Consider the following 72089-nt stretch of genomic DNA (forward strand, 5'->3'; position numbering starts at 1 on the left):
GGATCGGTGGTGGTAGATGGCAGGGGCGATGATGAAGGTGCGGTGGCGGCGTGACAACTTATGAGCAGAACTCAAAACTCTAAAAGACTAGACGCTAAGTCCAACAACTAGACACGATGATGCAACCGCAAATTCAACAAAGCAAAAACCCTAAAAAGATTATGCAAAGGCTCAGATTTGTTTGGATATGGTGAACTAACCCTAAATTTTTTGGGCTTTTTCGTGGACTGTAGGTATGAAGAACAGACTCAATCTAAACTATGAAAAACTATAAAATCTCACCGAGCAACCTGGAAACCGGATACCGCTTGATAGAGGCGAGGGTGTCCCGATGTTTCGATGAGATATCTATCGTTTTTTGTGAGAGTCGACCTTGACAATCCGACTACGAACGTGCGAGACGTCGCGCCTTAGCAATCGCTAAACCAACTTCCGAGGGGTTATAGACCAAGCTAGAGCACGATCAACCTGACCACGAGGGTCTATTTCCTGCAAGCAAACGAAGAACACGCAAGAAACTAAGATTGCAATCTGGATATCGGGAATATAAGATGAAAACTTTATTGATCAAGGTGGGGTTCTGTGACGCCTTGGTCTGGTTGTTGAACACAAACGAAGTATGTGAAGTTGCAACTATGGAGGACTTTTAATCTAAACAAAACCCAAAATCTAAACGATGCCCTAAGGGTTGTATATATGGAGGAAAGAGGGGGAATTTCGTGGCCCTTTGAGGAGGGGTCCAAAACCAACCCTAACTCTTGTTTCCCCACACATACGGACTCTAAACACAGCCTATAATCAAGTATTTCGAAATTACATGGGCCTGATGCAAAAATAAGGTGACACAACACCTAGAATAGTCTCTGGACGAAATTTATGAAGTGGCATCTTGTATATTTCATCCAAGGTTTCATGCACTAATTATGGTGGCTTCAAAGTCCTGGAATCATCCTTTGTAACTCCGTTCTTGTTCCCCTTGCGCATGCCATCATCTCCATGCGTGAACTTGCTCCAAGGTTCATCTTTCGTGTCGAAGCTAGGCCCTTCATTTGTAAGTGAAATAAATGTATCCAATTTAGGCAGCATCATATTCTCATGAACATTAGAATCGTTACCAAGAAACAAAAGTACCTCGTAATTCAATTGGCGTGCGCGAGCTCTAGTAATTGGTCCATTATGTATAGTAGAAAGGGTTGTGGGTGTAACAATGGTATTGATGTCCTCATCATCAACTCATGGGATTCTGAGGTTGACAAGTAAGCATGGGTACCTACACAACAAATACACAAATGAAAGAAATTGTGTGTGTGGTAAACATACACATCATCCATCATGATGTGTATGTGCACGTGTGAGTTAGCACAAGATAAGAATCGCTCAAAGAAATTTGATGCATGGTATAGAGAGATTCGTACCATTTTAGATTATAAGGAGTATAACAATATCACTCGTTTATTCCATCTTGCTTGCCAAGCTGAACATGAAGTGCAGGATCGACAGGCATTGGCGTGGACTAATTTTTCTGCAGGTCGACCTTCATCATGGACACCGCGTGCATTTTATAATTCCACACGTTCTGCTACACCGACGCCTCCGTCAGCTGCCACCTCCAGCCGTGATACAAGATAGCATGTACTACCACCACTATCTGCCAAGAGCACACCTACTGGGCCTGCATAGAGCTCTTCTTCATCCATGGCATCAACTGGGCACACACATGATATTATTTGTCGTAGTTGTAAGGGTAGGGCTCATTATGTGAGAGAATGCAAATCTCCGCGTGTTATGATTGCAACTGAGGATGGTTGGTATGAGTCCGCTAGTGAGTATCATGAGGAGACATTGGCTCTTATTACAAGTGGAGAACACAGTGGACATGATTCTGACAGGTATGAAAGTTTAGTTTCTCAACGTGTTTTGAGTCTGCAGGTCACAAAAGCTAAGCAAAATCAGAGGCATAATTTGTTCCATACAAAGAGAGTTCTGAAGGAACGTTTTGTTCGTGTCATCATGAATGGAGGGAGCCTCAACAACTTGGCTAGCATGGAGATGGTAGAGAAGCTATCTCTCACCATTAGACCACATCCACATCCTTACTACATCCAATGGTTCAACAACATTGACAAGGTTAAGATAACACACACTATTCGTGTGCATTTTAGTATCTCTATATATGTTGATTATGTTGATTGTGATGTGGTACCCATGCAAACATGTTCCTTATTACTTGGTAGACCATGACAATTCCAAAAAAAATCAGTACACCATGGTAGAAAAAACCAATATACTCTTGTTTATAAGGATAAACATATTACTTTGCTTCCTATGTCTCCTGATTCCATTTTGAAAGATGATATTAATAGAGCTAATAAAGCAAAACAGGAGACAAATAAGAGTGAAAATCATATTGTGGCAAAAGAATTTGAGCAACAAATGAAGCCTAATAATGAACCATCTAGTGTTGCTTCTGAAATTAAATTGAAAAGTGCATCTTTACTTGCCACCAAATCTGATATTGATGATCTCGATTTTAGCAAATCTGTTTGCTATGCTTTTGTGTGCAAAGAGGCATTATTTTTCATTCGACATGCCTTCCTCTTTGCCTCCTGCTGTCACTAACATTTTACAGGAGTTCGCTGATGTCTTTCCACAAGAGGTGCCACCTGGATTACCACCTATTTGAGGGATTGAGCATGAGATTGACTTAATTCTCGGTGCTTCGCTGCTAAACCATGCACCATACCGTACCAATCCAGAGGAGACGAAGGAGATTATGCGTCAAGTACAGGAGATACTCGACGAAGGTTATATACGCAAATCTCTTAGTCCTTGTGATGTTCCTCTTATACTAGTGCCCAAAAACAATGGTACATCACGTATGTGTGTTGATTGTAGAGGCATTAATAATATTACTATTCATTATTGTCATCCTATTACTAGGCTAAATGATATGCTTGATGAATTGTGTGGCTCTACAATATTCTCCAAAGTTGATTTGCGTAGTGGATACCATCAAATTCGTATGAAATTGGGAGATGAATGGAAAACAACATTTAGAACTAAGTTTGGATTATATGAGTGGTTAGTCATGCCTTTTGGGCTAACTAATACACCTAGTACTTTCATGAGATTGATAAACGAAGTTTTACGTGCTTTCATTGGACGATTTGTGGTAGTCTATTTTGATGATATACTGATTTATAACAGATATTAGGAGGAACATTTGGACATTTACGTGATGTTTTTATTGCTCTATGTGATGATATACTGATTTATAACAGATATTAGGAGGAACCTTTTGCATTGACCGAGTATCTTTTCTTGGCTATGTTGTTACTCCACAGGGAATTGAAGTTGATAAAGCCGAGAGTTGGTCGCATCCCAAAACGGCCAGACAAGTGAGGAGTTTTCTTGTCCTCGTTGGATTCTATAGGCATTTTATGAGAGATTTCAGCACCATCACTATAGGAATCAGGCACTTTGTTGTCCGCCATGGCGAACGGCAAAGGCCTTTGCCGTCTGTTAGCAGAGGGCAACAGGTCCGGCTAAATAGGCTACGGTGAAGGCTTCTTTGTCGTCAGATGGCGGACGGCAAAGATGAAATGGTCTTTGCCATCAGCCGGCAGACGGCAAAGGTCCTAGACGGCACACATGGCAGCTTGTGGACGTTAGGGGGCTAACGATGTGCTTTGCTATCCACTCGAAGACGGCAATGACCATTGCACCTTTGCCGTTAGCCAGCCGATGGCAAAGTAACCAAATATGCCAGCCCCCAGCCCCCAGGTTGCACAGGTAGCTGCCACATGGCATCTTTGCCATCTGCTGGCTGATGGCAAAGCTCTTTGTCATCTGCTGACTGATGGCAAAGCTCTTTACCGTCTGCCAGCTGACGACAAAGAACCTGTATAGCCCCTGTTTTCTCTGTTTTTTCTTAAATTCATTCAATTTGAACACACAAGTTTCAACACACATATTTCACAGAAGACATATCCAACACACAAGTTTCATCATATATACATACATAACCAACACAAAAGTTTCACATTGTTCATCCAACACCGTTATCCATCCATATAACAAGTTCCATCCATGCAAGTTCATCGGTACAAAATAAAAGCAGAAACGGAAAAGAAGCACTCCATCCATGCAAGCTTCCGTGAATTGGGAAACAAGAAAGTTAGAAGAAGACTAGAAGAAGAAGAACAAGAAAATGAAGAAGAAGAAGAAGACTAGAAGAAGAAGTAAGCATACTTAGGTAAAGTGGAGCTAACCTAGCTAATTATGCCATCTTTGAGTGAACTAAGCATATTATGCCATTTTTTATATGAAGCAGCTAAGTATAGGTCTTTATTGAGCTAACATAGGTAACTAGGCATGTTAGAGCTAACTTAGGTCATTTTGTTGAAGAAGAAGAATAAGAAGACTACAAGAAGAAGAAGAAGTTTTTTACCCTTTTCCTTCTCATTCTTCTTTTTTATTATTTCTTTTTCTTCTCTTTCTTCTTCTATTCTTTCTTTTTCTCCTCTTCCTTGTTTTTCTTCTTATTATTCCTTATTTGGGTCATTTTAGAGCTTACATGGGTAATTATGTCATTTTTAGCTAACTATGCTTATTATGTCAATTTGGAGGAAAATAAGGAAAGTATAGGTCATTTTTGTGCTAACATAAGTAATTTGGGAGCTAACCTAGCTAAAATGGATCCTATTGGAGATAACCTAGGTAAACTTGGTCATTTTGGAGCTAACCTAGGTAAAATGGATCATATTGGAGCTAACCTAGGTTAAATGGGTCATTTTGGAGCTAACTTAACTAATTATGCCATGTTTTACACAAGCCAAGTGTATGTCATTATTGAGCAAACCTAGGAAACCAAGCATATTAGAGCTAAGTTATGTCATTTTGGAGGAAACAAAGCTAAGTATATATAGATCATTTTGGAGATCTGACATACCTGACATAGTTCACTCCTCCTTCTTCTTCTCCTTCTCCTTCCTCATCCTGATGCGCCAAGAGCAGCGAGGCGGTGGAGGCAGTGGGATGTAGTATTCTACCACAATTGGCATGGTCATGTCACCCAACTGTGGGATCGCCGACGCCACCACCATCGTGAGGTCATTGTGAGGCACCACCACCATTGCGAGGCCATCTTAGGCAGCACCATCGCTAGGTGATCCTCAGCCACCACCAACTCTTGCCCATCGTCAGCCACCACCATTGTAGGTCATTGTCAGGCACCACCATCTGTTGCGAATCGTCAGCCTGCACCTCCTCATCCCTACTCTGCTCCTCTTATTCCCCACTCCATTCCGGATCATCCTCGTTGTTGCTTTTGCTACAGCCAGAGTCGCTGCTGCTTTGGCTGTAGCCAGAGTCGCTGCTGCTGCTCCCATTGCCTGACCAAATGCAACAATGACCGTTAACAATCGATGTGACACAAAGCCAAATGTAGAGGAAGAAGAGCCAAAACATACTGGCATCATCGTCTTCCTGGTAGTGCATGCGAGCACCTTCACGGTGAGCATGGCATCGCCGTCGTACCTGAAAAGAAGGAAGTACCCGTGCCGCAGGTCGTAGGCACGGTAGAACTGCTCCCAGCCATGACAGAGGTACATGTGGCCATCCCTGATCACCAACTCCACGTCCCAATACCTGCGAAGCCCGCTGCCGGCCTATCGTAGCTTCACATTATTTGGCCGATGGCCATCCAACATCTTCATAAAAGTGTTCGGCAGCCTCTGCAGTTTGGTACAAGGAGTGATGTAGCAAACAACAGAGTTATCATAATGAGATGGGTGAAGGGGAGATCTCTCCTTTTATATACCTGCCTCCTGGAGGAAGTCCCGAGTATGATACTGAAGAACTCGAAAGCATCCAACTCGTACTCCCGGTGTGGCAGAGCGGAGCCTGTGGTGGCGGTTTCCCCCCATCTCTGATAAGCAGCAGAAGAGACCAATTGCTACCCTTACAACATTATCATACAACATTATAGCAGCAAAAGTTTTGAGCAGAAGATAATCAACTACACGAAGTTATCATTTCACATTCGAAAAGCAATGCACTTGTGGACATATGATGGCACTAGGTTGACATACTAGAGCTTACCACAAGATTTAATAGTAGCACTAGTCGTCAACCCATGCCTTCGCACAGGCTAGACACAAAAATGTTGACTTTAGTTTAATTTCATATAATAACTATTTTAACTTCTTTCGGTCAGCAACCTAGGCAACTAGCAGTATAAAAACATTTAACTAAAGAAAAAAGGAAACTAGGAGTGTTGGTTGAGAGATCCCAGTACAAAAATGAGTTACCAAAATGAAAGGAAAGCAAAAACTGGGTGCCCACTCTAATCTAGTATCTTATAGAACTACTACACACAATCACCTGAAAGTTTCACTTTCGGTCAGTCATCTCAACCAAGATGATTTGCTTTGAGATCATGATAACAACCATGATATGAGGATCTAAGAGTGGTGGAGATTGACTGTAACAATAATAAAGCATGGTTTCTTGAGGGCCATGAAAATAAGAACAACATATACACGACTATGCTCGGTGTGTTGTATTCACCCTGAACGAGACCATAACTCTTAACAGCTAAAAAAACTTGACATGGAAATATACTCTAAAATTTTGAAACAAGTCTGAAACTACTCTGAAATTGTTAATTTCTGAACCTATATGACAGCCACCAGATCTTCTGTGTTTCTCGCACTTATTACTACTGATGCAAATCTTCAACTACAATCAAGAGGGAGCATTCAATCTGAAAAAAACAAAAACTTACTAGAACTTGTGCAATGAACCCTTGCTTTGAAAACTAGAAACTTGACTGGCATTTTAGCAATGTTCAACAGTAGGATTGAATTGTTGTAGCGCACTGATAGTTAAAGCTCGACGCATTCTTCTATTATATGTTATTCTCGAGTGCCATGTTCTTCTAAGATATTTAGATAACCTAGGGTAGGGCCTTTTGATTGTGCTATCATTTTCACATCATGGGCAGACAGTACTAGGCAAATCAAAACTAACTAGAACTGTACATATGAACATAACACAAAGATCATAACAGATTTTGAACCCTAGGCAGAGACAGTGACCAAATCAATGCATCAAAAGTGCAATTGGGGCACCATGAAGACCGGGAACACTTACTTGAGGGCGAGGAGCGGTTGAGATCTAGGTCATGGTCGCTGGGGTGGCGGGGGCGGGGCGGCGACGGGTTGGCGTGGGGCGGCGGCCGCACGGGGGCGGGCGGCTGGCGACGGGGGTGGCGCGGGGCGGCGGCGGCTCGGGCTCGGGAAGGAGAAAGGGGACAGAGAGAGAGTGGTCGGGCGCAGGCATACCTAACGGACGTCAGTTTAAGCACTTTCTTTGTCGTCCGCTAGCTGACGGCAAAGAAAGTGGCCATTAGCACCCCTCACTATTGGCCCACTCTTCCTCTTTGCCGTCCACTAGCGGATGGCAAAGGTTCTATGCCGTCAGCTAGATGACGGCAAAGATGGAGCTGACGGCAAAAACTTTCTTTGCCGTCAGCTACTTCTTTATCGTCGGGTTTCCTCAAGCTGATGGCAAAGACTCTCTTTGCCATCAGCTAGCTGATAGCAAAGAAGCGGCTGATGGCAAAGTTACTGATTCCATTAGTGATTGCTACACCTCTCAATGAGCTTACAAAGAAGGATGTGCCTTTTGTTTGGGGTACCGCATAGGAAGTTGCCTTCACGGTATTGAAAGATAAGTTGACACATGCTCCTTTACTCCAACTTCCTGATTTTAATAAGACTTTTGATCTTGAATGTGATGCTAGTGGAATTGGAGTAGGAGGTGTGTTATTACAAGATGGCAAACCTGTTGCATACTTTTCTGAAAAATAGAGTGGGCCTAGTCTGAACTATTCTACCTATGATAAAGAATTATATGCTCTCGTCCGGACCTTAGAAACATGGCAACATCATTTATGTCCCAAAGAATTTGTTATACATTTTGACAATGAATCTTTGAAACACATTAAAAGTCAAGAAAAAAATGAATATTAGACATGCTATATGGGTTGAATTCATTGAGACTTTTCCTTTTGTCATTAAACACAAGAAAGTAAAGAAAATGATATTGTTGATGCATTGTCTTGTTGTTATAGTATGCATTCACAACTTGACATTAAAATATTTGGTTTGGAGACCATCAAAGATCAATATGTGCATGATGTTGAATTTCAAGATGAATTGCAGAATTGTAAAGAAGGTAGAACATGGAACAAGTTCGTCGTTAACAATGGATTTGTGTTTTGTGCTAATAAGCTATGCATTCCAGCTAGCTTCGTTCGTCTTTTGTTGTTGCAGGAGGCGCATGGAGGAGGATTAATGGGACACTTTGGCATGAAGAAGGCCGAGGATGTACTTGCTACACATTTCTTTTGGCCAAAGATGACACGAGACGTTGAGCGTTTTGTTGCTCGCTGCAATACATGTCAAAAAGCTATGTCACGACTGAATCCTCATGGTTTATATATGCCTTTGCCTATACCTAGTGTTCCATGGGAGGATATATCTATGGACTTTGTTTTAGGTTTACCTCAAACAAAGAAGGGCAGGGATAGTATATTTGTTGTCGTGGATAGATTTTCAAAAATGGCACACTTTATACCATGTCCTAAAAGCGATGAGGCTGCTAATGTTGTTGATTTATTCTTTCGTGAAATTAGTCGCTTGCATGGTGTGTGCCAAATACAATTGTTTCAGATCATGATACTAAGTTTCTTAGCCACTTTTGGAGATTTTTATGGTCTAAGTTGGGGACTAAACTAGTTTTTAGTACTACATGTCACCCCCAAACTGATGGACAAACTGAAGTAGTCAATACAAAATTGTCTACTATGCTTAGGGCTATTTTGAAGAATAAAAAGATAATGTGGAAAGAATGCTTGCCTCATATTGAATTTGCTTATAATCGTTCACTGCATTGTACTACTATGATGTGCCCTTTTAAAATTTTGTATGGTTTCCTTCCTCGTGCACCTATTGATTTGTTACCTCTTCCATCTTTGGAGAAGGTTAATTTTGATGCTAAACAATGTGCTAATTTGATCTTAAAAATGCATGAGTTAACTAAGGAAAACATCGAGCGTATGAATGCTAAATATAAACTTGCTAGAGATAAAGGTAGAAAACATGTTGTCTTTGCACCTGGAGATCTTGTTTGGTTACATTTGCGTAAGGATAGGTTTCCTAATTTGCGCAAATCAAAGCTAATGCCACGTGATGATGGTCCTTTTAAGGTGTTAGAGAAAATAAATGATAATTCATATAAACTTGAGCTGCCTACAGATTTTTGGGTTAGTCCCACATTTAACATTGCAGATTTGAAGCCGTATTTCGGTGAGGAAGATGAGCTTCCATCGAGGACGAATTCATGTCAAGAAGGGGGGGCTAATGAGGACATCAATACCATTGTTACATCCACAGCCCCTGTTGCTATACATACTGGACCAATTACTAGAGCTTGTGCATGCCAATTAAATTACCAGGTACTTTTGTTTCTTGGTAATGATTCTAATGTTCATGAGAATATGATGATGCCTAAATTGGATACATTCGTCTTTCTTACAAATGAAGGGCCTAGCTTGGACAAGAAGGATACACATTGGAGCAAGATCAAGCATGGAGATGATGGCATGCGCAAGGGGAACAAGAAAGGAGTTACAAGTGATTATTTCAGGACTTTGAAGCCACCATAATGAGTGCATGAAGCATTGGACGAAATATACAAGATGCCACCTCATAAATTTCGTCCACGGGCTATTATAGGTGCTGCGTCACCTTATTATTGGGCCAAACCCATGTAATTTCAAAACATAGAAGTATATGCTGTTTTAGAGTCTGTACGTGTGCGGAAAACAGAGTTAGGGTTGGTTTCGGACCCCTCCTACAAGGGCCACGAAATTCCTCCCTCTTCCTCCATATATACATGCCTTAGGGCATCGTTTAGACTTTGGGTTTGTTTAGATTAAAAGTTCGCCATAGCTGCAACTTCGCATACTTCGTCTGTGTTCAACGACCAGATCAAGACATAACAGAACCCCACCTTGATCAATCAAGCTATCATCTTATATTCGTAATATCCAGATTGCAATCTTAGTTTTTTGCTTGTTCTTCGTTTCCTAGCAAGAAATAGACCTTCGTGGTCAGGTGGATCATGTTCTGGCATGGTCAATGACCCTCGGAAATTCGTTTAGCGATTGCTAAGGCGTGACGTCTCGCACATTCGTAGTCGGATCGTCAAAGTCTACTCCCACAGAAAACTATAATCACCTCCTCATCAAAAGACAGGACACCTTTACCTCTATCAGCATCCATTTCTTCATCGCTCATAGAGTCATAGGTGCCATCGTCGTTGATAATCACGTTCCGTCTTGCTTGGCATTCATAGGACTTGTGGCCTCGTCCTTGACATTTGAAGCATTTTATGGAGCTCGTCTTGGAGGTATCATTGGTAGGGGTTGTGGAGGATGAAGCTCTTGGCTTGAAGTTGCTCATAGTAGGAGGACGACTTGATGATGTCGAAGTCTTGTAAATTGACTTGTCGCCATTGCTTGAGGAAGGTTTGGTTGAAGTAGTAGGCGCCGAAGCCATTGGAGCTTGAGTATAGGATCCATAGTTCTTGGACGTGTACTTGGAGTACTTGTAGTCCTCTTATACTTGTTTTTCTGCCTTGGTGGCTTGGTGCACTAAATCAATGAGGTTGGAGTAGGGTTGGAAGTCGGCGGTTTTCTTGATAGGATGGTTGAGTCCGTTCAAGAATCGCGCCATGGTTTGTTCCTCATCTTCCATGACATTTGCTTGAATCATGGCAATCTCCATTTCCTTGTAGTACTCTTCAACCGACTTCGTGCCTTATTTAGGAGTTGCAACTTTTTGAATAAGTCGCGGCTATAGTGTGTTGGGACAAAGCACGCTCTCATGACATCCTTCATTTGATTCCAAGTGGTGATGGGTGGCTTTCCTTTTACTTCTCGTCGTTCAATGACTTGCTCCCACCAAATAAGGACGTAATCTTGAAACTCAAGGGATGCCATGGCGATCTTCTTTTATTCTTCATAGTTATGTAAGCGAAAGATCTTGTTGACTTTCAATGCCCATGAGAGATAGTCTTCGGGATCATTGCTTCTGGAAAAATTTGGCATGTTGAACTTGAGCTTGCCGTAGCATTGCTCTTCATTGCACTCTTGCCTATTGTGATCACATTCTTGACGTGGAGGATTATCAACCTCAAGTTGCTCTTGGCGTGGAGGATTCTCATTGTTTCGTTGCTCTTGGCAAACTTGTGGTTCTTGTCGAGCTTGTTCTTCTTGTCTATTATGGTGGCGCATCATTTTATTAACAATGATAAGCACAAGCGACTTTGTTACAACTTAGTATTTAGCCAGGCGACTCATGAGATTATTACTTTGCCTGCACCTTCTTTGTTTGATCTTTATTCAGGCAAATATACTATTATTCCCGAGGACATCTATGCATATTGGGGTCTGACACAACCCCCAATACCTGAGCCAGCACCAGTACATGAGGCATACCTGGAGCTTGTTCATTAGTGGGAGCCACACGAGCTCTCCGACCAGTGGAATCCTGATGCGGGGCTAACCTGATCTAGGCCAATCTTTCATGAATGGAGGGGATTCCCACAAAAAACACGAAGAACACGCGGGGGAAAACATGAGGGGAATGAGAGGAAACACTCAAATCAACAAGAAACAATCACACATGTGCTAGATCCGAATACACGTAGAGATACACGATCCAAAGTCAACAAAGGGTCTTGAATCCGCTTGGGAGATCTTCTCCGTAGAGGCCGCGGTCTCTTGTGGAGTAGACCTCAAGGGGATGAGCAAAGCTCTATCTCTCAAATGAGCTAAACCAATGCCAACCCTAGAAAAGTGGAGGAGGTGGAGTATATACAGTCTTAGTCGACGAAAGGGCACATGGGCCTTCACCCTAGTCTCTGTGCACAGATAGGCGTCAGTAGTCCGACAGGTGTCGGATGTCTAATGGCTCGCGGGGGTCCGGTCGTCCGGTACTGGTCGGATGTTCGACGTTTTGGCTCTGGTCAGCCTTCATGGGTCGTCTGGAGGGCCCGGACTTCTGATGTTTCTGTTCTGTGAAGACTTGCCGGATTTCCGGTGGAGACCGGCTGTCCAGTCGTTGGAGGGTGTCAGATGTCCGGTTCTTTTCGGACGTCCGGTGGCTATAGCGTTCCCAGGCTGGGATTTTGGCTGGTGTAGCTTCCAGGGGTCAGACGTCCGACGCAGCTCAGTCGTCCGATGGCTGTCAACTTATGGCAGCTTCTTCTCTTGGTCCTTGGACTCGGTATCCTCACCGTCTTGTCCACTTGGAGTAGCGTCTTCACATCCGTCCTCTCGATACATGATCATGCATAGAGTCTCCACTTTAGGTAGTAGCCATGTCTCATATGCATCAAATGGGAGGTCATTAAGGAGAGATGCCACCTCGGTTTCAAGTGCTCTTGCACATGATCGTGGCATCAGTCCATTTGGTACTTGATGAGATGGATCCATTGGGATGACTAAAGGATGCTCTGCATCATCTCCCCCCATTGGGAAAGATCCGACCTCGGTCGAAAGCATCATCACCATGGTAGGGAGAGAGATCTTTGATGTTCAAGACACGGGGTACTTGTCACGTGGGATGTTGATCTTGTAGGCGTTGTTGTTGTAGCGTTCGAGCACCTTGAAGGGTCCATCGGCTCGAGGTAGAAGCTTGGACTTGTGTTTGTTGGGGAAGCATTCCTTGCGAAGGTTTAGCCACACAAGATCTCCAATGTTGAATATCATGGGGTGCTTGTTGACGTTTACCTTGGCCACGAGGCGTTATACTTGGCGCTCGATGGTGTGCCTTGTATCTTCATGCACCTTCTTGAGATAGCTTGCTCGGGCACTCGCGTCCATGTTCATGTGCTCTTGTAGTGGTAGAGGTAGAATGTCCAATGGGGACAACGAATTGAAGTCGTAGATGACCTCAAAGGGGGACTTGCCGGTAGTCGAGTGTCTTGCATGGTTGTAGGCGTACTCGGCAAAAGGCAGGGACTCCTCCCACTCCTTGATGTTCTTCTTGATCAACACGCGTAGGAGAGTGGAGAGCGTCCCGTTTGTGACCTCCATTTGGCCGTCGGTTTGTGGATGGTATGCCGAGGAGAACAAAAGCTTGATTCCGAGCATGGCCCATAGGGACTTCCAAAAGTATCTTAGGAACTTTACATAGCGGTCCGACACGATAGTCTTAGGCACGCCATGTAGACGCAAGATTTCCCTATAAAAGAGATTGGCAGCATGTGAAGCATCATCTATCTTGTTGCATGGAATAAATTGTGCCATCTTAGAGAAACGGTCCACAACAGCAAACACGAAATCTTTGCCATTGCGAGTTCTAGGCAAACCAAGTACAAAGTACATACTAATATCTTCCCTTGGGTGACACGGAATAGGAACTGGCATATAGAGACCATGGGATTGGGCTTTAGACATAGCTTTTCGACATGTAGAGCATCGGTTGGTGTAGTGGGAGACATCACGGAACATCTTGGACCAAAAATAGTTCTTTGAGAGCGTAGAAAAGGTCTTGTCGCATCCAAAGTGTCCCATAAGTCCTCCATGAGCTTCTTGCAAAAGTAACAAACGAAGAGAAGACTCAGGGATACATAGTTTGTTAGCTCATTGGATAATCATCTCTGATCTAATTTCTTCCCCAAGATGTATGCGTCAAACATTTGGCAAAAGGGATAGCAAAAGTAGGATCATGCGCATACAAGTGTTTTATGTGCTCAAAGCCAATGACATTTAATTCAAGTTGGGTAACTAGCATGCATTTACGGGAAAGCGCATCCGCCACAACATTCTCCTTTCCTTTGATATACTTTATGATATAAGGAAATGACTCAATGAATTCTCTCCACTTAGCATGATGCTTGTTCAACTTAGTTTGACCCTTGAGGTACTTAAGTGTTTCATGATTCGTGTAAAGAATGAAATCATGGGGGCGGAGATAATGCTCCCAAACATGCAAGACTCTCGCTAAAGCATATAGCTCTTTGTCATGGATTTGGTAGTTAAGTAACGCTCCGGAAAGTTTTTCACTAAAGTATCCTATGGGGCGCTTCTCTTGCATCAACACACCTCCTATGCCATAACGGCTAGCATCGCAATGTATCTCAAAAGGTTTATCAAAGTTGTGTAATGCAAGCAAAGGGGCATGCGTAAGCAAAGCAAATTATTAAGCTCATTGAATGTGATATCTTGTGATGGTCCCCAAACAAAAGGTGCGTTTTTCTTACTCAAGGCATGTAAAGGTAAAGCAACGGTGCTAAAATCCTTCACAAAGCGACGATAATATCTGGCTAAGCCAAGAAAACTACGCACTTGTTGAAAGTTTGTGGGTTGGGGCCAAGTTTTAATAGCTTCGATCTTGGTTTTGTCTACACGCACACTCTTGGAAGAGACAACAAATACTAGGAAAAAAAGTTTGTCTACCCCAAATTTGCGTTCTCCATGTTGTCATAGAGTCTCCCTTTGCGAAGAGTTTGCAAAACGGTTCTAAGATGTGTCACATGATCTTGGAGCGACTTGCTAAACAGAAGTACGTCGTCAAATTAGACCACAAAAAATACGCCAATATATGGTCTAAGGACAAAATGCATGACGCGCATGAATATACCGGGTGCTTCGAATAAGCCCATTGGCATAACAAGCCCTTCGTAAAGCCAAATTTGTTCTTAAAAGCGGTTTTCCATTCATCACCCTCTTGTACGCGGATTTAATAGTAGCCACTCTTAAGATCAATCTTAGATAAAATTGCGGCTCCGCTAAGCTCATCTAGCATGTCATCTAAGCATGGGATGGGGCGAATGTATCTAATGGTGATAACATTGATAGGACGACAATCAGAACACACGCGATATGTACCATCTTTCTTGGGAATAAGGATTACCGGCACAACACATGGGCTCAAGATTTCTCGTACATGGCTATTGTTGATGAGTTGTTGTAATTGACATTGGATCTCCTTGCACTACTGCAGGATGCTGCTAACGCGACACTACGATCAGAGACCCTTCGAGAAACTGTGTGCGATGCAGACAATCGCAAACGGTGGTGTATGAAAACCGTCAAAAAAGGTGCAAAACGTTTGCGATGGAGGATGCATCAAACACGGTTCAGATTTTAGTTACATGTGCGATTCAGGCCACACGGTTAACCCATTCGAACTGTTTGCGATGGTGCAGAACAACAGAAACGGGCAGCCATATCAATGTGTGTGCGATATACGGCATACAGTTAGCTCCGATGAACCGTTTGCTATTAGGGAGTGCAACATAAACGGTTAGCCACATCAAGGTGTGTGTGATATAGGGCATACGGTTCACTCAGACGAACTGTTTTCGATTACCGAACGCAACATAAATGGTTAAAATTAACAAGATGTGTGTGATACATGGCAAACAACTAACTTGGATGAACTGTTTGCGATGAAAATTTACAACACAGACAGTTAATACAGTTAGTTCGTGTGCGATTCTGGGTGTACAAAAAACTTTGAAAAATGCAAACTAGTTGCTTGCGGTGGCTAGGAGTATCGCACACGGCCGCAAGGGTTCTATGCTGATCATGGAGTTCGAGAAGACCATCATCGGAAGGCCAGCAGCTCAGCATTTTAGCTTATATTTCATTATAATTCTATGCATTTGTAGGTCGTGAGTGTTCTGGGCCTTGCCGCATTTGGAATTTTAAATTATCCTGAATATGTAAGACAATTATTAAGAATTATTAACAGTTGCCATTGTACTTTGCCTCAACGGCTCGCAAAGCACGCGCAGGGACGCCAGAGCAGAGCGCGCCGCGGCCGCCTCAATAGCGAGCAACCATGTGGTCAACCTTCCGCCATCAATAATTTTTGACCTTGTTTCTCGTCACATTGCTGATTACAACGCAATAAGTAATTGCAAATCTGTCCACACCTCTCAAACTAATATGTGTTCACACTTAGCACCGGGCTATAAAAACTACCCACTCGAAAATTACTTCACAGTTCCTCTCCTCATCACCGACAAAACTGGCTTTCTCTGTCAAGTCGTTCCGCCATGACCGGCAGGAGGAGTTTAGGGTGGACATATAACCAGGCAGCAAAGAACAAGGCCGCGGAAGCACTAGATAGGTCTCGCGTGAAGCCGCAGCCGCGGCAGAGATGTCCGGGCGCGCCGCGGAGCCCTTGAACAAGCTCTCACGGGCACGCGAGGACTCTCACAAGCGCATTCGCGACATCGGCTATCGCGATGAGCCGGCGTTCCTGAAGTCCTTCACCGCCGCCGACGACACTCTCACTAACGTCACTACGCAGAAGGAGCTGGTCGACGGCTTGATGAAGCTGCTCAAGATCAGCGATGCCTCGGTTGACAAGGCGACCAGCCTCGTCGAGCAACTCATGGATGACAATCTGAATCTCCTCAAGTTGGTCGCCAAGAAGGAGGAGGAGGCCGTCGGATGGAAGATGATGCATGAGCAGAGCAGTGCCTCGGAGATGACGCTAAAAGCGGTCGGCGAGGAACTGATGGGTGGCTTGAGAAAGCTCCGGATCGAGTGTGAGCAGGAGGTGGAGGAATCCGTGGTTGCTTTCAAGCAAAGTCGTGAGGAATTAAAGAAGGAGCTGGAGGATTTCGCTGCCCGGCGATCCATCGACGAGTAGAGGCAGTAGTGACCCAGACCATCGTCTGCAATTTCCTTCTTCTCTTGCCCCGTGTCTTCCGGGCTTTGCTGCATGTGGCATTTTATATTATCCGGAATATGTAAGACAATTATTATGTGCGCCATTGTAAATTTGTCGTCGTATTATCTGTTTCCATTTTATTTGTGGTCGTATTATCCGTTTCCCTATGTGGCAATTTAAATTAGGGCAGAATACTAGTTGAAAACACGAACAAAGCAAATGCTGCCATGGGATCACAAGCAAACACCCTCCGTCGAGGTGCTTTAATTAACCCATTAATGGAGAAGTTGTGAGAGAGGCAGGTGGCGGCTGGTGCATGGAGGTCAAAGAGCTCGCTTCCCGATGAGCATGGGCGGCCTTGCTGCTCGCACGTGTCCCATCGAGCCTGCGAGGTGGACAGGATGCATGCGCCCCGTCGAGCCTGCGTGGCGGACTGCTCGCACGCGTCCTGTCGAAGCTGCACGGCGCACTTCTCGCGCTCGTCCCGTCTAATCAAACAGCTGCACGCATGCCACCGAGTATGGTTAAATTTCGACACGGTAAATATAATACAGCCGTTTGCGATATTAATGTGTCACCTTTTTTCAAAAAGGACTTCGTTGGCTACTAATGTGTGCGCCTCTTCTCAAACTAGTCGATTTTTATTACCACGTCATATATGTGCCATGTCATGAAACCATGCCAAGTTTCATGTTTTTTGGGTGACTTTTTTATTTACTGGGATTTAAAAACTGAGATTCTCATTGTTTCAGGACGACGACAAGTTTGTAATTCATTCTCATTCCTTAAACGAGACCTAAACATGCACCCAATGACACATGTACGATTTCCCACCTATTTTGCTTCACTGGAGCATGTGGTTGTAGTTCAAATTTGAATTATGGACTACATTAAATGCATAGAAAACTTAGTAATTAGTAATATATATACAATGGCCAAACGAACTCTGAACAGTTTCAAATTTCAGCCCGACACTCCTGTTATTCTATGTTGCCTGTAGAAAACAAAGTTCAAGGCGAGAAGAGGCATCGATTATCGTTTCGCCTACAAGAGGGGCATGTTTCCCTACTGGAACCACAAGGGTTGCGACAGGCTCCGGTTTGTAAAAGGCTTGTAATATAGCTTCATCCAAATTGGACAATTATATAGACCATGTAGTGACATCATACCAAGTTTTATGATTTCCTGATGAGTTTTGGATTTACAGACATTTAAAAACCAAGATTCGCAATGTTTGTGGCCAGGCCAGGACGGCGGGATGGTTGAATTTGGTCCCATTCATTCCATGGGACCTAAACATGCACCCCAAGGAAACATGTACGTTTTTTCTAGCCATTTTGGTGCACTGGAACATGTATTTGTAGTTTGGATTTGAATGATGGAATTAAATGCCTAGAAAATTCAATTAATGAATAAAAAAGGTCAAACGAACCCTGAATAATTTCAAAGTTCAGCCCGAACCTCCAGTTGTTCCATGTCGCTTGTAGAAGAAAATACGAGGCTAGAAGAGGGAGTGATTAGCGTTTGGCCCACAAGGCGACACATTTCCCTATCAAAACCATGAGGGTTCTTGCGATAGGTTCCGGTTTGTAATAAATCTTGGCCCAAATTGGCAATGTTTTTACCATGACATATATGTGCCATGACATGACACCTTGCCACCTTTGATGACTTTCTGGTGAGTTTAGGATTTATGGGGACTTAAAAACCGAGATTCGAAATGTTTGAGGAAGAGCTAGGACCTCGGTGCGACTGTAATTTGTTCCCATTCCTGCCATGAGACGTAAACATGGACCCAAGGACACATGTATAATTTTTCTAGCCATTTTGGTGAACTGGAGCATGTATTTGTAGTTCAGATTTGAATTATGGACATTAAATGCATAGGAAACTTAATTAGTGTATAAAAAGGCCAAACGAACCCTGAATAAGTTTAAATTTCAGCACGGATATCCTATGGTTCCATGTTGCCCATGGAAGAAAATACAAGATGAAAAGAGGCAGTGATTACGTTTCACCCACAAGGGGAACACGTTTCCCTATCAGAACCACGAGGCTTCTTTGAGAGAAGCTCCAGTTTTTGTAAGAGGTTTGCAATAAAGCTTGGCCCAAATTGGACAATGTTTTTACAACGACATATATGTGCCATGACATGACACCATGCCACATTTGATGACTTTCTGGTGAGTTTTAGGATTTATGGGGACTTAAAAACCGAGATTCGAAATGTTTGAGTATGAGCCATGACACCAGTACAGTTGTAATTCGTTCCCATTCCTGGCATGGAACCTAAACATGCACCCAATGACACATGTATAATTTTTCTAGCCATTTTGGTAAACTGGAGCATGTATTTGTAGTTCATATTTGAATTATGGACATTAAATGCCTAGGAAACTCAATTAGTGTATAAAAAGGCCAAACGAACCCTGAATAAATTTAAATTTCAGCATGGATATCCTGTCGTTCCAAGTTGCCCGTAGAAGAAAATACAAGGTGAAAAGAGGCAGTGATTATGTTTTGCCCACAAGGGAGACATGTTTCCCTATCGGAACCACGAGGCTTCTTTGAGAGAAGCTTCAGTTTGTAAGAGGCTTGTAATAAAACTTGCGCCACAGTGGACGAAAAAAGTTCCTCAACATATAAGTGTGATGTCGTGACACCATGGCAGGTTTCACGATTTTCAGCTTAGTTTTGGATTTACGGGGATTTAAAAACCGAGATTCTTCTCACGAAATGTTTTCAAATAGCACAAGATTCACTCACCAAAGCCGATATTCAATGAAAACTTCGTGGAAACCATATTTTAAAGTTTCATCAAAATCTGAAAAAATGTCGGATGTTAAGAAGGTGATGTTTTATTGCGACACAAAATTTCAAGTTGAAAAACATTACGAGATGTGAGATATGAAAAAGACAAATTTCGCCCTGAATAGTGACATTACTATTGAGCACTATTCAACACTGATTTTGTCTTTTTCGTAGCTCACATCTCTTAATGTGTTTCAACTTGAAATTCTGTGTGCAAATAAAACATCATCGTCTTAACATCCTGCATTTTTTTAAAACTTCAAAACATCTTTTTCTCGTGGTTTTCACTAGTTTCCACCAAATGTTGGTTTCATTATGATATTCCCCACCCCTGCTGCTGCTACCTCTTGAGCACTGCGTTGGTTTTCCCTTGAAGATGAAAGGGTGATGCAGCAAAGTAGCTTTAGTATTTCCCTCAGTTTTTGAGAACCAAGGTATAAATCCAGTAGGAGCCTACGCGCGAGTCCCTCGCACCTGCACAAAACAAATAAATCCTCGCAACCAACGCGATAAGGGGTTGTCAATCCCTACACGGTCACTTACGATAGTGAGATCTGATAGATATGATAAGATAATATTTTGGTATTTTTATGATAAAGATATAAAGTAAAATAAAAGCAATGAAAATAACTAAGTATTGGAAGATTAATATGATGAAGATAGACCCGGGGGCCATAGGTTTCACTAGTGGCTTCTCTCAAAAGCATAAGTATTTTACGGTGGGTGAACAAATTACTGTTCGGCAATTAACAGAATTGAGCATAGTTATGAGAATATCTAGGTAAGATCATGTATATAGGCATCACGTCCGAGACAAGTAGACCGACTCCTGCCTGCATCTACTACTATTACTCCACACATCGACCGCTATCCAGCATGCATCTAGAGTATTAAGTTCAAGAGAACAGAGTAACGCCTTAAGCAAGATGACATGATGTAGAGGGATAAACTCATGCAATATGATGAAAACCCCATCTTGTTATCCTTGATGGCAACAATACAGTACGTGCCTTGCTCCCCCTACTGTCACTGGAAAAGGACACCGCAAGATTGAACCCAAAGCTAAGCACTTCTCCCATTGCAAGAAAGATCAATCTAGTAGGCCAAACCAAACTGATAATTCGAAGAGACTTGCAAAGATAACCAATCATACACAAAAGAATTCAGAGAAGATTAAAATATTGTTCATAGATAAACTTGATCATAAACCCACAATTCATCGGTCTCAACAAACACACCGCAAAACAAGATTACATCGAATAGATCTCCACAAGAGAGGGGGAGAACTTTGTATTGAGATCCAAAAAGAGAGAAGAAGCCATCTAGCTAATAGCTATGGACCCGAAGGTCTGAGTTAAACTACTCACACTTCATCGTAAGGGCTATGGTGTTGATGTAGAAGCCCTCCGTGATCGATGCCCCCTCCGACGGAGCTCCGGAACAGGACCCAAGATGGGATCTCGTGGATATAGAAAGTTACGACTGTGGAATTAGGGTTTTTGACTCCGTATCTAATCGTTTGGGGGTACGTAGGTATATATAGGAGGAAGAAGTATGTCGGTGGAGCAACAGGGGGCCCACGAGGGTGGAGGGCCCGCCTGGGGGGTAGGCGTGCCCCCTACCTCGTGGCCTCCCTGTTGGTTGCTTGACGTAAGGTCCAAGTCTCCTGGATCTTGTTCGTTCCAAAAATCATGTTCCCAAAGGTTTCATTCCGTTTGGACTCCATTTGATATTCCTTTTCTTCGAAACCCTAAAATAGGCAAAAAACAGCAATTCTGGGCTGGGCCTCCGGTTAATAGGTTAGTCCCAAAAATAATATAAAAGTGAAAAATAAAGCCCAATAATGTCCAAAACAGAAGATAATATAGCATGGAGCAATCAAAAATTATAGATACGTTGGAGACGTATCAAGCATCCCCAAGCTTAATTCATGCTCGTCCTCGAGTAGGTAAATGATAAAAACAAATTTTTTGATGTGGAATGCTACTAGGCATAATTTGAATGTAATTCTTCTTAATTGTGGCATGAATATTCAGATCCGAAAGATTCAAGATAAAAGTTTAATATTGACATAGAAATAATAATACGTCAAGCATACTAACTAAGCAATTATGTCTTCTCAAAATAACATGGCCAAAGAAAGTTCATCCCCACAAAATCATATAGTTTAGTCATGCTCCATTTTCATCACACAAGAATGTTCTCATTATGCACAACCCCGATGACAAGCCAAGCAATTGTTTCATACTTTAGTAATCTCAAACTTTATAAACCTTCATGCAATATATGAGCGTGAGCCATGGATATAGCAGTATGGGTGGAATAGAGTATAATGATGGGGGTTATGTGGAGAAGACAAAAAGGGAGAAAGTCTCACATCAACGAGGCTAATCAATGGGCTATGGAGATGCCCATCGATTGATGTTAATGCAAGGAGTAGGGATTGCCATGCAACGGATGCACTAGAGCTATAAATGTATGAAAGCTCAACAAAAGAAACTAGTGGGTGTGCATCCAACTTGCTTGCTCACGAAGACCTAGGGCACTTGAGGAGGCCCATTGTTGGAATATACAAGCCAAGTTCTATAATGAAAAATTTCCACTAGTATATGAAAGTGACAAAACAAGAGACTCTCTATCATGAAGATCATGGTGCTACTTTGAAGCACAAGTGTGGAAAAAAGATAGTAGCACTGTCCCTTTTCATTTATCTCTTTTTTGGGCCTTTTTTTATTTGGCCTTTCTCTCTCTTTTTTTATTGGTACAATGCTCTAATAAATGATGATCATCACACTTCTATTTATTTACAACTCAATGATTACAACTCGACACTAGAACAAGGTATGACTCTATATGAATGCCTCCGGCGGTGTACCGGGATATGCAATGAATCAAGTGTGACATGTATGAAAGAATTATGAATGGTGGCTTTGCCACAAATACGATGTCAACTACATGATCATGCAAAGCAATATGACAATGATGAACGTGTCATGATAAACAGGATGGTGGAAAGTTGCATGGCAATATATCTCGGAATGGCTATGGAAATGCCATAATAGGTAGGTATGGTGGCTGTTTTCAGGAAGATATATATAAGGAGGTTTATGTGTGAAAGAGCGTATCATATCACGGGGTTTGGATGCACCGGCGAAGTTTGTACCAACTCTCAATGTGAGGAAGGGCAATGCACGGTACCGAAGAGGCTAGCAATGATGGAAGGGTGAGAGTGCATATAATCCATGGACTCAACATTATTCATAAAGAACTCACATACTTATTGCAAAAATCTACAAGTCATCAAAAACCAAGCACTACGTGCATGCTCCTAGGGGGATAGATTGGTAGGAAAAGACCATCGCTCGTCCCCGACCGCCACTCATAAGGAAGACAATCAAAGAACACCTCATGTTTCAAATTTGTTACATAACGTTTACCATACGTGCATGCTACGGGACTTGCAAACTTCAACCCAAGTATTTCTCAAATTCACAACTACTCAACTAGCACAACTTTAATATCACTACCTCCATATCTCAAAACAATCATCAAGCATCAAACTTCTCTTAGTATTCAAAACACTCATAAGAAAATTTTTACTAATCTTGAATACCTAGCATATTAGGATTATTTAAGCAAATTACCATGCTATTTAAGACTCCCAAAATAATCTAAGTGAAGCATGAGATATGAATAGTTTCTATAAAACAAATCCACCACCGTTCTCTAAAAGATATAAGTGAAGTACTAGAGCAAAACTATATAACTCAAAAGATATAAGTGAAGCACATAGAGTATTCTAATAATTTTCGAATCATGTGTGTGTAACACCCTCGATGCGACTATATCTCCCACGTGTCGAGGCACGACTTAGAGGCATAATCGCATTGAAGGCATATGTCGCAAGTAAGGTAATCTTTACAACATCCCATGTAATATAATAATAAAGGGGAGATAACATAGTTGGCTTACACTCGCCACGTCAATCAAGGTACATAAATAACATTACATCAACCAAACACTCATGGCCCGACTACGGCGCCAAAATAAAAGATAACCCAACATGCGACACGGTCCCGATCACCCCAACTGGGCACCACTACTGATCATCAGGAAAGGAAATATAGTATCATTGAGAGTCCTCGTCGAACTCCCACTTGAGCTCGAGCGCATCACCTGGAGCGGAATCATCAGGCCCTACATCTGGTGTAATAGTAATCTGTGAGCCATAGGGACTCAGCAATCTCGCACCCTCGCAATCAAGACTATTTAAGCTTATAGGTAAGGCAAGGTAAATCTGTGGAGCTGCAACAAGCGACTAGCAAAAATGGTGGCTATCCTGTTTGCAAAATAGAGCGAGAAGAGGAGGCAAAGCGCGAGCGAGAAACTAGAGAGCAACCTGCGCAAGCATTACTCCAACACCGTGTCCACTTCCCGGGGTGCGAGATAGTCCTGATCGTGAGGATGCGAGATTGCTGAGTCTCTGTGGCTCACAGATTACTATTACACCAGATGCAGGGCCTGATGATTCCGCTCCAGGTGACGCGCTTGAGCTCAAGTGGGAGTTCGACGAGGACTCTCAGCGATACCACGTGTCTTTTCCTGATGATCAGTAGTGGTGCCCTGTTGGGGTGATCGGGACCGTGTCGCATGTTGGGTTATCTTTTATTTTGACGCCGTAGTCGGGCCATGAGTGTTTGGATGATGTAATGTTATTTATGTACCTTGATTGACGTGGCGAGTGTAAGCCTTATCTATATTACATGGGATGTTGTGAAGATTGCCTGACTTGCGACATATGCCTTCAATGCGATTATGCCTCTAAGTCGTGCCTCGACACGTGGGAGATATAGACGCATCGAGGGTGTTACAAGTTGGTATCAGAGCACATGCTTAGAGGCGATCCTCGATGAACTCAACGGGCGGCGCGGAGGTAAACATGATCTCTGATCTCGAAAGCCAAATCACGGTGCTTACTATCATAGTAGCTCTTCTGGCGGGATTGGGCTGCTTTGAGGTTATCTCGAATGACTTTGCACATTTCCTCCGCCTCTGTGATTAAGTCATTTCTGAGAAGCTGACGTTCACCGGTTTCAGACCAGTTGAGAGGGGTACGGCACTTTCTGCCATACAGAATTTCAAATGGGGCTTTACCCGAACTTGCTTGAAAACTGTTGTTGTAGGAGAATTCAACATAAGGAAGACAATCCTCCCACTTCATGCTGAAGGAGATCACACAAGCCCTAAGCATATCTTCAAGAATCTGGTTGACACGCTCGACTTGACCGCTAGTTTGAGAATGGAAAGCTGTGCTGAAATGGATGTTGGTCCCCATGGCCTTCTGAAAAGAATCCCAAAACTTGGAGGTAAAGATGCTGCCACGGTCTGAAGAGATCACCTGTGAAATACCATGCAGAGAGACAATTCGACAGGTATAGAGTTCCGCCAACTGAGCTGCAGTGATCGACTCTTTGATAGGCAGAAAGTAAGCCACTTTGGTGAGTTTGTCGATGACAACGAATATATCATCATTGCCACGCTTGGACTTTGGAAACCCAGTCACGAAGTCCATCTCAATGTGGTCAAAGTTCCATTCTGGAATGGCAAGAGGTTGGAGGAGACCAGCTGACCTTTGGTGTTCTACCTTCACTCTTCTGCAGACATCACATTCATTCACGAATTGAGCAATCTCGCGCTTCATTCGAGTCCACCAATAAGCCTGCTTGAGGTCCTGATACATCTTCGTGCTCCCAGGGTGGATGGAGAGGAGAGAATTGTGAGCCTCGTTCATGATCACTTTACGGAGGTCACCTTTGGGCACAACAATACGATCCTCGAAGAAGAGAGTGTCCTTGTCGTCAAGGCGGTAGCACTTGTACTTGGGTTGACTCTTGGCAATCCCAATCTTCACCTTTTTCACCATAGCATCAAGAAGCTGGGCTTGGCGAATCTGGTCTTCCAAGGTAGGAGAGACTTGAAGGTTGGCGAGGAAACCTTGAGGAACAACTTGCAGATTAAGTTTGCGGAAAGCTTCACAAAGCTCGGGTTGATAAGGCTTGAGAATCAGACTGTTGCAATAAGCCTTCCTGCTCAATGCGTCAGCAATCACATTGGCCTTGCCTGGAGTATACTCGAAGCTCGGGTTATACTCTTGAATCATTTCGACCCATCGAGTTTGCCTAAGGTTGAGATTAGGCTGAGTGAAGATGTACTTGAGACTCTTGTGATCAATGAAGATGTCCACTTTTCTTCCCAATAGGAGATGTCTCCAAGTCAAAAGAGCATGCACAACTGCCACCAACTCGAGATCATGAGTGGGGTAGTTCTTCCTCATTGGGATTCAACTGGCGAGAGGTATAAGCAACAACTTTCTTCTCTTGCATCAACACTGCGCCAAGACCTTGGAGAGAGGCATCACAAAAGACCTCGTACGGCTTGGATTCATCAGGCGGAGTCAGAACTGGAGCAGTGATCAATTTCTCTTTCAAAGTGTTGAAAGCAATGTCACACTTCGGAGACCAAACGTACTTGACGTGCTTCTAGAGAAGGTTAGAGAGAGGCTTCGCGATCTTAGAAAAGTTTTCAATGAATCTTCGGCAATAGCTTGCGAGACCGAGGAAGCTACGGAGTTGCTTTACGTTCTGAGGAGGTTCCCAATTCACAATTGCAGACACCTTCTCAGGATTCATCGCAATGCCCTTGGCAGAGATGATATGACCAAGATAAAGAACCTCATCGAGCCAAAATTCACACTTGGAGAACTTGGCGTAGAACTTGTGTTCCCTTAGCTTATCAAGCACCAAACGCAAGTGCTTGGCATGATCTTCCTTGTTCTTCGAGAAAACCAGAATGTCGTCGAGATAGACCAAAACGAAGTCATTGGTGTAGGCGTTGAAGATGAAGTTCATCATGCGAGAGAATGTCGAAGGAGCGTTGACGAGGCCAAAAGACATGACAGTGTATTCATATGAACCATAGCTTGTCCTGAAGGCCGTCTTGGGAATATCTTGCTCACGGATACGAATCTGATGATAACCCATACGGAGATCAAGCTTGGAGAATACCTGAGCACCTTTGAGTTGTTCGAACAGCTCATTGATGTTAGGAAGTGGGTATTTGTTCTTGATGGTCTTCTTGTTCAATGGACGGTAATCAACACAAAGTCGGTCCGTTCCATCCTTCTTCTTCACAAAAAGAACACCACAACCCCACGGAGAAGAACTAGGCCGGATGAGACCCATTCTCTCTTGAATACCGAGTTGCTTCTTCAGCTCCTTCAACTCTTCAGGTCCGAGCTTGTAAGGACGCTTGCACACTGATTCCATGCCGGGCTCAAGATCAATAACGAATTCAACTGGCCGGTGCGGAGGCATTCCTGGAAGCTCTTCTGGAAAGACGTCTTGATATTCGCAAACGACTGGAATTTGCGAGATGGCATTGAGTTCACCCTTCTCATTGAGAGAAAACAGACGGATGGTATTATCCCGAGCGGCAAAGATAATTACATCCTCAGACGAATGAGTCAATTGAATCTGCCTGGCTGCACAATCAAGATGCGCCTTGTGCTTAGTAAGCCAATCCATTCTGAGAATAAGATCAATATCCGAGTTGCCAAGAACCATTGGGGAAGAAAGAAACTTGTAGTCGCCCAAGGTGATAGTAACATCCGGAGCCATCATTTTGGTGTTCATGAACATACCCAGAGAAGAAACTGCTATCAGCTTAGGCAAATCAATAGTATGCACATCATGCATAGATGCAAAAGGCTTCGATAAAAATGATAAAGATGCACCAGTGTCAAAAAGAACTCCTGCGGGAATGTCATTAACAGGAAGGTTACCCATGATCACATCTCGTGAGTCCTCTGCCTGAGCTGCATTCAACAAGTTGACCTTGGCGGACTTGGGGTTATGCTTGACCACAGCTGTACTTACCGATCTGACAGGAGGAGGAGGAGGAGGAGGAGAAAGACGCCTCTGGTTGAAACACTTGTTGGCATAGTGACCCTTCTGTTGGCACTTGTTGCACGTGACCTCTGAAAGCGGACGGTGGTACGGAGCACTCGATCTTGGAGGTTGAGACGAAGTCTTGTTCTGAAAGCCAGGGTTGGGTGGGTGGGAAGATCCACGGCCACCTTTGCTTTTCTGCTGATACGGCTGACGGAACGGAGGAGGAGGAAGCCAATACTTCCGCTGTTTGGCCACTTGAGTAGAGGAAGAAGGAGTAACATCTCTGGCTCGCTTCTTGGAAGCATCACACCTCAATTGAGCGGCCTCTTGCTTCAATGCCATGTTGTAGAACTCATCGTACCTCAAAGGCTCAAAGAGAACAAGAGCGAGCTGGATTTCTTCTCTGAGACCACCCCTGAACTGGTATATCATGCTCTTCTCATCAGGTACGTCCTGCTTGGCAAAGCGGGCGAGCTTCTAAAACAACTTGTTATAGTCATAGACAGACAAAGAGCCTTGCTTCAGGTTGCGGAATTCCTCACGCTTACTTTCAACCACGCTCTGAGGGATATGGTGAGCTCTGAAATCTTGACGGAATTCATCCCAAGTGATAACACGTCCACCTCTGGAATCCTTGTACTGCTGGAACCATTCTGCAGCTTGATCTTTGAGTTGGAAGGAAGCGAACTTGACAAAGTCCTCAGGCCTGACGTTACTGCACTCAAAATGCTTGCATAGATCCACAAGCCAATCGTCAGCATCGGTTGCCTCAACACAATTGCTGAAAGTCTTTGGCCCATTAGTAAGGAACTGGTTGAGTGTAGCAAAGTGATTCTGATTGTTGCCTTGGTTCCCTTGGTTGCCTTGATTGCGCTCTTGGAGAATTTGCATGATCAACTGTGTGTTTGCATTGGTTGCGGCCATCACAGCTTGCCATGCCTCCGGAGGAGGTGGAGGTGGTGGCGGATCAGGATTCGGAGTCATGCGCGTTGGAGGAGCCATTCTGAAGAGGTTGACATCCATTAGCACATTGATAGATAAAATGAAACTGAATCCAACGGAATGAAAATTGCAACATATATTCTTCACATCCGAACAAAATGAACGAATGCATTCCTCTTGAAATGGTCACATATCCATAAATTGAGAAGCCACGTAGAATTTAGGGAGAGAAATAAATCAACAAGGTATGGATCAAGAATGAATACTCGGTAAGAAATCCCAATCTCAAACCAAATATCCGTGGAAGAAGAACTAGAGCTACAAGAATTCCCACCTATGAAACTCCCGAACCTTTCCGGTTATGCAATCAGGTGTTGGGGATACAGGGGAAGCATAATATCTCACCCAAATCTAGCAAATCCTACATCCAGCTGTATCCATCCTTCAACACATAACCAAGAAAAACTTCAGAAACCATCTACCTCAACCTTAGAAAAGCATCCGTTATACAAGTTATGGCGATACTCCCGAACTCCCGCCCCAATACTGGGTGGCGTCGAGGTTATCTCACCAACGAACTGCATAAAAGAGATTTTCGATGTCGGCGTACTAAACTCAGGTATTCCAGAACTGCAACGATAAAATTATGACGACAACACCTCAGAGCTCAACTCCCCAGGACACTTCCACAAAACCCCTGACAGGAGGCACCAAGACAATGTTCTCGTCATAAAACCATCGAAATGATTCCAAGATACCCACGTGATCCTAAATTTTTTTTTTGTGAAATTTGAGAAGAGAAGAGTCAAAACTCTACGTCAGGATGCCTTACCAGAGCGATGAGGAGACTGGGAAGTAAAAAGAATTCCTAAACTCTCCGATATATAATTCCTAAATGACTCAAAACATTTTTCTAGACACAACTCGGCTGCTAAAACGATCGAGCAATGGGGCTCCTAAGGTCGGGGAAGGCTCTGATTACCAACTTGTAACACCCTCGATGCGTCTATATCTCCCACATGTCGAGGCACGACTTAGAGGCATAATCGCATTGAAGGCATATGTCGCAAGTCAGGCAATCTTCACAACATCCCATGTAATATAGATAATAAAAGGGGAGATAACATAGTTGGCTTACACTCGCCACGTCAATCAAGATACATAAATAACATTACATCATCCAAACACTCATGGCCCGACTACGGCGCCAAAATAAAAGATAACCCAACATGCGACACGGTCCCGATCACCCCAACAGGGCACCACTACCGATCATCAGGAAAGGAAACATAGTATCGCTGAGAGTCCTCGTCGAACTCCCACTTGAGCTCGAGCACGTCACCTGGAGCGGAATCATCAGGCCCTGCATCTGGTGTAATAGTAATCTGTGAGCCACAGGGACTCAGCAATCTCGCACCCTCGCGATCAAGACTATTTAAGCTTATAGGTAAGGCAAGGTAAATATGTGGAGCTGCAGCAAGCGACTAGCAAAAATGGTGGCTATCTTGTTCGCAAAAGAGAGCAAGAAGAGGAGGCAAAGCGCGAGCGAGAAACTAGAGAGCAACCTGCGCAAGCATTACTCCAACACCATGTTCACTTCCCGGACTCCGTCGAGAAGAGATCATCACGGTAACACACTCAGTTGTTTCATTTTAATTAAGTTAAGGTTAAAGTTATCTACAACCGGACATTAACAAATTCCCATCTGCCCATAACCGCGGGCACGGATTTCGAAAGTTCAAATCCCTGCAGGGGAGTCCCAACTTAGCCCATGACAAGCTCTCACGGTCAACGAAGAAATAGACCTCCTCCCGAGACGTTCCGATCAGACTCGGTACCTCGGTTCTTCAAGACACTTCGACAGGTTAAAGCAAGACCAGCAACACCACCCAGATGTGCCGACAAATCCCGATAGAAGCTGCACATATCTCGTTCTCAGGGCACACCGGATGAGCAAGACGTCGGGTAGGCCAGCCCAGAGTTGCCCCTGGTAGCCCCGGACATCGCTCGGTTGGACCAACACTCAGAGGAGCACTGGCCCGGGGGGGCTAAAATAAGATGACCCTCGGGCTCCGGAAACCCAAGGGAAAAGAGGCTAGGTGGAAAATGGTAAAACCAAGGTTGGGCATTGCTGGAAAAACTTTAATCAAGGTGAACTATCAAGGGGTTCCCATTATAACCCAACCGCGTAAGGAACGCAAAATCCGGGAACATAACACCGATATGACGGAAACTAGGGCGGCAAGAGTGAAACAAAACACTAGGCGAGAGGCCGAGCCTTCCACCCTTTACCAAGTATATAGATGCATTAAGATAACATGGCAATATAATGATATCCCAACAAGTAAATAAATGTTCCAACAAGGAACGGTTTCCAATCTTCACCTGCAACTAGCAACGCTATAAGAGGGGCTGAGCAAAGCGGTAACATAGCCAATCAATGGTTTGCTAGGACATGGTGGGTTAGAGGTTTGACATGGCAATTTGGGAGGCTTGAAAGCAAGTGGTAGGCATCGTAGCATAGGCATAGCAAAAGAGCGAGCATCTAGCAAAGCAAAGATAGTAGTGATTTCGAGGGTATGATCATCTTGCCTGCAAAGTTGTCAGAGTTGACTGGATCCTCGAAAGCAAACTCAACGGGCTCCTCGTTAGCGAACTCGTCTCCCGGCTCTACCCAAATAAGACAAACAAGCAAACGGAACACAATCAACCACGTGCAAGCTCAAACAATATGATGCAAAGATGGTATGCTATGCGGAATGTGATGCGGGAAGCATATGCAAGATTTGACAAGGGATGCATGAACCTGGCCTCAACATGGAAATCCAAGTGTGCCGCTGGAAAGATGAGATGAAATCGCTTGAAAACGATATAAAGAACGCCGGAATCGGAGTTACGGTTTGAAAATGGCAAGCAATTCAAATATGACCACGTTCTGCGATTTACAGCAAGTAGCCATCTAAATGCAACAATATGAACATGCTATAGCACCCAAACATGGCAACAAAATACATGGTAGGAATGCATTCAAGATGCTTAACAAAAGTCTAGCACTGAGCTATGGCCAATTCATCCATTAACAGGTTCAAACAAGCATGGCAAAAATGCATATGGTAAACAGATCTCAGACTTAGTGAAATTAACACTTGTCTAGAATTTCAGATCAGATAGCACTCTTCGGAGCAACAAAACTATATGCTACAGGACCTGAACATGGCAAAGTAAAGCATGGCATGGAGCTACTCAAAGAGCTTAACAAAAGTCCCTCAGTGACCTTGAGCCAAAAGGGATCAGAAAATACAATTGCAAGCATGTGAACATGGCAAAAACATAATCAGTTCTCAGACTTAGTGAAAACTAGAGCATGCTGAAAACAGATATCAAGTAGGCATGTTTACGAGGTCGATGCACTCACTACAGAGCAAGTCATGATAATCTAAGCATACACCCATCAAGAATACACAAACCGCAAGCTAGACATGGCAAGAACAATAACATAGCATGCACGGATCAACTACAACATCATCGGCGAAATCGCTAACAAGTAAACAATCTTTCCAGATTCACGAAATGACAAAAATAGAGCTCGATTGACTCAAGTTAGGATGCTCCATAATTGCAAACAAAGACATGGATGGATAGAGCACTACAAGATTAACAAAACATCCTTACTGATCATCCTCAAAAGAGGTACGGATCACTAGGAAACAACATGAACATATGGCAATATGAGATAAACAGCTCAAGGACTTGGTGGAAATGCTAAGTCTCTGAAATCAGCATTACCAAGTGCCTCACTTTGCAAGCTTGTGCTAGTCACCACACACATCACAAAAATACATGGGTTGCACCTCTGGAAAGATGGCAAAACCCTTAACAAAATATATGTAGAACTCATGGGCATATCATGCACACAATAATCATGGCAAAAATGACAAATATCTAAATGGAGTAGCAGATCTGACAATTAACTCAAGTAGCACTCTTCTAACAGCATTTCGGGCATCAAGATCAACTCAAATGAAAATGATGCAATGGAATGAAATGATGTACTCTCCGAGATGAACATTTTGATATGCTATATGCCCAAAACGGAGCTACGAATGCAAAGTTACGATGCAATGAACATGGCAAGATAATTAGGGTTTCGGGGCAAAAAGTCAACCGAGAGGGAGTTTCCAGATCCAGATCGGGATCTCGCGGGTACTGTAGCGGCACGGAGTCCGAGGCTCGCAGGAGAACCCAAGGTCGCCGGAGATGGGCCGGCCGGAGTTGGACGGCGAGGCGGCCGGAGAGAGGGAGGCGAGCTGGTGCGGCGGCGGTGGCCGAGCGGCGGTGGAGCACGGCGCCGGCGACGAGGACATCGGTTCGGCACACGGCATGACACATGTACTGGACTGGAAGCACAGACGTATGTGCCAAGAGGGAACGTTCCTGTGGCCCGACGAGGACATCGGTTCCTCTGAGTGGGGGTGTATGTAATGGTCTGGCTTATTAGGGATGATAGACTACTCATATCAATAAGGAATTCCTTCTTTTCCGGGAGCCCATTCGGACAGAACTCCCAAGTTAAGCATGCTCAGCTTGGAGCAGTGTCAGGATAGGTGACCGACCTGGAAGTTGCTCCCGGGTGTGCATGAGTGAGGACAAAGTGCACAGAAAAGACTAGTATTGATTTGTGGGGCCAGTCTAGATCCCGCCAGGAGTAACGACCACCGGCGGGTGTGTCCGAGGCGTTACAGTGTGTCTCTCTTAAAAGGTGTGTACAGCAAAGATGATTTTGATAAAATAAAAAGCAAAGACTCAAATCATACAAGACACTCCAAGCAAAATACATATCATGTGGTAAATAAAAATATAGCTCCAAATAAAGTTACCGATGGAAGTAGATGAAAGAGGGGATACCTTCCGGGGCATCCCCAATCTTTGGCTTTTTGGTGTCCTTAGATTATCTTGGAGATGCCATGGGCATCCCCAAGCTTAGGCTCTTGCCACTTCTTATTCCATAATCCATCAAATCCTTACACAAAACTTGAAAACTTCATAACACAAAACTTAAAGTAGAAAATCTCGTGAACTCCTTTAGCGAAAGAAAACAAAATACCACTTCAAGTTACTGTAATGAACTCATTCTTTATTTATATTGGTGTTAAACCTACTTTATTTTAACTTCTCTATGGTTTATAAACTATTTTACTAGCCATAGATTCATCAAAATAAACAAACAACACACGGAAAACAGAATTTGTCAAAAACAGAACAGTCTGTAGCAATATGTAGCTAGCGCAAGATCTGGAACCCAAAAAATTCTAAAATAATTGCTGGACGTGAGGAATTTATCTATTAATAATCTGCAAAAATAATTAACTAAATGGCACTTTAGAAATAAAAATGGCAGCAGTTCTTGTGAGCGTTAAAGTTTCTGTTTTTTACAATAAGATTAACAAGACTTTCCCCAAGTCTTCCCAACGGTTCTACTTGGTATAAACATTAATTAAACACAAAAACCACAACCAAAATAGAGGCTAGATAAATTATTTATTACTAAAAAGAGCAAAAAGCAAGGAATAAAAATAAAATTGAGTTGCCTCCCAACAAGCGCTATCGTTTAACGCCCCTAACTAGACATAAAAAGCAAGGATAGATCTAGGTATTGCCATCTTTGGTAGGCAATCCATAAGTGGCTCTCATAATAGATTCATAAGGTAATTTGATCTTCTTTCTAGGAAAATGTTCCATGCCTTTCCTTAACGAAAATTGGAATTTAATATTTCCTTCCTTCATATCAATAATTGTATCGATCGTTTTAAGGAAAGGTCTACCAAGAATAATAGGACATGAAGGATTGCAATTATCAAGAACGATAAAATCTACGGGCACATAATTCCTATTTGCAACAATAAGAACATCATTAATTCTTCCCATAGGTTTCTTAATAATGGAATCCATAAGGTGCAAGTTTAAAGAGTAATCATCAAAATCACAGAAACCTAACAAATCACACAAAGTCTTTGGAACCGTGGAAACACCAGCACCCAAATCACACAAAGCATAGCATTCATGATCTTTAATTTTAATTTTCATAGTAGGTTTCCACTCATCATAAATTTCTACTCCTAATGGACGACTTGGTGAATAGTCTCCACGGTTTATTTTCGTCATCCTCCCACCTCCAGTTTTTTTCGTCATTCTCCTACCTCCCTTAACTCGCAACCCTTCCACGAAAAAAACTGTGCCAAAAAAACCCTACGATCGATGCCTCGTGCCCATAACAGATCGGTCTCCACCGCCAACCAGCCCTTCGCACGCCCGATCCACCCCTTCATCCCGGCCGGACATCCATCACTGTGTCGCGGCCGATCCTAACCTTTGCCGTCGCCCTCGCACATCAAAGCCGCCGCACGTCCATCCTACGATCTGCTTCAGGATCGCTTCAGGAGACGGCGCCGCGATCCCGTTTAGGAGACGCCGGCGATCACGCCCAGGATCCGACGGCGATCCCCTTCTGGACATGCACATCCTCTCGTACGCACGACTTGCATTCATCCCTGCGCTAATTTCGTCCCTTCGCCACCGCCGATCCCTGCGGAGCTTCCCTCCCCAATCCGATCTGACGAAGAGAGTGCCAGATCCGGCCGGGGAGCCGCCGTACAGCCTCCACATCGGTGGACCAGCACCTCATGCCACGGGCGCCGCCGCCACCTCCTGCCTCACGACCCTTTGCCGTGACTCCGCCCCCAAGCGCCACTCCCGCATGCAACCCTAACCCTATCCCTCCATGCCTCGCTGCCTCGCCGATTGAGCCGCGCTGATGGAGCCCGAGCAGCGGTGGCCGACCCCGTCGCCGCCGCCGAGCCTGTGGACAAGGAGAAGGAGAAGGAGAAGGAGGAGGAGACGGAGGCGGCCGAGGACGAGGAGGACACACTGCTAGACCGCGCGCAGCCTGATCTCACGGGTCCCTTTGCACATGTGCAGGTACAAACCATCCTCATCCAAAATTGTGTTTTCCGCTCTGATTTGCCATGCTAATGTGGTTTCAGACTTGCCCAATATGTGATACTGTGTTTTGCAGTTCGTCAATGGACCAATGCCTAATCTCCCCAAGGTACTAACTACTAATTTCTCCCACCCCCTTGGTTCTAACTATGTGCTCTGTCAAACTGTTTCCACCCTTGGCCTTCGGTACAACTCAAACATGAGATGTAGTCTTAACCCTCCACCTAACTTTTGTGTGTTTTCTGAATAATAAAAGTATCAAGCATTTGGTTTACTGGTTGTAATTGCTGTTTTAGGTTGATGTTTCACTGGACCCGGTGAAGGAGTTGAGCAGAGTAATATCTGAGCGAAAAAATTGAGGGGCGTGCTTTGGTTGTGCTCTCAGGTATTTTCCACACATAAAACTTGAAGTGTATTTCGCGTATTCCCCATTTTCTTCTTGATGCTTGAGAAAATCAAAAGATGCCTACAAATACACAGAGTTTTGCATCTGATAGTTAGTCCATCTCATGCACCTGTGCTTCTGGTACACGGAGAAACACTTTTATCAGGTTATCCAACGTTTTAATTAGGATGTGTGTCACTATGGGTACCTGATACTCTAATATCCTTTCAGCCAGGTTATTTTACGAGGGTTGTGTGCACTGAACCCCATTTCTCTGGACCAAGGTATTCTTCTGGCCCTTTTCCAGCAACGGACATGTGACATAGCCAACTACACATTTTTCCTAACATTGATGTAATGTACTGCTAGAAATTGATTATATTTTTTCAGTTAGTACATCGGATGTAATTAACTGCCAGAGATACGAATTAGTTTCAAGCACTATGATTTTACATCGAGATGATGTTTGTTTGTAACAGGGACGATGAACAAGATGTGAATGAGGACGATGCGACCTATAGATGGTTGCTATGGATCGGGAGGTTGATACTGAACATCAGTTTACTACTAATCCGGAGTAGTAATATTGGATTACAGGTCATGGGTTAGTAGTTAACTGCAGAAATCAGAATATTGGATAGCAGTAACTAAGGCCATTGGCAATTTCTATCATATATCATTATTTATTTGTGTGATTCCTTTACCAACTACATGTTTCTATTTGTTTCCTATATTTTGTTTGTTCCTGAATATTTTATGAATTGTGTATTTCTATTTTAATACATAAGAGTCTTTTTCATGCAATTTACTCAATGGCCTATATAAGAAGCCCTAAATAAAGCTATTCCTCATTTGTACACTTTCTTACTTATATAGATCAAAATATGGAATTCTCTGCAGGTTAACTAATACATGCATCAGCTTTGTATCATAAAGATTTCACCATCCCAAGGTAATGGAAATAAGTTCACAAGATTCTCATGTTGAGGTCTGTACAAAGAGATACAAGGCAATGTCTGTGTGCTGGAAGGAGAAACTCACTGCCAAAGCTATAATCCCTGATGCTAAAGCCTGCATGTTCAGATCTGTAGAGTTTACTCATATTACTGTATGGTATATTATTAACTTTCTTTTTATACTTCATATTTGCAACATATATCATCCATTTTAGTATGATTTTAATTTTCAGACATTTATTAAAAAACTGCAGTTAGGTTCTTCACAGCTAGGAGCTTTTAATCAATTGTAGTTATACAGAAAGATTAAGATGGAGGGAGTCATTAAAAATCAGCAATTGTTCCAGCCAACCGGTAGTAGTGGGTGCAGCATTTGAAGACACCAAAAAGAGCCTTGGACTCTGATGGATGTAATGCCTGCCATTTATATATGTTGATATGTTGATTTAGTTCTACTAAACATATGCATGAAAAAAAGTTTGTATTTGCTGACATATATCATGTATTTTAGCATGATTTTACTTTTCAGACATTTACTACAAAACTGCAGTTAGGTGCTTCAGAGCAAGGAACTCATAATTTTGTTTTTTCTGCAGAATGATTAATACAGAGGGAGCCCTTTTGTCAGGTCATTTAATCATTTAATCATAGGTACATTATCTCAGGTAACTTACTACTACCTTTGTTCGAAAATAAGTGTCGTTAACTTAGTACACCTTTGCACTAAAATTGTACTAAATCCGTGACACTTATTTTGGGACAGAGGGAGTATTTCATTTTCTACCTGAACCAAGTTGTTATTTCATTTCTAAGAGGCAAAGAGTTCCTCCTGGTTAGTTTGCCACATTTTATATGTCTATCTATGTGCATTACTTATTCACTATATGCACATTTAGTTCCCACTTTTGGCTCACTTTCTTGATGCATCTCGTATGAGAGGAAAGGAATGCAAAATCTGACAAGCAATGTTCGGGCATACCCTTATATTTACGTCTGATGAAATGCTGCGGGTGCAAACTAAAAGACTGCTGCCATGAGCAAAAGTGCAGACATTACTTATGAGAAAACAATAAAAGAATCTTCCGTGACTACAGACCACAACGAGTCAAAGACAATGAAAGCACTACTCCATTGGTGGTGTTAGCAAGTGGAGTCTGGAGGGAGAACAACACAAAGTAGGAAATTGATTCCCTCGCCCTCGCTTGCTTCAACGACCCCGCCCGTCTTGGTGGGGTCGATTCCCCCATCGCCCGACTCATCTCCGACGAGTATGGCGTCAATGGGTATGCCCCGCCGCTTATATGCTTGGCGGGTCCCAGAACACCCGTGATGTGTATGAGCTTGACTAGGGCGAGGGGCTCGTGCTCGTGCTCGTGCTCGAGCTCGACAAGACACACTTCGATCTCATCACCAACAACGAGATGGACTGTGAGACTCCAGAGCAGGCGGGGATGAACGAAGACGAAAGTGGGGGCAGTTCGAGCTTGTCGCTCCCGAAGACCCTGGAGAGGTGCACGAAGAGACCTGGTTAGATTTGTTGGCCACCACTGGTAGATGATCCATGTCTCCTCCCCTGGTTCCTTGTGCATTATTGGGTTGTCTCAATTTTCAGTTTGGAACACTTAGCTATGAATATTTTTTTGATTAATATTGATGTCGTTGTTACATATTGGTACTGGGAAGATTTTATGTATTATTGCTGAGCTCTCATGAGCAGGCCTAATTTTACAGATGTTTAGTGCACCGGTTCCTGTTCATTTACAACACAGCCCTGTGATCTAATTGATGTTTCTCTGAATTTATGACAGGTAAACTGCACTAATAACAAATCGGATGTCATCTCTCATGTTGCCGATTCAACCCTGGACGATGTTGCGCGGCTCGCGGCCATGGACGATGTGCTGTTGGACAACGACGTGAGGCCGAGGCAGCCAATGTGAATGACCACTGGGTATGTAATGCCCCCCCCCCCCCCCCCCCCCAAAAAAAAATATGTATTAACTTTTTTGAGTTCTTCTATTTGTTATGCGGTTTTTCTTAAAAGTGTACATCTCCCTTTCATTCATTCATAATTCATACAATAAAAGCGTGTTTTACTGCCTGGTTTTTTTGGGGCTTAAAACCGATAGCTTTATGCAGGAGGGCAGGAGGCTGTATGTTGGTTTTGGAAATACCTGTTTGTCCATAGAAAACTACAAAATGCATGTGCGCTTAGAATTCGGATATAGTCACATTTGGCAATATCCAAGATTATTGTTATCTAATAGATTTTCATGTTTCTTTCTTTTTGCAGAAATCATTTACCTTTCAATCTTGGAAGGCCCTAAGCTGAAGGAGAGCATCAATTGTCATGAGAGATAAGCAATATCTATTAGACACGCATACTATCAGGCTAACGCAAACCACTCGGGAATGAAGTATACTTATTGTAACTTTCTATGTGTTGACTTGAGTTTTCCTGTTAGTAAAAGAAACATGCCATTTTTTGCGGTTCATGGATTCATGCTCAATGTTGAAATATTATCTAATCTGCAAAAGCTTGATCAAAGATTCCACTGTGTGCTTATTTCTCCATCATATCGGACGATGAATAATATCAGTAGATAAATATCTCCTTTTTATGCAATGAATTTCATGAAATAAAACAATGTCGATCACTGTCTCCGACGTAATCTTAAGTGCACAGGCATGGCTCACTGCTTTCTTGTAGTATTAGTGTCGTCTTAGTTGTTTCCTTTCTTGATGTTGATTATTTTGATCTTTGTGACTTGTTCAGGTAACAAATATTCACCATGGCTCACTGCTGCCAAGTTGAAAATTTCATGGATCTCCTGTTGTGCCCCTGGCCTCAGGTTCTTCTGCTTCCTCTGCCGTCTTGGAGTGCGCCCTTTCGGAGATGGCCCAGCTACGGGAAGATTTCCAGGGCGCGGACCCGCGTATGTGGCCGGGCGCCTGGAGCTGGCCTCTGGCTGGCTTCACTCCAACTCGGTTGTTCGAGCGTCGCTGAGCCAGGCCACGGCGGCCTCCGAGAAGGAGAAGCAAGCCACCGCCAAAGCTGTGGCCGATCATGAGGCGGCACTGAAGGACGCCGAGGCCTCCCGCGGCCGCTGCTGAGAGCTGGTGGACGAGCTGAAGGGCCTGCGCGACCAGCACACAGAAGAAGCATGTGGCCACCAGGCGAAGGAGGAGGAGATGAGGGCTCGGGAGGATGCCATCAAGGGCCATGACGCCGAGCTGGGAGAGCTGGCGAAGGCGCAGGTCACAGAGCGCAGCCGGCTGGAGGAGTTGGAGCGGAAGGCGAGGGCGAAAGAGGCCGATCTTGACGCCAAGGCGAAGGTCCTGGCTGAATACCACGTGGCCTTCTCGCTCCTCGAGGAGAGGCCCACGTGGTGCTGAAGTCACTGCACGAGAAGGGCTTGGAGAGGCCGCTGACCACCGACGAGGATGGCCCTGCTCAGCTGCTTCCCTTCTTGGTGAAGGCGCTCGAGGAAGTCGTGGAGGGCATCGGTCCCATGGCGGAGGCAGGGGCTCACGTCCTTTCCTCAGCCGCGCTGACGCAGGTCTTCAGCCACCTGCACCTTCATGACCCCAGCGCTCGCCTTGACGAGCTGCTGGAGCTTGTAGCTGATGAACACTACGTGGCTGCCGCCGCAGCCGTGAAGGGTCAAGTGGAGGCCTGATGAAGAAGTTCCGTGGCTTCACCACCGATCCCACGGCTCCAGCTGGTGGTGTAGGCGAAGGCGATGCCACCAGGGAAGGAGCACCTCTTGTGGGCGTCGGCGGTGTCCAGGGGTGACCTGCAGCTGCTTTTCTGTTTTATTCCTGCAACATGCACCATGCCTCGTGGAGGCGTTAAACTCGCGTTTGATATTGTGAGAACAATATGTCTTGTAATATTTGCTTTGAGATTTTGCGATTTTCTTCCTATTGGCTTTGTGTTCTGTGTTGGCAGGTGCGGGCGCAGATCCTAACGAGGCGCCACTTGCCTGAGGTCCTGCGTGGCGTAACTGCTTCTTCTTCTTGGGGGTGAACTCAGGAGGGTGCTCGCCCTGGCTGTCGGGGTCGTCGATTGCTGCAGCTTGGAAGGCACGCTCGAGGGAACACATCGCGTCTCTTTCCTCGCACAGGACTGTGATGACTCCGCCGCTTCCCGGCATCTTGAGGACATTGTAGCCGTGATGAGTCACCGCCATGAACTTGGCCAGGGCTGGATACCCGAGGATGGCGTTGTATGGTAGGCGGATGTAGGCAACATCGAAGTCGATGAGTTCGGTGCGGTAGTTGTTGCGTTCTTCGAAGGTAACTGGGAGGCGGACCTACCCGATCGGGGTAGTAGAGCCGTCGGTCACTCCTGAGAAAGGCTTGGTAGGCTACAGCTGGTCATATGGCACTTGGAGGTTGTCGAACGTGTCGACGGACAGGACATTGAGCCTGCGCTGTCGTTGATGAGGGTCTTGGTAACTTGCACGTTGCTGATGACTAGTGAACAAAGCATTGGGAGGACGCCTGCAGTAGCTGCACACTTGAGCTGATCTGCCGAACTAAACGTGATGGGGAACTTGGACCATCTGAGCGGGCGTGTGGCCTCGAGTTTGGGGAGGACTGCATTCACTTCGCCCGCAAACTGTTTGAAGATACGCTGGGAGGCTGGGGCTTGAGCTCCGCCCAAGATGCAGCCGATAGCGCACGCCTCCTGGAAGCCCCCAGCCCCCTCGTCTTGATGGTGGTCGTCATTCCTTCTCGGTGGTGGCGGTAGTGGAGGAAGGCCAGCGTTGCCTTGAGGACGATCCTCACGAGGCTAGTCCCTCCAGGCGCCCTCGCGAGGCTGATCCTGCCAGCGGTCCTCATGAGGCCGGCCGCGCCACTCCTGGCTCGGGCCCCGGTTGTCCCAGCGTCCGCCAGCACGTCCTCCTCCTCGGTCGTAGCCCCGATCGTTGCGCTCAGGGTGTCAACCGAAGCGTCCTTCTCGAATGGCTCTGAGCTCTTGATAGTCGCTGGTGTTGTGGGTATGCAGGTTATGGAAGGCACAGAACAGTCGGCTGCTCTTCGATGACTCGGGCTGGTCTCTGCCGCGCTTGGTGTCTGGTTCCGCCACGAGCATGGCTGCTCCCTTGCGCTTCACGTCCTTGGCGTTGGCTTTCTTCTCCTCCGGGTCTGCAGCCGGGAGCTCGAGGAGGGAGAGGCGCCCCTCCTCAGCTCTGGTGCACTTGGTCGCCAAGTGGAACAACTCCAGAGACGTGCACAACTCCTCGTGGATGGCGAGCTCCTCCTTCATCATGATGTCATGGACGCCATCAGAGAACGCGGAGATGATGGCTTCGTCCGTCACCTTGGGGATCTTTAGACGAACGTTGTTGAAGCGGTGGATGTACTTTTGGAGGGTCTCTCCTGGTTGATGCTTGACGCGACGCAGGTCACCCCCGGCCAGGGGGCGGTAGCGAGTGCCCTGGAAGTTGGCGACAAAGCGGTCGCGCATCTCGTCCCAAGAGGAGATCGAGCCTGGAGGCAGGTTCAGGAGCCAGTAGCAGGCGCCATCCTTGAGGGCCATGGGAACCCAATTCACCATGACTTTCTCGTCGCCGTTGGCTGCCTCGATGCTCAGCTCATAGAGCTGTAGGAACTCCCCGGGGTCAGGGGTGCCGTCATAGCGAGGAGGCAGATCTGGCTTGAACTTGCCCAGCCAGGCGACGCTACGCAGCCCGGGGGGTGAAGGCGCGTCAGCCGGCCATGGTCACCGGGGCCCACCTTGGAGGTGGAACTTGTTCTTGGCGCCCGTGCGCCGCTACGGCAAGCGGCGTGGGGCCTTGCCGCAGCAAACGATCCTAGCGCGGCGGTGCGAGGAGTGGCAGAGCGTTCTCTTGTGGTCGAGGGACTTCTTGATAGCTTCTTTCTTCACGCTCGGGCGCCGAACGTGGTGGGTCGCGCCATGGAGCCGCGCGCCTTGGCGCTAGGGCACCGTCTTGGTGTAGAGGTGGTGGAGGTGCTTCGTGAGCTACGTCGCCCGTGGCTAGCGGAGGGCGAGGCAGAGAGAGGGAAGGCGCAGGGGAGCCCCCTATGGCGCGGACAAGCTCGGCGATGCGGTCAAGCCAGTCCTCGTAGAGGTCGTCGACTGGGCGGTAACGCAGGAGCTCGTGCGCCATGAGGAGCGCGCCCCGCGCGTCCGTGGGAACGCGACGAGCTTGAGACGATGAACCAGCGAGAGTCAGTGATGGAGTGGCTGAGCGGCCATCCTGTCGCACCAAGGGGTGCAGCGAGGATGCTTGCTGCTCGTTCCCCGCCGGGCCGGTGGCGGCGTTGGCGGCTCGCGACAGAGAGCGACGGGGTGGATCGCCGACAGGGGCCGTCTGAGCAAAGCGGGTGGCGAAGGCAGCCCGACGCTCGACGCGGGCACGGCATGCGTCCGCCATGGAGACGATGAAGCGACACGGCGCTGAGCGATGGAAGGGAAGCTTCAGCGCACCCGTACCTGGCGCGCCAAATGTAGGATCATGGGTTTCGGCAAAACCATCAAGGTTCGAACTCTGGGGTGCGCGTGAAGATTCCCCCTACCGATCCACGTCCTAGTTTTGCTAAGATCTCGCAAACTCACAACACAAGGGACACAAGATTTATACTGGTTTGGGCCACCGTTGTGGTGTAATACCCTACTCAAGTGTGGTGGTGGTGGATTTCCTCTTGGGCTGATGATGAACAGTACAAAGGGAAGGACAGCCTCCTGAGGTTGAGGTGTTCTTGTGCTTGGTGAACTTGTGTGTGTGAGGATTCGGTCAGCTCAGGCTTGCTTCCCTTGCTTGCTGCCTTTCTCCTCTTTTTTCTCTCCCCTCCTCTACTGAGGTGGCTAGTCCTATTTATAGAGGCCCTGGTCCTCTGCCCAAATATTGAGCGGGAAGGGAGCCAACAACAGCCAATTTGAAAGGGGACAGCTAGTACAGCTTATCCTAACAAAAGTGGTCTTCGCCTGCAAAAGGCTCTGGTGGTGAGGCCGCCTTGGGCTCCATGGTGACCTTCATCTTGCCGTCCTGCTGGTCTTGATCTCGTTGCACCGATATGGAAACCTTTGCTTGATGCCTCGGTACTCCGCACTTGCGCTTGCCCCCTTTGCACCAAAGAGGAAACAAGGACGCTGCGCGCGCTGGCGCCCGCCTGGCGCCTGCCTGGTCTCAATCGTCACGGCTCACGTCACGGGAACCTCGCGAGGTTTTCCTTGCCTTGATCTCTTTGCCCCTCGTGAGCCCGCCTTGCGAGGCCGCTCCTGAGGAGGTCTTGCGTCATCCGCCTCGCGAGAGTCTTGAATGCCTTGTTGATGAAGATGGGCCGTACAAGCCTGCTAGCAAGGCAGGCAAGTCTGGGGACCCCAGTTCCTAGAACACCGACATGCCCAGACCGATATTACATGACCGCATTCATGAGACTGGTTCTACCAACGTGCTTTGCACACAGGTGGATGGCGGGTGTTAGTTTCTCCAACTTTAATTGAATCGGATTCAATGAACAGGGTTCTTTCTGAAGATCAAAAAGCAATCACTATACCATGTTGTGGTTTTTGATGCGTGGGTAAGAACTGTTCTTTCTAAGCCCGTAGCAGCCACGTAAAACTTGCAACAACAAAGTAGAGGACGTCTAAATTGTTTTTGCAGGGCATGTTGTGATGTGATATGGTCAAGATGTGATTATATAAATTTTTGTATGAGATGATCATGTTTTGTTAAAGTTATCGGCAACTGGCAGGAGCCTTATGGTTGTCTCTTTATTGCATAAGATGCAAGCACCATATAATTGCTTTACTTTATCCCTATGAGATAGCAATAGTTGCAAACCAATAGTTGGCGAGACGACCATATGATGACACATTGATAAAGATCAAGATAATGGTGATCATGGTGTCATGCCGGTGACAATGGAGATCATGACGGTACTTTGGAGATGGAAATCAAAGGCATAAGATGATGATGGCCATATCATGTCACATATTGATTGCATGAGATGTTTATCTTTTATGCATCTTATTTTTCTTAGTACGATGGTAGCATTATGAGATGATCCCTTACAAAAATTTCAAGGTATAAGTGTTCTCCCTGAGTATGCACCATTGTGACAGTTCTTCGTGCTGAGACACCACGTGATGATCGGGTGTGATAAGCTCTACGTTCACATACAACGGGTGCAAGCCAGTTTTGCACATGCAGAATACTCGGGTTAAACTTGACGAGCCTAGCATATGCAGATATGGCCTCGGAACACGGAGACCGAAAGGTCGAGCGCGAATCATATAGTAGATATGATCAACATAGTGATGTTCACCATTGAAAACTACTCCATCTCACGTGATGATCGGACATGGTTTAGTCGATATGGATCACGTGATCACTTAGATGATTAGAGGGATGTCTATCTAAGTGTGAGTTCTTAAGTAATATGATTAATTGAACTTAAATTTATCATGAACTTAGTCCTAATAGTATTTCCATATCTATGTTGTAGATCAATTGCTCGTGTATAGCTTCCCCGTTTTATTTTTGATATGTTCCTAGAGAAAAATAAGTTATAAAATGTTAGTAGCAATGATGTGGACTAGATCTGTGATCTGAAGATTATCCTCATTGCTGGACAGAAGAATTATGTCCTCGATGCACCACTAGGTGACAAACCTATTGCAGGAGCAGATGCACACGTTATGAACGTTTGGCAAGCTCGGTATGATGACTACTTGATAGTTTAGTGCGCCATGCTTTACGACTTATAACCGGGACTTGAAAAACGTTTTGAACACCATGGAGCATATAAGATGTTACAAGAGCCAAAATTGGTATTTCAGACTCATGCCCGAGTCGAGAGGTAGGAGACCTCTGACAAGTACTTTGCCCACAAGATGCAGGAGAATAGCTCAACCAGTGAGCATGTGCTTAGAAAGTCTGAGTACCACAATTGCTTGAATCAAGTGGGAGATAATCTTCCAGATAAGATAGTGATTGACAGAGTTCTCTAGTCACTATCGCCAAGTTTCTGGAACTTTGTGATTAACTATAATATGCAAGGGATGACGAAAACGATTCCCTGAGCTCTTCGCGATGCTGAAATCGGCGAAGGTAGAAATCAAGAAAAACATCAAGTGTTGATGATTGACAAGACCACTAGTTTCAAGTAAAGGGCAAGGGAAAGAAATAGAACTTCAAGAATAATGGCAAGCAAGTTGCCACTCCCTTAAAGAAGCCCAAAACTAGACCCAAGCCTGAAACTAAGTGCTTCTACTACAAAGGAAATGGTCACTGGAAGCGGAACTGCTCCAAATACTTGGCGGATAAGAAGGATGGCAAAGTGAACAAAAGTATATATGATATACATGTTATTGATGTTACTTTACTAGTGTTCATAGTAGCCTCTAGGTATTTTATACTGGTTCAATTGCTCTGATTAGTAACTTGAAACAGGAGTTACAAAATGAACAGAGACTAGCTGAAGGCAAGGTGACGATGTGTGTTGGAAGTGATTCCAAGGTTATTTGGTGTTTGCATTGAGCATGAATATGATTGGATAATGTTTATTGCAATACAATTATTCATTTAAGTCAGGGAATAATTGTTGTTCTGTTTACATGAATAAAACCTTCAATAGTCATACCCCCAATGTGAATGGTTTGTTGAATCTCGATCGTAGTGATACACATATTCATAGTACTGAAGCCAAAATATGCAAAGTTAATAATGATAGTGCAACTTATTTGTGGCATTGCTGTTTAGGTCATATTGGTGTAAAGCGCATGGAGAAACTCCATACTGATGGGCTTTTGGAATCACTTGATGCTTGCGAACCATGCCTCATGGACAAGATGACTAAGACTCCGTTCTCCGGAACAATGGAGCGAGCCATTGACTTATTGGAAATAATACATACTGATGTATGCGGTCCGATGAGTGTTGAAGCTCGCAGCGGGTATCGTTATTTTCTGACCTTCACAGATGATTTGAGCAGATATTGGTATATCTACTTGATGAAACATAATTCTGAAACATTTGAAAAGTTCAAACAATTTCAGAGTGATGTGGAAAATCATCGTAACAAGAAAATAAAATTCTACGATATGATCGTGGAGGTGAATATTTGAGTTATGAGTTTGGTCTTCATTTAAAATAATGTGGAATAGTTTCACAACTCATGCCACCTGGAACACCATAGAGTAATGGTGTATCCGAATGTCGTATCTGTACTATATTGGATATGGTGCGGTCCATGATGTCTCTTACCGATTTACTACTATCGTTTTGGGGTTATGCATTAGAGACAACTGCATTCACGTTAAAAGGGGCACCATCTAAATTCTGTTGAGAGGACACCGTATGAACTTTGGTTTAACAAGAAACCTAAGATGTCGTTTGTTAAAGTTTGGGGTTGTGATGCTTATGTGAAAAGTTCCAGCCTGATAAGCTCAAACCCAAATCGGAGAAGTGCGTCTTCATAGGATACCCAAAAGAAACTGTTGGGTACACCTTCAAAGGCAAGATCTTTGTTGCAAAAAGTAGATCCTTTCCAGAGAAGGATTTTCTCTCGAAAGAAGTGAGTGGGAGGTAAGTAGAACTTGATGAGGTAATTGTATCTTCTCCCAAATTGGAAAGTAGTTTGTAACGCCCCGAGACCGATGTGCCAGGTGTCTTCCAGTTTTTCACTGTTGTTTCCTTGCCATTGCTTGCGTGTCATGCATCTCATATCATGTCATCATGTGCATTTCATTTGCATATATGTTCGTCTCATGCATCCGAGCATTTTCCCCGTTGTCCGTTTTGCAATCCGGTGCTCCTATGTCACCCGGTGTCCCTTTCTACCTCTTTTCGTGTGCGGGTGTTAAACGTTTTCGGATTGGACCTAGACTTGTCATGTGGCCTTGGTGTAGTACCGGTAGACCGCCTGTCAAGTTTCGTACCATTTGGACTTCGTTTGATACTCCAACGGTTAAACGAGGGACCGATAAGGCCTCGTGTGTGTTGCAATCCAACCCCCCTCCAAAGTGGCCCAAAACCCACCTAAACCCCCTCCATCATCTCGGTCGTGGCCTAAAACCGCACCTCATTTGGACTCTCCTAGCTCCCTCTACCTATAAAAATGTGCTCTCCTCCGAATTTCTCGCGCAGATGAAACCCTAATTTTCCCCTCGCGTCGCCGTACATTTCATCCCGCGCCGCGCCGGACATGTCCGCCGCTGCCGCCACGTCGCTCCAGCCTATGGGAGCCTGCCAAGTCACCCCAGCGACCGCTCCCGGCCAACCGGAGCGCGCCACATCAGCTTGCGCCGCGCCCTCTCTCTCTTCCCAGCCGCGCGGCCGCGCGGCCCGGATCCGGCCCGCGCGGGCCCGGTCGCCACCGCCGCCACCCGAGGCGTTCGTCCCCGCGTCTCCTCGTCGCCGCACTCGACGCCGTTCGTCACCGGCCGCGCGCCGCCGCCGGTTCGCCCAGCCGCCTCGCCGGGCGCCGGCCACCGCCGCCGCAAGCGCCGGAGCTCCGCACCGCGCCGCCTTCTCCGCCGCCGCATGCGCCGCCGTCCGTCGAGCCGCTCCGCCTCGCCCGCGCCTTTGCCTCGTCGCCGCGGCGCGAGCCCGCCGCCGGATCCTCCTCGCCGGCCTCCAAGCTCGTCGAAGCGCGCCGCCTCATCGCCCCGTCGCCGGATCCGGCCGGTTGGACGAGATCCACCGGTCGGGCTAACCAAATGCGCCCCGCCGTGTCCCGGTTCCCTCCATCCCGGATCTCTTCGTCCGCCCGTTGACTTTTCCCGCGGGGTAATATTTTGTCTAAGTCCCTAGATCTGCTATATTTTTAGGCATCTTTGACAGATCATAACTCTGCATCCATGGCTCCGATTCGTGTGTGTAGCATATCAAAATATTTGCCTCGACGAGTACATCATTTCATCTCATTGCATCATTTCCATTTGAGCTCATCTTGATGCCCGAAATGCTGTTGGAAGGGGGCTATGTGCGGAAAGTTGCAGATCTGTTTCAGCAAATGGCCTTTTGTCATTTTGCCATGATTAATGTGTGCATGATATGATCTTGACCTCTACATATGTTTTGTCATATGCCATGCCATCTTTACAGGGGTGTATGCCATGTATTTTTTGTGATATTTGTGGTGACTAGCACAAGCTTGCAAAGTAGCGTAATCGTTGATGCTGATTTCAGGGACTTAGAATTTCACTAAGTCCTTGTCCTGTTATTGTTTTTTATGCCATATGTTCATGTTGTTTCCTAGTGATCCATGCCTCTTTTGAGGATGGTCAGTAAGGATATTTTGTTAATATTGTGGTGCTCTATCCATCCATGTCTTTGTTTGTATTTATGGAGCACACTAGCTTGAGTTAATCGAGATCTAGTTCTGCTATAAAATGTTCCTGGCAGATTGTTAACATGTTTAGCGATTTGCCGAGGTTGTTGTTATTGATCCGTGCATGCTATGTTGTTGTTCTTGCCATGTCTAGCTTCTATGCCATGTCTTCTTGATTGGTATATGCTTAGTTTGTCATGCCATGCTTTGTAGTGAGTGCATCGAGCTCATAAACATGCCTAGTCATTAACTATTTTGCATGCTCCAGTTTTTCACTAAGTCTGAATCTGTTTATTTTTTGCAATGTTCACATGCTTGCAACTGTATTTTCTGATCCCTTTTGGCTCAAGGTCACTAAGGTCACCATGGCTTGCTTTTCCATGTTAATTTCCTGTAGCATGTAGTTTTCATGCTCTAAAGTGTGCTTCCTGATGATAAATTCCTGACTTGTGTTAATTTCACTAAGTCTGAAACCTGTTATCTTTTGCAATTTTGCCATGCTTGTTTGAACCTGTTAATGGATGAATTAGCCGTAGCTCAGTGTTCATTTTTTGTCAAGCATCTTGAGTGGATCCCTTCCATGTATTTTGTTGCCATGTTTGAGTGGTGTAGCATATTTATCTTGATGCATTTAGATGGCTACTTATTGTTTATCGCAGACCGGTGCCATATTTGTTTTGCTTGCCATTCCCAAACCGTGCATCCGATTCCGGTGATCTTTATATCGATTTCAACCGAAATCACCTCACCTTTCCAGTGGCACTCTTCGATTTCCATGTTGAGGCCAGGTTCAATCATTCCTTTCCAAATCATGCATATGCACCGCATACCGCATCCCGCATATCATACCATGTTCATGTGTTGGTTGTTTACTATGTTGTGTGCTTCTTTCCGGTGTTGCTTCTTCGGGTTGGTTCTGATAAAGTCGCGTTTGTGAGGACCAGTTTTACTACGTCCACTTATCTTCTTCATGGACTTGTTCTTCTTCCTTGCGGGATTTCAGGCAAGATGACCAGACCCTCAAAATCACTTCTATCTTTCCTTGCTAGATGCTTGCTGTTTTGCTATGCCTATGCTGCGATACCTACCACTTGCTTATCATGCCTCCCATATTGTTAAGCCAAGCCTCTAACCCCCCTTGTCCTAGCAAACCATTGTTTGGCTATGTTACCGCTTTGCTCAGCCCCTCTTATAGCGTTGCTAGTTGCAGGTGAAGATTGGAGCTTGTTCCATGTTTGGAACATGGATATTTTGTTGGGATATCACAATATCTCTTATTTAATTAATGCATCTATATAATTGGTAAAGGGTGGAAGGCTCGGCCTTATGCCTGGTGTTTTGTTCCACTCTTGCCGCCCTAGTTTCCGTCATATCGGTGTTATGTTCCCGGATTTTGCGTTCCTTACACGGCTGGGTTATAATGGGAACCCCTTGACAGTTCGCTTTGAATAAAACTCCTCCGGCAAGGCCCAACATTGGTTTTTACCATTTGCCACCTAGCCTTTTCTTTCCCTTGGGTAGGCCTGCCCAAGGGTCATCTTTATGTAACCCCCCCGGGCCAGTGCTTCTCTAAGTGTTCGTCCGAAACGGGCAGCCTGCGGGGCCACCTCGGGGAAACTCGAGGGCTGGTTTTACTCATAGCTTGACCGATCTGAGTGTGCCCTGAGAACGAGATATGTGCAGCTCCTATCAGGATTTGTCAGCACATTTGGGCGGCTTTGCTGGACTTGTTTTACCATTGTCGAGGATGTCTTGTAACCGGGATGCCGAGTCTGATCGGATTGTCTTGGGAGAAGGAATATCCTTCGTTGACCGTGAGAGCTTGTGATGGGCTAAGTTGGGACACCCCTGCAGGGATTTGAACTTTCGAAAACCATGCCCGCGGTTATGGGCAGATGGGAATTTGTTAATGTCCGATTGTAGAAAACCTAAAACTTAACTTAATTAAAATGCATGAACCGCGTGTGTAGCCATGATGGTCTCTTTCCGGCGGAGTCTGGGAAGTGAACACAGTGTTGGAGTTATGCTTGACGTAGGTTGTTCTAGGATCACTTCTTGATCATAGTTTCTCGACCGCGCTTTGCCTTCTCTTCTCGCTCTCTTTTGCGTATGTTAGCCACCATATATGCTAGTCGCTTGCTGCATCTCCACCTCATACCTTTTTCCTTACCTATAAGCTTAAATAGTCTTGATCTCGAGGGTGTGAGATTGCTGAGCCTCCGTGACTCACAGATACTTCCAAAACCAGTTTGCAGGTGCCGATGTTACCGAGCAGGTGACGTAACCAAGCTCAAGGAGGAGCTCGATGAAGATCTTGTCCTTTGTGTTGTTTCGTTCTAGTTGATCAGTAGTGGAGCCCAGTTTGGGTCGATCGGGGATCTGTGTAGCATTTGGGGTAGTCTTCTTTTATTTTGGTTTCGTAGTCAGACCTTGAGTGTATCTGGATGATGTCATGATTTATTCATGTATTGTGTGAAGTGGCGATTGTAAGCCAACTATGTATTTCTTTCCCTTATGTATTACATGGGTTGTGTGAAGATTACCTCACTGGCGACATTGCTTACAATGCGGTTATGCCTCTAAGTCATGCTTCGACACGTGGGAGATATAGCCGCATCGTGGGCGTTACAAGTTGGTATCAGAGCCTTCCCCGACTTTAGGAGCCCCCCTGCTTGATCAAATCGTTGGCGTTGTTGAGTCTAGAAAAATGTTTTGAGTCATTTAGGACTATATATATCGGAGAGTAGGATTATTTTTACTCCTCAGTCCCTTCGTCAATCTGGTGAGGCATCCTGACGTAGAGTTTTAACTCTTCTCTTCTCACATTTCACTGAATTTTTTTAGGATCACGCGGGTATCTTGGAATGGTTCCGATGGTTTTGTGATGAGAACATTGTTCTTGGTGCCTCCTGATATTTAGGGGTTGTGGCAGTGTCCCGGGGAGTTGAGCTCCGAGGTGTTGTCGTCACAATTTTATCGTTGCAGTTCTGGAATACCTGAGTTTGCCGACATCGAAAATCTCTTTTATGTAGTTGTTGGTGAGAAAACCTCGACGCCACCCAGTACTGGGGCGGGAGTTCGGGAGTATTGCCATAACTCGTATAACAGATGCTTTTAGAAGGTTGAGGTAAACGTTTTCCGAAGGTTTCTTGTTTATGTGTTGAAGGATGGATACAGCTGGATGTAGGATTTGTTAGTTTTGGGTGAGATATTATGCTTCCCCTGTATTCCCAACACCTGATTGCATAATCGGAAAATTTCGGGAGTTTATAAGTGGGAATTCAAGTAGCTCTTAGGATATCTTTCCGACAGATGTATGATATGAAATTGGGGTTCGACGTCTAGTGGTCCGCCTATTCACGGTTGGTTTTATAGTGGTCTCGTTGTGTCCTAAAGAGTCCTTGGCTATGCCGACTCGGGGACGCTTTGTATGTCATGTGCACTGCCTTGTACATGATGGTGTTGTACGATCGAGCCCGTGTAGGCCCCACCACGAAAACTTCGGACGAAATCTCTATCATATGTTTGTTCCAGCTTATTCTGCAAGCCAATCCTTTGTTTTGTTTAGAGTTGTGGTATTCGAGTTGCTTCAATGTGAAGTGTTGATTCCATACCTTTCCTAAATGGTGTTCTCATACTCCGATGTGAATACAAATCCTTCATGATAATCAAGATTGTCATGTCAATCCTTTTCAACCGGTGTGTCTCTCTTCAAGTGGATCCGTTCATTTTCAACATTTGCAAGATTCAATCTCAGCTTTCTCAACGGTGTTTGTTTCATCCATCCCAAATTGTCTTTGTTTTCCCGCCCACCCACCCCTTTTCTTCAAGGACTAAGATTTCTTAATCTAGTATCATCTTATTGATGAGAAGCCTCTCCATTCTTTTTCCGTCAATGTTTTTATCCGACTATTCTCATGAAGATTCTAATGGAGCTTCAAGTTCGTCATTCTTCATTCTTTTCTTCTCCGGTGGATTCAATTCATGCTTTCGGTGTTAATCATATTCCTCTCCTTGTTTAAAATGCTTTCTCATGCCGGTGCACCTCTTAATCATCCACTTTTGCTATTCTTTTGTTCCGGAGCGTTGAAGATATCTCAAAGATTCGCATTTCCATTCCTAATTCCATTCAAGTTATTTCGTGGTTGTCATCTTATTCAAGCCATTTAAATCAACCGGTGCAATATCTTTCAAGTAATCATTTTAACGGTGTTTCTTTTGAGTGGGCCCTAACCCACAGGTCTTTTCCCAAGATCTTACCTGACTCTTCTAATTTTCCCGGAGCTATCCTCAAATTCTCTCAAAGTTTGACGTAAGAATGATTCATCATCAGTCATATGTATTTCTCCAAGATCTTTCAAATTCTTTTCATCGTTGGTTCAACTTTTCCATTCTTTATTCCAGAGTGCCTCTACAATTATTGGTGGTGTTTCTCGTCGTCATTCTCAGATTTTGAAGACCGAAGAAAAGTTTTACCTCCTTATCTTATCCGTTCTCTCAGAGATTCGTGGTTCTAGTTCGAGGCCATCCTCTCATAATTGTTTTGATTGTGAGAATTCTTTTCACCTATCTGGAGTCCATCAATTCAGGTTTATTCATTCTCATCTTTCAGTTATCATTCTCCATCTTACCGGCGCATCATTCAAGTATTCTCTTATCAGCTCTAGATCTCTTCGTTCTCTTGTATCTAAATTCTCTCAAACATCTGCGTTCATTTGCTAATTCTTCCCGGTGCTTCAATATCTTTCCTTTGATCATTTCCAATTCTTATGGTGGGTCGTTCAAGATTCTCTTCCTTGGTTGTCATATTAATTTATTCGTTGTTTCAATCCTTCTGGTGGTTCGTTGAAGACCTTCCCAAGTTGGCGCGATATCTATCTTAATCCTTTCTACGAGAATAAGTAGTATGCAAAAATCTGTTGCTTGTCATCAATTTAAATTGATGAAGGATAAGCATAATGTAATTCTTATTCTTGTTTCATCCAAATGATTCAATTCCTGTTTTCTGGAGTGGTTCATCATATCACATTCTCGGTTCGAGATGCTTATCTTTTCTTTTCCAAGAGTTCCAAGCTCTCACCATCACAAAGATCCATCTAATCATTGCAAGGCTTCACCTGGTGTTTTCATTCTTCTCTTTCCTTTCATTTGATCATTTTTTATTGAAGTTCTTCATGGAGGCTCTACATGATGGTTCATCAAGGACTTAATCCGTTCTCGAAATGTTCATCAAGATTCTTTTCAGAGGAGTTCAAGCTTTTTTCATCTTGCAGTCCGGAGTGAGATTGTTTCTCCTTTATCTTTTGAGGTGGTAATATATCATTCTTCATTCACAAGAATGAGGTATTTAAACCCATCACTTTCTTCCATGGAGTTATCTTGGTATAGTTTTCATCTAAAGCCTTCCATTGGGAATGTAGCTCTTTGTGGTGATTATCTATGATCCAAGTTCTTCTTTTATCCTTCCGACGAATAAGTTTATCGTCTCCTTCTTGGTATCAAGTCAATCTATTGTTCCGTTAGTGGCAGAATTTCACCTCATAGTTTTCAGAAGTTTTTCATAAGCCCACTACGAGCTTACTCTTTTCGTTGTTGGTTTTCCAACTACTCCGTTCGACCCTTCTCCTTAGGATGCCTTTTCAAACTCTTTTGTGGCAGAATTTGGCTTTTATTCTCCATTCTTTTATTTCAATGATCTATCTTCTATTTCTCTCTTCCGGAGGCATTGTGTTGTTGCTCTCTTCACTCATCATCTCGTTTTGTCAAAGATCATGTTCTTTTCATGCCTATCCATTTAACTGGAGTGTTGTGCCCTTTCACTCAAGTTCTTTTCGCCTTATCAAGCCTTGCATTTCTTTTCAACCGGAGTGCTATCTGAATTTGTTCTTCCTTGTTCCTTTTTCCTAACGGAGTGTTTTCAACTTCGTTCACCTCCGTTGCTTTCTTTCTTTCAATTTGCTCAACCTTGCAAGGTTCTTTGGTTTCACTCATTGGTCAAAGAAGCAACTTAGCTTTACCTCTCCTCTTTCTCTTCCGTTTCCCTCCGGTGCCATTCTAGATCTCGGGACGAGATCCTCTCGTAGTGGTGGAGTGTTGTAATGCCCCGAGACCGATGTGCCAGGTGTCTTCCAGTTTTTTTCTGTTGTTGCCTTGTCATTGCTTGCGTGTCATGCATCTCATATCATGTCATCATGTGCATTTCATTTGCATACATGTTCGTCTCATGCATCCAAGCATTTTCCGCGTTGTCCGTTTTGCAATGCGGCACTCCTATGTCACCCGGTGTCCCTTTCTACCTATTTTCGTGTGCGGGTGTTAAACGTTTTCGGATTGGACCTAGACTTGTCATGTGGCCTTGGTGTACTACCGTAGACCGCCTGTCAAGTTTCGTACCATTTGGACTTCGTTTGATACTCCAACGGTTAACCGAGGGACCGATAAGGCCTCGTGTGTGTTACAGCCCAACACCCCTCCAAAGTGGCCCAAAACCCACCTAAACCCCATCCATCATCTTGGTCGTTCGATCACGATCGCGTGGCCGAAAACCGCACCTCATTTGGACTCTCCTAGCTCCCTCTACCTATAAATATGTGCTCTCCTCCGAATTTCTCGCGCAGATGAAACCCTAATTTTCCCCTCGCGCCGCCGGACATTTCATCCCGCGCCGCGCCGGACATGTCCGCCGCCGCCGCCACGTCGCTCCAGCCTATGGGAGCCTGCCATGTCACCCCGGCGACCGCTCCCGGCCAACCGGAGCGCGCCACATCAGCCCGCGCCGCGCCCTCTCTCTCCTCCCCGTCGTGCGGCCCGCAGGGCCTGGATCCGACCCGCGCGGGCCCGTTCACCACCGCCGCCGCCCGAGGCGTTCGTCCCCGTGCCTCCTCGCCCCTCTCCTCATCGCTGCGCTCGCCGCCGTTCATCACCGGCCGCGCGCCGCCGCCGGTTCGCCCCGCCGCCTCGCCGGGCGCCGGCCACCGCCGCCGCAAGCGCCGGAGCTCCGCCCCGCGTCGCCATCTCCGCCGCCGCATGCGCCACGCAGCGCCGCCGTCTGTTGAGCCGCTCCGCCTCGCCCGCGCCTTCGCCTCGTCGCCGCGGCGCGAGCCCGCCGCCGGATCCTCCTCGCCGGCCTCCAAGCTCGTCGGAGCGCGCTGCCTCGTCGCCCCGTCGCCGGATCCGGCCGGTTGGACGAGATCCACCGGTCGGGCTAACCAAACGCGCCCCGCCGTGTCCCGGTTCCCTCCATCCCGGATCTCTTCGTCCGCCCATTGACTTTTCCCGCGGGGTAATATTTTGTCTAAGTCCCTAGATCCGCTATATTTTTAGGCATCTTTGACATATCATAACTCTGCATCCATGGCTCCGATTCGTGCGTGTAGCATATCAAAATATTCGCCTCGACGAGTACATCATTTCATCTCATTGCATCATTTCCATTTGAGCTCATCTTGGTGCCCGAAATGCTGTTGGAAGGGGGCTATGTGCGGAAAGTTGCAGATCTGTTTCAGCAAATGGCCTTTTGTCATTTTGCCATGATTAATGTGTGCATGATATGATCTTGAGCTCTACATGTGTTTTGTCATATGCCATGCCATCTTTACAGGGGTGTATGCCATGTATTTTTTATGATATTTGTGGTGACTAGCACAAGCTTGCAAAGTAGCGTAATCGTTGATGCTGATTTCAGGGACATAGAATTTCACTAAGTCCTTGTCCTGTTATTGTTTTTATGCCATATGTTCATGTTGTTTCCTAGTGATCCACGCCTCTTTTGAGGATGGTCAGTAAGGATGTTTTGTTAATATTGTGGTGCTCTATACATCCATGTCTTTGTTTGCATTTATGGAGCAACCTACCTTGAGTCAATCGAGCTCTACTTTTGCTATAAAATGTTCCTGGCAGATTGTTAACATGTTTAGCGATTTTGCGGAGGTTGTTGTTATTGATCCGTGCATGCTATGTTCTTGTTATTGCCATGTCTAGCTTCTATGACATGTCTTCTTGATGGGTGTATGCTTAGTTTGTCATGCCATGCTTTGTAGTGAGTGCATCAAGCTCGTAAACATGCCTAGTCGTTAACTGTTTTGCATGCTCCAGTTTTTCACCAAGTCTGAATCTGTTTATGTTTTTGCTATGTTCACATGCTTGCAATTGTATTTTCTGATCCCTTTTGGCTCAAGGTCACTAAGGGACTTTTGTTGAGTGCTTTTAGTAGCTTCATGCCATGCCTTGCTTTGCTATGTTAAGTTCCTATAAAATGTAGTTTTCATGCTCTAAAGTGTGCTTCCTGATGATAAATTCCTGACTTGTGTTAATTTCACTAAGTCTTAAACCTGTTATCTTTTGCACTTTTTCCATGCTTGGTTGAACCTGTTAATGGATGAATTAGCCGTAGCTCAGTGTTCATATTTTGTCAAGCATCTTGAGTGGATCCCTGCCATGTATTGTTTTGCCATGTTTGAGTGCTAAACCATATTTATATTGATGCATTTAGATGGCTACTTGCTGTTTATCGCAGACCGGTGCCATATTTGTTTTGCTTGCCATTCCCAAACCGTGCATCCGATTCCGGTGATCTTTATATCGATTTCAACCGAAATCACCTCACCTTTCCAGTGGCACTCTTGGATTTCCAAGTTGAGGACAGGTTAAATCATTCCTTTCCAAATCATGCATATGCACCGCATACCGCATCCCGCATATCATACCATGTTCATGTGTTGGTTGTTTACTATGTTGTGTGCTTCTTTCCGGTGTTGCTTCTTCGGGTTGGTTCCGATAACGTCGCGTTTGTGAGGACCCGTTTGACTACGTCTTCTTATCTTCTTCATGGACTCGTTCTTCTTCCTTGCGGGATTTCAGGCAAGATGACCATACCCTCGAAATCACTTCTATCTTTGCTTGCTAGATGCTCGCTCTTTTGCTATGCCTATGCTGTGATACCTACCACTTGCTTATCATGCCTCCCATATTGTTAAGCCAAGCCTCTAACCCCCTTGTCCTAGCAAACCGTTGTTTGGCTATGTTACCGCTTTGCTCAGCCCCTCTTATAGCGTTGCTAGTTGCAGGTGAAGATTGTAGCTTGTTCCATGTTTGGAACATGGATATTTTGTTGGGATATCACAATATCTCTTATTTAATTAATGCATCTATATACTTGGTAAAGGATGGAAGGATCGGCCTTATGCCTGGTGTTTTGTTCCACTCTTGCCGCCCTAGTTTCCGTCATATCGGTGTTATGTTCCCGGATTTTGCGTTCCTTACACGGTTGGGTTATAATGGGAACCCCTTGGCAGTTCGCTTTGAATAAAACTCCTCCGGCAAGGCCCAACATTGGTTTTACCATTTTCCACCTAGCCTTTTCTTTCCCTTCGGTAGGCCTGTCCAACGGTCATCTTTATTTAAACCCCCCCAGGCCAGTGCTTCTCTAAGTGTTGGTCCGAAACGGGCAGCCTGCGGGGCCACCTCGGGGAAACTCGAGGGCTGGTTTTACTCGTAGCTTGACCTACCTGAGTGTGCCCTGAGAACGAGATATGTGCAGCTCCTATCGGGATTTGTCGGCCCATTCGGGCGGCTTTGCTGGACTTGTTTTACCATTGTTGAGGATGTCTTGTAACCGGGATGCCGAGTCTGATCGGATTGTCTTGGGAGAAGGAATATCCTTCGTTGACCGTGAGAGCTTGTGATGGGATAAGTTGGGACACCCCTGCAGGGATTTGAACTTTCGAAAGCTGTGCCTGCGGTTATGGGCAGATTGGAATTTGTTAATGTCCGGTTGTAGAAAAGCTGAAACTTAACTTAATTAAAATGCATCAACCGCGTGTGTAGCCGTGATGGTCTCTTTCCGGCGGAGTCCGGGAAGTGAACACGGTGTTGGAGTTATGCTTGACGTAGGTTGTTCTAGGATCACTTCTTGATCATAGTTCCTCGACCGCACTTTGCCTTCTCTTCTCGCTCTCTTTTGCGTATGTTAGCCACCATATATGCTAGTCGCTTGCTGCATCTCCACCTCATACCTTTTTGCCTTACCTATAAGCTTAAATAGTCTTGATCGCGAGGGTGTGAGATTGCTGAGTCCCTGTGACTCACAGATACTTCCAAAACCAGTTTGCAGGTGCCGATGTTACCGAGCAGGTGACGCAACCAAGCTCAAGGAGGAGCTTGATGAAGATCTTGTCCTTTGTGTTGTTTCGTTCTAGTTGATCAGTAGTGGAGCCTAGTTGGGGTCAATCGGGGATCTGTGTAGCATTTGGGGTAGTCTTTTATTTTGGTTTCGTAGTCGGACCTTGAGTGTATCTGGATGATGTCATGCTTTATTCATGTATTGTGTGAAGTGGCGATTGTAAGCCAACTATGTATTTCTTCCCCTTATGTATTACATGGGTTGTGTGAAGATTACCTCACTTGAGACATTGCTTACAATGTGGTTATGCCTCCAAGTCGTGCTTCGACACGTGGGAGATATAGCCGCATCGTGGACGTTACATAGTTCATCACAGAAATCAGTTCCAGTGATGCCCACACCAATTAATGTGGAAGTTAATGATGATGATCATAAAACTTCAGATCAAGTTACTACCGAACCTCGTAGGTCAACCAGAGTATGTTCCACACCAGAGTGGTACGGTAATCCTGTTCTGGAAGTCATGTTAGTAGACCATGACGAACCTACCAACTATGAGGAAGCGATGATGAGCCCAGATTCCGCGAACTGGCTTAAGGCCATGAAATCTGAGATGGGATCCATGTATGAGAACAAAGTATGGACTTTGATTGACTTGCCCGATGATCGCTGAGCCATTCAGAATAAATGGATCTTCAAGAGGAATACGGACGCTGATAGTAGTGTTACTATCTACAAAGCTCGAATTGTCACAAAAGGTTTTCGACAAGTTTAAGGTGTTGACTACGATGAGATTTTCTCACTCGCATCGATGCTTAAAACTCTGTCCAAATCATGTTAGCAGTTGCCGCATTTATGTAATCTGGCAAATGGATATCAAAACTACATTCCTTAATGGATTTATTAAAGAAGAGTTGTATATGATGCAACCAGAAGGTTTTGTCAATCCTAAAGATGCTAACAAAGTGTGCAAGCTCCAGCGATCCATCTATGGACTGGTGCAAGCATCTCAGAGTTGGAATATACATTTTGATGAGTTGATCAAAGGATATAGTTTTATACAGACTTGCGGTGAAGCCTGTATTTACAAGAAAGTGAGTGGGAGCACTACAACCTTTCTGATAAGTATATGTGGATGACATATTGTTGATCAGAAATGATGTAGAATTTTCTGGAAAGCATAAAGGAGTGTTTGAAAGGAGTTTTTCAAAGAAAGACCTCGGTAAAGCTGCTTACATATTGAGCATCAAGATCTATAGATATAGATCAAGACACTTGATAAGTTTTTTTTTCAATGAATACATACGTTGACAAGATTTTGAAGGAGTTCAAAATGGATCAGTCAAAGAAGGAGTTCTTGCCTGTATTGCAAGGTGTGAAATTGAGTAAAGACTCAAAACCCAACCACGGTAGAAAATAGAAAGAGAATGAAAAGTCATTCCCTATGCTTCAGTCATAGGTTCTATAAAGTATGTTGTGCTGTATACCAGACCTACTGTATACCTTAGCATGATTTTGGTAAGGGAGTACAATAGTGATCTAGGAGTAGATCATTGGACAGCGGTAAAAATTATCCTTAGAAGACTAAGGAAATATTTCCTGGTTATGGAGGTGATAAAATAGTTCGTCGTAAAGAGTTACGTCGATGCAAGCTTTTGACACCGATGTAGATGACTCTAACTCTCGATCAAGATAAATATTGAAAGTGGGAGAAATTAGCTAGAGTAGCTCCGTTCAGAGTATTGTAGACACATAAATTTGCAAAATACATACGGATCTGAATGTTGCAGAACCAGAGACTAAACTTCTCTCACAAGAAAAACATGATCACTCTTTGGGTGTTAATCGCATAGCGATGTGAACTAGATTATTGACTCTAGTAACCCGTTTGGGTATTAGTCACATGAAGATGTGAACTAATCACATAAAGATGTGAACTATTGGTGTGAAATCACATGATGATGTGAACTAGATTATTGACTCTTGTGCAAGTGGGAGACTGAAGGAAATATGCCCTAGAGGCAATAATAAAGTTGTTATTTATATTTCCTTATATCATGATAAATGTTTATTATTCATGCTAGAATTGTATTAACCGGAAACTTTGTACATGTGTGAATACATAGACAAACAAAGTGTCCCTAGTATGCCTCTACTTGACTAGCTCGTTAATCAAAGATGGTTAAGTTTCCTAGCCATAGACATGTGTTGTCATTTGATGAACAGGATCACATCATTAGAGAATGATGTGATAGACAAGACCCATCCGTTAGCTTAGCACTATGATCGCTTAGTTTATTGCTATTGCTTTCTTCATGACTTATACATGTTCCTTGGACTATGAGATTATGCAACTCCTGAATACCGGAGGAACACCTTGTGTGCTATCAAACGTCACAACATAACTGGGTAATTATAAATATGCTCTATAGGTGTCTCCGATGGTGTTTATTGAACTAGCATAGATCAAGATTAGGATTTGTCACTCCGTGTATTGGAGAGGTATCTTTGGGCCCTCTCGGTAATGCACATCACTATAAGCCTTGCAAGCAATGTGACTAATGAGTTAGTTTCGGGATGATGCACTACGGAACAAGTAAAGAGACTTGCCGGTGACGAGATTGAACTAGGTATGATGATACCGACGATCGAATCTCGGGCAAGTAACATACCGATGACAAAGGGAATAACATATATTGTTGTGCAGTTTGACTGATAAAGATCTTCGTAGAATATGTAGGAGCTAATATGAGCATCCAGGTTCCGCTATTGGTTATTGAGTGAAGATGTTTCTTCGTCATGTCTACATAGTTCTCGAACCCGTAGGGTCCGCACGTTTAACGTTCAATGACGATTTGTATTATGAGTTATGTGATTTGATGACCGAAGTTTGTTCAGAGTCCCGGATGAGATCACGGACATGACGAGGAGTCTCGAAATGGTCAAGACGTAAAGATTGATATATTGGAAGGCTATATTCAGACATCCGAAAGGTTCTGAGTGGTTCGGGTATTTTTCAGAGTACCGGAGTGTTACGGGAATTCACCGGGGGAAGTATTGGGCCTTCATGGGCCTTAGTGGAAAGGAGAGAAGGGCCACAAGGGGAGGCCGCGCCCCCCCTGGGCTGGTCCGAATTGGACCAGGGAGGGGGTGGTTCCCCCCTCTTTCCTTCTCCCTCTCCTCTCCTTCTTCTCCTACTTGGACTAGGAAAGGGGGAAACCTACTGCTACTAGGAGTAGGAATCCCCCCTTTGCGTGCGCCCCTTGTGGCCGGCCCTCCACCTCCTCCCCTCCTTTCTATACGGGGGAGGGGGCACCCCATAGACACACAAGTTGATCTTTAGCCATGTGCGGTGCCCCCCTCCATAGTTTTCCACCTCGGTCATATTGTCGTAGTGCTTAGGCGAAGCCCTGCGTCGGTAACTTCATCATCACTGTCACCACGCCGTCGTGCTGACGAAAATCTCCCTCGGCCTCAGCTCGATCTAAAGTTCGAGGGATGTCACCGAGCTGAACGTGTGCAGATCGCGGAGGTGCCGTGCGTTCGGTAGATGGATCGGTTGGATCACGAAGACATTCGACTACATCAACCGCGTTACTAAACGCTTCTGCTTTCGGTCTACGAGGGTACGTGTACACACTCTCCCCACTCGTTGCTATGCTTATCCTAGATAGATCTTGCATGATCGTAGGAAATTTCTGAAATACTAAGTTCCCCAACAGAGCCAGCCTAGTGAGGCCGCCCCCCAGGGAGGTCTTGGTGTTGTCCGCCTCGCGAGGCTTGGCCCCTCGCGAGGGTCTTGGGTCGTTGTTGCCAAAACTGGGCCGTACCGGGCCATCGATAGAGCCACGCCATGGGCCGCAGGCAGTTCTGGGTACCCCGTTCTCAGGACGCCGACAGTAGCCCATGGGCCCAAGGCCCGCTCGAACATGGCTTCGAGGCAAAGCCAAAGGGCAAGGGCGGAGCACCGCGGGCCCCAACCGCCTGTGGCCTCGGTCTACTCGTGCTGACTGAAGGGACGTGGGTGCCTCCGCTTCCCCACACTGCCTCGGCAACCATTCGACTTGACGGGACTCTGCTGCATACAGAGGAAAACCATCATTATGTGCGATCGTGGAGGCCAGCGGTTGGCCTCCTCCTGGCTATAAATGAGGGGAGAGGCGGAGCCCCGTTGCTCATCTTTGTCTTTTCGCAGTCCGCTTCCTCTTCTTCTTCCTGGTCCCTCCATCTTGCTGGCTTGTCATAGCACCCATGGCGCCAATGAGGAAGCTCTCCGCTGCTGAGAAAGGGAAGGCTCCCAAGGAGGGACCTGGCTCAACATCGCCTAAGAGGGGGCGCGGCCGCCCCCGCAAACATTCCGCGACCCCTGCGGTGGCACCTCAGGGGCGAGGGCACGCCTTGGTCGGTCGTGCTGGCACTTCTTCTCGTGGTGGGTGCTGCCGGGGGCGAGGCAGCCCTTGTGAGGAAGGGAGGTGTGCCATGGTCGCCCGACCTCCTCGACCGCGCTCTCACTCGGCGGAGGTGCTCCCAGAGTACATCGTGTGATCAGAGAGGCCGGCCAGCACCTGGTGATAGAGGCAAAGGTGTCCCGTCTTTCGATGAGATAGTGGCTATCGTTTTAGAGAAAGTCGACTTTGACGATCCGACTACGAACGTGCGAGGACGTCGTGCCTTAGCAATCGCTAAACCAACTCCGAGGGGTTATTGACCACGCCGGAGCACGATCAACCTGACCACGAGGGCCTGTTTCCTGCGAGCAAACGAAGAACAAGCAAGAAACTGAGATTGCAATCTGGATATTGCGAATATAAGATGAAAGCTTTATTGATCAAGGTGGGGTTCTGTGACGTCTAGGTCTGGTCGTTGGACACAAATGAAGTACGCGAAGTTGCAGCTACGGCGAACTTTTAATCTAAACAAAACCCAAAGTCTAAACGACTCCCTAAGGGCTGTATATATGGAGGAAGAGGGGGGAATTTCGTGGCCCTTGGAGGAGGGGTCCGAAACCAACCCTAACTCTTATTTCCCCACACATACGGACTCTAAAAACAGCCTATACTTAAGTATTTCAAAAATATACGGGCCTGGCCCACTAATAAGGTGACCCAGCACCTAAAATAGCCTCTGGATGAAATTTATGAAGTGGCATCTTGTATATTTCATCCAAGGCTTCATGCACTCCTTATGGTGGCTTCAAGGTCCTGAAATCATCACTTGTAACTCCGTTCTGGATCCCCTTGCGCATGCCATCATCTCCACGCTTGAACTTGTTCCAAGGTTCATCTTTCTTGTCCAAGCTAGGCCCTTCATTTGTAAGCAAGACAAATGTATCCAATTTAGGCAGCATCATATTCTCATGAACATTAGAATCGTTACCAAGAAACGAAAGTACCTGATAATTCAATTGGCGTGCGCGAGCTCTAGTAATTGGTCCAGTATGTATAGCAGCAGGGGATGTGGGTGTAACAATGGTATTGATGTCCTCACCATCCTCCCCTTCTTGAAATGAAGTCGTCCTCGACGAAAGTTCATTGTCCTCACCCAAATAAGGCTTCAAATCAGCAATGTTAAAAGTGGGACTAACTCCAAAATCTGCAGGCAGCTCAAGTTTATATGCATTATCATTTATTTTCTCTAACACCTTAAAAGGACCATCAACACGTGGCATTAGCTTTGATTTGCGCAAATTAGGAAATCTATCCTTACGCAAATGTAACCAAACAAGATATCCAGGTGCAAACACAACATGTTTTCTACCCTTATCTCCAGCAAGTTTATATTTAGCATTCGTATGCTCAATATTTTCCTTAGTTAACTCATGCATTTTAAAAATCAATTCAGCACGTTCTTTAGCATCAAAATTAACCTTCTCCGAAGATGGAAGAGGCAACAAATCAATAGGTGCACGAGGTAGGAAACCATACACAATTTAAAAAGGGCACATCTTAGTAGTAGAATGCAATGAATGATTGTAAGCAAATTCAATATGAGGCAAGCATTCTTCCCACATTTTCTTGTTATTCTTCAAAACAGCCCTAAGCATAGTAGACAATGCTCTAATGACTACTTCAGTTTATCCATTAGTTTGGGGGTGACAAGTAGTACTAAAAAGCAGCTTAGTCCCCAACTTAGCCCATAAACATCTCCAAAAGTGGCTAAGAAATTTAGTATCACGATCTGAAACAATAGTATTTGGCACACCATGCAAGCGAATAATTTCATGAAAGAACAAATCAGCAACATTAACAGCATCATCGCTTTTATGACGTGGTATAAAGTGTGCCATTTTCGAGAACCTATCCACGACAACAAATATGCTATCCCTCCCCTTATTTGTTCGAGGTAAACCTAAAACAAAGTCCATAGATATATCCTCCCAAGGAACACTAGGTACAGGCAAAGGCATATATAAACCATCAGGATTGAGTCGTGACTTAGCTTTTTGACATGTAGTGCAGCGAGCAACAAAACGCTCAACATCCCGTCTCATCTTTGGCCAAAAGAAATGTGTAGCAAGTATATCCTCTGTCTTCTTCACGCCGAAGTGTCCCATTAATCCTCCTCCATGCGCCTCCTGCAACAACAAAAGACGAACAGAGCTAGCTGGAATGCATAGCTTGTTAGCACGAAACACAAATCCATCGTTAAGAACGAACTTGTTCCAAGTTCTCCCTTCCTTACAATTCTGCAATACATCTTTAAATTCAGAATCATGCACATATTGATCTTTGATGGTCTCCAAACCAAATATTTTAAAGTCAAGTTGTGAAAGCATAGTATAACGACGAGACAATGCATCAGCAATAACATTTTCTTTACCCTTCTTGTGTTTAATGACATAAGGAAAAGTCTCAATGAATTCAACCCATTAGCATGTCTACGGTTCAGTTTTGCTTGACTTTCAATGTGTTTCAAAGATTCATGATCAGAATGTATAACAAATTCCTTGGGCCATAAATAATGTTGCCATGTTTCTAAGGTCCGAACAAGAGCATATAATTCTTTGTCATAAGTAGAATAGTTCAGACTAGGCCCACTCAATTTTTCAAAAAAGTATGCAACTGGTTTTCCATCTTGTAATAACACACCTCCTAATCCAATTCCACTAGCATCACATTCAAGCTCAAAAGTCTTATTAAAATCAGGAAGTTGGAGTAAAGGAGCATGTGTCAACTTATCTTTCAATACCGTGAAGGCTTCTTCCTGTGCGGTACCCCAAACAAAAGGCACATCCTTCTTTGTAAGCTCGTTGAGAGGTGCAGCAATGGTGCTGAAATCTCTCACAAAACGCCTATAGAAACCAGCGAGGCCAAGGAAACTCCTCACTTGTGTGACCGTTTTTGGCTGCGGCCAACTCTCTATAGCTTCAATCTTGGCTTTATCAACTTCAATTCCCTGTGGAGTAACAACATAGCCAAGAAAAGATACTCGGTTGGTGCAAAAGGTGCACTTTCCAACGTTACCAAACAAACGTGCATCACGTAGAGCAATAAAAACAGCATGTAAATGTTCCAAATGTTCCTCCAAAGATTTATTATAAATCAATATGTCATCAAAGTAAACTACCACAAATCGTCCGATGAAAGCACGTAAAACTTCGTTCATTAACGTCATGAAAGTACTAGGTGCATTAGTTAACCCAAAAGGCATGACTAACCACTCATATAATCCAAACTTAGTTTTAAATGCTGTTTTCCATTCATCTCCCAATTTCATAAGAATTTGATGGTATCTACTATGCAAATCAACTTTGGAGAATATTATAGAGCCACTCAATTCATCAAGCATATCATCTAGCCTAGGAATAGGATGATGATAACGAATAGTAATATTATTAATGCCTCTACAATCAATGCACATACGTGATGTACCATGCTTTTTCAGCACTAAAATGATAGGAACAGCACAAGGACTAAGGGATTCACGTATATAACCTTTGTCGAGTTGTTCTTGTACTTGACGCATAATCTCCTTCGTCTCCTCTGGATTGGTACGGTATGGTGCACGGTTGGGTAATGATGCACCGGGAATTAAGTCAATTTGATGCTCAATGCCTCGAATAGGTGGTAATCCCGGTGTCACGTCTTGTGGAAAGACGTCAGCGAACTCTTGCAAAATGTTAGCTGACAGCAGGAGGCAAAGAGGAAGGCACGCCCTCGAATGAAAATAATGCCTCTTTGCACACAAAAGCATAGCAAACATATTTGCTAAAATCTAAATCATCAATATCAGATTTGGTGGCAATTAAACATGCACTTTTCAATTTAATTTCAGAAGCAACAGTAGATGGTTTACTATTAGGCTGCATTTGTTGCTCAAAGTCTTTTGCCACAATCTGATTTTCACTTTTATTTTTCTCCTGTTTTGCTTTATTAGCTCTATTAATATCATCTTTCAAAATGGAATCAGGAGTCATAGGAAGCAAAGTAATATTTTTATCCTTATGAACAAGAGTATACTGATTGTTTGTACCATGGTGTACAGAATTTTTATCAAATTGCCATGGTCTACCAAGTAATAAGGAACATGCTTGCATAGGTACCACATCACAATCAACATAATCAGCATATGTAGAGATACTAAAATGCACACGAATAGTACGTGTTACCTTAACCTTGCCACTGTTGTTGAACCATTGGATGTAGTAAGGATGTGGATGTGGTCTTGTGGTGAGTGATAGCTTCTCCACCATCTCCATGCTAGCCAAGTTATTGCAGCCCCCTCCATCTATGATGACGCGAACAGAACGTTCCTTCACAACTCCCTTTGTATGGAACAAATTATGCCTCTGATTTTGCTGAGCTTGTGTGACCTGCACACTCAAAACACGTTGAGCAACTAAACATTCATACCTGTCAGCATCTTCAGGAGCCATGTATTGTGTCTCATGATCAGAATCATCTCCACCGTGTTCTTCACGTGTAATAAGAGCCAAAGTCTCCTCATCATAGTCACTAGCGGACTCATACCCACCATCCTCAGTAGCAATCATCACACGCTGAGATTTGCATTCTCTCACAAAATGTCCTCTTCCCTTACAACAACGACAAATAATATCACTTGTGCGCCCTCTTGATGCAATGGAAGAAGAAGAACTCTGCGCAGGGCCGGGAGGTGTGCTCTTGGCAGATAGTGGTGGTTGTGCCTGCTTTCTTGTATCACGGCTAGAGGTGACACCTGATGGAGGTGCTGGTGTAGTGGAAGTAGAGGATGCACGTGGTATCCATGATGAAGATCGACCTGTAGAAAAGTTAGTTCGCACCAATGCCTGTCGATCCTGCACTTCACGTTCAGCTTTACAAGCAAGATGGAATAAACGAGTGATATTAGTATACTCCTTATACTCTAGAATGGTCTGAATCTCTCTATTTAATCCACCCATAAAACATGCAAGCATAGCTTCATTCTCCTCAACAATACCACATCTAATCATGCCAGTTTGTAATTCCTGATAATATTCTTCTACATAATTTTTTCCTTGTCTTAAACACTGCAATTTTTGAAGTAATTCATGTTGATAATATGGTGGAACCCAGGGAGTACGCATAGCAGTTTTCAAAGCAGCCCAAGTAGCTGGAATAGATATAATCTACAATGCTCAGATCACCAAACACATGCAAAACTAGTGAATGCACAAACAGCAGCAGGAACACGTCTCTCCTCGGGATATTGTAAACATGTAAATCGTTGTTCAGTTTCTAACTCCCAAGTAAGATATATATCAGGAACATATCTACCCTCATATGGTGGAATATTCAATTTTAGTTTAGGGAGATGGTCATGATCTCGTACCTGAGGGTGAGCCCTACCATTGCCATTATTTGCATGTGGACGACCTGGTGGTTGCTGTGCTGGTGGTGGCACGTAGTTCTGATTTTGATCAACCTCATCCTCGTAATCTCCCACAAAATCATCCTCCTCCGCATCAGCAGCAGGAGCCACAGAAGTATCAACAGCAGCACCAACAGTTTGTCCAGGTGCAATAGGGAGACGGCTTGCTCGGCGGAGGGCTGTTTCGCGATGTGGAGGTAGTCGTTGTTGTTGTTGTAGAGGTGCGTTAGGTGCAGCCGGCGGTGGTGGTGGAAGATGCGCGAGCAATTCGTTAAACCTGTTATCGAGCTTTGTTTCAAACGTCTTCTCCATGCCATCTATCTTCTCCATGGCCTCTTCAAATCTGTTTAGCACATCTTGCACCTGTCCACTCATCATTTGTTGAAATTTATCATGCAACTCCTTATTCGTCATGTTCTCCCAGTCAGTCTCGTCGGCTTGTGAACCTGCCATGGTTAGCAACAATAGAAACACACAAGAATATGATCCTATAGACTACTAACAAGAGGTGGTGGTGGTGGTGTGACAAATCCATCAAGCAAATCTCAAATTCTTACCAGTTCTTACCCAGCAGCAGGCGGTGATCGGCAATCGTCGTAGTCAAAACTCTCAAAGCATGGATAGAGCGATTACTAGGGAGAGTCAAACGCACGACGTAGATGTATGTGGAGCTGGGAAGGCTTATAATATGGTAGCAAAAAGGGTCAGCAATAATCAATTCAGAGATGCAAAGTTGAATATACGCTCAACGACGGTACTGTGCTGGTCCTAGGCTAGACCGTGCTAGAGTCGCGAGCCTAGAACACTAACAAAATCACAGCGCTTCACGTAAACAATGGAGGAGCACAGTATGCATTTTTTTTCTTTTTTTCACTATTTTTGCACTTTTTTTCCTCTTTTTTTGCTCCAAGACAATTTTTTTTCCGAAAAAGTCTACAAATGGTCTAAAAACTGCCTAGCCAGAATTTTCCAGACTTAGATTTTTTTAGTTTGGAACTATTTTTCTTATGCGGGTAGCACGTAATCTCGGGAGTCCTACTCTGTCACGACTTGGAGTATGGTGTGATCTGGAACTCGAAAACAAAGCAACAAATACTGGACTCAGACTGGTGGCGGAGATGAATATGGTGGAACTCGGACTGTGGTGGTATATCTGGACTCGGATTGGTGGTGGTATATGGCGATGGTATATGTGGACTCGGATTGGTGGTTGTATATGGCAGCGGCGATGTATATGGTGGGGTGGTGGTATATGGTAATGATGATGACGATGGTGCGGCAGCGGCGTGACAACCTGTGAACAGAACTCGAAACTCTAAGGGACTAGACGCTAAGACCAACAACTCGACACGACGATGCAACCGCAAATTCAACGAAGCAAAACTCTAAAAAGACTATGCGAAGGCTCAGATTGGTTCGGATATGATGACCTAATCCTATTTTTTGGCTTTTTCGTGGCCTATAGGTATGAAGAACAGACTCGACCTAAACTACGAAAAACTGTAAAATCTCACCGAGCAACCTGGAAATCTGATAGCACTTGATAGAGGCAAAGGTGTCCCATCTTTCGATGAGATAGTGGCTATCGTTTTAGAGGAAGTCGACTTTGACGATCCGACTACGAACGTGCGAGGACGTCGCGCCTTACCAATCGCTAAACCAACTCCGAGGGGTTATTGACCACGCCGGAGCACGATCAACCTGACCAGGAGGGCCTCTTTCCTGCGAGCAAACAAAGAACAAGCAAGAAACTGATATTGCAATCTTGATATTGCGAATATAAGATGAAAGCTTTATTGATCAAGGTGGGGTTCTGTGACGTCTTGGTCTGGTCGTTGGACACAAACGAAGTACGCGAAGTTGCAGCTACGGCGAACTTTTAATCTAAACAAAACCCAAAGTCTAAATGACGCCCTAAGGGCTGTATATATGGAGGAAGAGGGGGGAATTTCGTGGCCCTTGGAGGAGGGGTCCGAAACCAAACCTAACTCTTGTTTCCCCACACATACGGACTCTAAAAACAGCCTATACTTAAGTATTTCGAAAATACATGGGCCTGGCCGAATAATAAGGTGCGCAGCACCTAAAATAGCCTCTGGACGGAATTTATGAAGTGGCATCTTGTATATTTCGTCCAAGGCTTATGCACTCCTTATGGTGGCTTAAAAGTCCTGAAATCATCACTTGTAACTCCGTTCTGGATCCCCTTGCGCATGCCATCATCTCCACGCTTGAACTTGTTCCAAGGTTCATCTTTCTTGTCCAAGCTAGGCCCTTCATTTGTAAGCAAGACAAATGTATCCAATTTAGGCAGCATCATATTCTCATGAACATTAGAATCGTTACCAAGAAACGGAAGTACCTGATAATTCAATTGGCGTGCACGATCTCTAGTAATTGGTCCAGTATGTATAGCAACAGGGGTTGTGGGTGTAACAATGGTATTGATGTCCTCATCACCTGGCTCCAGCTTCCGCGCTCCCTCACCGGCGAGCTGCCAGCCATGGGTCTTGACGGCCTCTGGCTGCAGGACGACGGCTGCTGCAGCAAGGCCTCGTGGGTTGCGGTCGAGATCTCCGCCGCGGGCTGCGTGGACCTGACCCACGGCTGGTAGACGTTAGCCCGCGCGCGCGGCCTGAGCAGGAGGTGCACCCTCCACTTCAAGTACGATGGCGTTGTGACCCTCTTCGTGAGAGTGTTTAGGGAAGATGGTCTCCGCTCAGGGTGCTGCACCGAAGACAGCGGCGGTGACGACGAGCTCGGCCTTGATGACAGCCATGACGATGCTGAGGGTGAGCTCGCCATTGGAGACAGTCGCGGTTCGTCCAGCTGGTGCTTCTCCAGTGAGAGCACCTGCAGTGGTGGCTACGACCAGCCGCCACACCGTCGGGCTCGCTTCGAGGACGGTGGCGGGTCGTCCCGTCGCCATGCTTCGGTGAAGCGTGAGGAAGGCTCATGCTGAGCTGAGTCCAGGAGGCCGTTGGGACCAGGCCCCGTGAGTTGCTGCGGTCGCTCGAGCCGCTT

The 72089-nt window shown here is 45.0% G+C and overlaps 1 long non-coding RNA gene across 26 annotated transcripts; it reads left to right on the forward strand.

Moving 5' to 3' along the window:
• The first annotated feature begins 34699 nt into the window (after positions 1 to 34699).
• Positions 34700 to 39379, forward strand: LOC125551473 (uncharacterized). Of its 26 annotated transcripts, none has more exons than XR_015600948.1 (9): positions 34700 to 35443; positions 35541 to 35573; positions 35761 to 35849; positions 36081 to 36133; positions 36329 to 37470; positions 37569 to 37637; positions 37750 to 38355; positions 38614 to 38756; positions 39099 to 39379. It is a non-coding gene; the product is annotated as an uncharacterized LOC125551473 (long non-coding RNA). The 26 variants fall into 26 exon arrangements; XR_015600954.1 differs by having other exon boundaries at positions 37900 to 38355; XR_015600945.1 differs by having other exon boundaries at positions 34701 to 35443; positions 36329 to 37215; positions 37402 to 37470; positions 37569 to 38355.
• The last annotated feature ends 32710 nt before the right edge of the window (positions 39380 to 72089 follow it).

The sequence above is a fragment of the Triticum urartu genome, chromosome 4A (assembly GCF_056163025.1).
Source record: "Triticum urartu cultivar PI428250 chromosome 4A, HENAU_Tu73, whole genome shotgun sequence".
NCBI classification, from domain to species: Eukaryota; Viridiplantae; Streptophyta; class Magnoliopsida; order Poales; family Poaceae; genus Triticum; species Triticum urartu.